Source organism: Thamnophis elegans, chromosome 5, assembly GCF_009769535.1.
Source record: "Thamnophis elegans isolate rThaEle1 chromosome 5, rThaEle1.pri, whole genome shotgun sequence".
Classification (NCBI taxonomy): domain Eukaryota; kingdom Metazoa; phylum Chordata; class Lepidosauria; order Squamata; family Colubridae; genus Thamnophis; species Thamnophis elegans.
Genome location: NC_045545.1, coordinates 45,064,365 through 45,136,453, shown reverse-complemented (window position 1 = coordinate 45,136,453; position 72,089 = coordinate 45,064,365). Strand labels below are relative to the sequence as shown.

General features: G+C 38.4%; 1 protein-coding gene across 2 annotated transcripts; it reads left to right on the top strand.

Annotated features, from left to right (window-relative positions):
- The first annotated feature begins 18,821 nt into the window (after window positions 1-18,821).
- AHCYL1 (adenosylhomocysteinase like 1) lies at window positions 18,822-70,742 on the top strand. Of its 2 annotated transcripts, XM_032218049.1 has the most exons (17): window positions 18,823-19,110; window positions 51,976-52,087; window positions 52,627-52,770; window positions 54,130-54,230; window positions 54,736-54,838; window positions 57,168-57,262; window positions 57,649-57,755; window positions 59,186-59,302; window positions 59,504-59,567; window positions 60,880-60,968; window positions 63,433-63,503; window positions 63,796-63,890; window positions 63,972-64,070; window positions 64,574-64,642; window positions 67,120-67,198; window positions 68,062-68,182; window positions 68,527-70,742. In XM_032218049.1, the coding sequence occupies exons 1-17, from the start codon at window positions 19,000-19,002 to the stop codon at window positions 68,531-68,533; spliced, it is 1,584 nt and encodes a 527-aa protein (XP_032073940.1). In that variant the 5' UTR covers window positions 18,823-18,999; the 3' UTR covers window positions 68,534-70,742. The 2 variants fall into 2 exon arrangements, with proteins under 2 accessions (XP_032073941.1, XP_032073940.1); XM_032218050.1 differs by lacking the exon at window positions 68,527-70,742 and having other exon boundaries at window positions 18,822-19,110; window positions 68,062-68,186.
- The last annotated feature ends 1,347 nt before the right edge of the window (window positions 70,743-72,089 follow it).

The following is a 72,089-nucleotide window of genomic DNA, read 5'->3' as shown; positions in this document are numbered from 1 at the left end:
GTGCTAAGAACAGGGGAGTGAATCCTTAGCAAAGTAAAACATACAAATGCTCCATTCCTGTTTGGCCAAAACTATATTTTGCTGATTTTAACAAAAATGGTGCAATCGTCGCAAACCTTAAGTCTTTTAAAATTGCATCTATCATTTAAACTTGATTTGTTGAGTGTTTGAAATGTTTTCCTTACTTCTTTTGTATTAGGTATTTCAGTTTTGGACTATATTAAAAAGTTACAATTTATACTTAGGAATTTATTCTCATGGAAAAAATCCAGTAAGAGGGAAACTAAACTTTTCACAGCTGGGCTTGTGCTGCCCTGACAACCCAGCCACAAATTCCTAGCCACAAGGACCTGCTGAACAGCCTTTTTCCATCTGTCAACTGCAGATTAAGATGATTTCCCATCCTGCAGATGATTTGGGGGATTCTGCCTTTCTCATTACGCCTCTGTTTGTTAAGTATTCATACTGATCTTGATTCATTTCCTTTTTCAAATATTTTGCATTTAAGTTCTATGTCCCAGGTTTCTCCTATCTGCTACCATTCGCTAAAAATGTTGGGGCTGTAAAAAATCCCACCATTTTGGAGGGCATGAAGTTGGAAGGCAGCTATCCCCCGTTACCTGCAGAAAACTCATTACAAACACACAAACAAACACACACACACCCTGACTTCTGAGTAGACAGTTGAGGGCTGGCCTTTAATATATTTTGAATAGCTGTGTATAAATACTTACCCAGGATTGAAGTCCAAACCTTGACTCTTTAATTTCAAAAGAAGCAGCATCCCAGTGTAAACACTGCTGAAACCTAATACTGATGTCTGCTTTCCTAGAAAGCAATTGTATCTTTCTGATGCCAAGCAGACGTTTTGTTTAACCAGACAACAATAATGTAGAATGTTTTATAGCTAGGGGTGTGCATATGTGTTTGTGATTGGATTGCACAATTGTACTACTGCTACTAAGGGACGCGGTGACTCAGTGGCTAAGACATTGAGCTTGTCAATCAGAAAGGTTGGCAGTTCAGCGGTTCGAATCCCTAGTGCCGTGTAACGGAGTGAGCTCCCGTACTTGTCCCAGCTTCTGCTATCCCAGCAGTTTGAAAGCATGTAAAAATGCAAGTAGAAAAATAGGGACCACCTTTGGTGGGAAGGTAATAGTGTTCCATGCACCTTCTGCATTTAGTCATGCCAGCCACATGACTACTGAGACATCTTCGGACAGCGCTGGCTCTTCGGCTTTGAAATGGAGATGAGCACCGCCCCCTAGAATCAGGAACGACTAGCACATATGTGCAAGGGGAACCTTACCTTTACCTTTACTAATGCTACTAATTTTATCAGTTCCTTGATTTCTCTTATTGCACGCAGACTTGAGTTTCTAGTGATGGCCTATATATGTATTAAATTCACAAAATGTTGCAAACAGACCACTCAAAAATAGGCTTGATATGCAAGGAAACTAGAACTGCTGATAGACATTTCCGTGATAGTCATCTCAGCAGATACTGAGCTGCCATGGTGAAATTTCTGAGAACATAGAACTGTGGCTTCCTTCAGATACTCTCTGTGGCTTTACACTTAGATATGTTTAAAATAAAAAAAATGATTTAGAATGTCCTGTTAACCAACTGATAAAGTATTAACAGATGGTGTGATTATATCCGAGAGTTGATAAAACCGGCATGCTGTTGGGTGTTGGTAGGAATTCAGCAATGTCTGAAGATTTCTGCCACAAGAATGGATTGAACTCCATCATCTTATCAAGTATATCCTCCACAGACATTCAAATCCAACACTCCCACTCTTTTCTTCGCTTATTGCTTAGTTCTCCAAAAAGCTCCTTTGAACTTTCCAGGGGAGGTACAGATAAATAAATATTTTGCATTCTCCTAAAGAGGCAGAATTTCACTTACTCTCAATTTAATTAATATAAAATATAGTGAAAGACTTTTAAAAAAAAAAGAATTGGCTCTTCCTGCAAACAAAAAGTGGGTTATACAAATTGTACATTATAAAACCAAACTTTCTTAGTGTACACCAGTGGTGGGTTTCAAATTTTTTTAGAACCTCTTCTGTAGGTGTGGCCTGCTTTGTGGGAGTGGCTTGCCAGCAATGTGACTAGGTGGGTGTGGCCAACTTGTAAAATGTGATGAAACTCACTTAACAACACTCTTGCTTAGCAACCAAAATGTTGGCTCAGAAACTCTGGCATTTGCAGCACGCAAGTCTTAAAGCTGTCAAGTTACAAGATCCTTGCACCGCTAACCCTTTAGAAAAAAACCCCAGGGATGTTCAGACTTGACAGCTTTAAGACTTGTGGACTTCAACTCCCAAAATTCCTCCTCTTGCTCTTCACCTTGATGATGTGCGGACGGGCGGAGGGAGGGAGCTGGAACCAATTTTAAACAGCAGTGTAGATTTGTGGAACCTCTTCTATAGAAGAGGTTAGAACTGGCAGGAATCCACCCCTGCTGTACACGTAATACAAATACAAAAGTTTGTAGCGGCAGAAATTCAAAACAGCTGCCTGGACCCATGCAGATTTCTGGCTGGTCCACAAACCAGAGAAAAATGGTATCTGAACTCACATTTAATGGAACTAGGGAAACATTTTTAGACAAGTAAGCAAACCATCTGGTTCCAAGTTCTCTTAGGTGGCTCTCTAGGCAATGGGAGTACAGAAACCACTTGCAGTACCTTATTTTTGTAGAACTGCATACAAATATTAGAAAGCAATTAAAAGAACAAAGGGCAATACCAATATAGCAGAGAATACCAAGGAGAATAGTGGTCAGGGAGATTGGAGGATTTTTCTCATAGTGATGAGATGATAATGGCTCAGAACAGGTTTAACAGAACAGAGGACTCTGAAGCACAGCTAGTGTCCGCACATAAAAAGCTGGCCAAAGCTGGCAATTAAGAGGGATATATAATAGTTCTCCTTAATTGCCAAGTATTATGGAATGGAGAAATGCTAATAGATGCTATTAGTCTCCTTCCTTCCATATCTGAGTGCTAGGGGAAGACAGAGAATTGATGGGTCCAATGCAAGTGCATGGATAAATACTCTTCATCTCAGCTTGCTCCAACAATAACCTACAGTGCTTCTAAAGAATACTTGTAATTTCTTTGGTATTGCTCATTCGTCTTATCCATTGTCTTCCCTTACCTCAGGGGTGTCAAACTCAATTTCATTGAGGGCCGCATCAGGGCTGTGGTTGACCTCGGGGGGCTGGGCAGACCTGGCCGACTGGGTGGGTGTGGCTGACTATGTGGGTGTGACCAACTGGGTGGGCATGGCCAGCTTGACGCCATTCCCCAAACTGCTGGCATATTTCCTCTTCACATTGGGTAGACCGTGCTTAAGCCACACTGGTGTGATCTTTTCATTGGGTAGACCAAGCTGAAACTACATTGGCCTGATTTCCTCTTCTCATTGGATAGACCAAGCCGAAGCTACGTTGCCCTGATCTTTCCGCTTTGCATTGGGTAGACCAGGACACACCCACAGGCCAGATATGACCACATTGTGCGCTGACTCCAGCCTGCAGGCCTTGAGTTGATCTCCATTTCTATCAACTTTGTTTTTTTCTAGTCCATAATCTGCCCAGAATTAGAAGGTAAGCCATTGACTTTGGAAGGACATGATTTCTTGTGGTATGCTTTCTTGTGGTATGGGAAAAATAAGATACGTGGATTACATAAGGAATGCATTAATATTAGTATGGGAGAAAATCAAAGAACATCATTATTTGAGGATACCAGTTTGACTTTCAACAATGGAAGCACTGATTCATCCAAATGTCCTTAATATGGGAAATATTGTTAGGTATCAAGACATTTTGAATGAAAATGGGGAGCTCAAAACTAAATAAGAAATGTGTAAGCAAGGGATCGATATAACATGGTACTCACAAGTGCAGATACAGTCTAGATATGAGAAAGATGCTAAACTGTATGTTTTTTTTTATAAAGAACTAACAGAATTAGATAAAATATTAACAGGAACAGAAGAAAGATTGATAAAGAAATTGTATAGCTACTTATTTGGTGTTGGAAGTTGGAAGAAGAACAAGTAAAAGAAACAATGATAGCATGGGTGAAAAATTTTGGTTATATGATAAGATTAGATAAATGGCAGAAACTGTGGGAAAGGAATGATAAATTAACAATGTCAACTGCATACAAGAGAATTTGTATAAGATGTTTTACAGATGGCACCTGGCACTGGCGAGACTGGCAAAGATGTTTAAAGATAAGTCAGCTAAATTTTGGAAGTGCCACCAGATACCTAGATCTTACTATCATATGTGGTAGACATGTGTAGAAGCAAACGGATATTGAACAAAAATAAAGACATGGTTGGCGAAGATGATAAAACAACGCATTAAGTTAAAGCCATAAATACTTTTGCTGAGGATTTTACCTGAAACTTATAATAAAGAGAATATCTATTCAATTATCCATGTATTAACTACAGCTAGAATTGTATTTGCACAACATTTGAAAAGTGAAGAGATTCCTATTGATGAGAAGGTAATCAGGAAAATATTAGAATGTGCAGAAATGAACAGATTAACACTAATGATTAAAGAGAAAGAATAAACTGAATATTATATGATATGGGAAGTATTTTATCAATGATTAGAGGAAAAAAGGAAAATAAGGGAAGAAGACTAAAGAAGAGTAAAAACTATGTTAAGATAGAGGTATAAACAAGATGATAATTGTTAGTATGATCAGGAAGATAATTATGCTTAATGTCATTGTATTTTATTAGAAGTTATGTTAAGAGGGAAATGCAGTTAATAGTGTTCAATTGTTTACTAGACTATAATTTTAAGATTAGAGAATTAATATTAGTGTGAATGATGTAAATACTGAAAGCTGTTGCACAGAAATATTTGTACCCAGATGACACACGGTTTAAGGAAAGATGAAATGTTTATATGTTGAAAAAAGAAAAATTAAAAAGTTTTATATATAAAACAAGAAGATAAGTGGCCATAAGATAAACAAACAAACAAACAAACAAATAAAAATCCTCTTGCACCACATGCCCAAAGCAGGTGAGGTGTTTTTTTTCCTGCTGATCATATCTTCAAGAGATCACACTTTATTTGGCCCAGGATTGATAAATCAATTGTACTTCTGTAGAACATGGTACTTTCAATACAACTCCAGATCTATAATTCAAAAGCAGGCCCTTTATCTAGTTTTATCAGACTCATGTTACCACTGGAAAGACCATTGCTTTAGCTTTTCTTATCTTTCTTGTCACAAGGATTCATTCATGATCTTCTCTACGTTTATTATTACCTTCCTCCTCAAGCCATGAGAAGAAATCTCCTCCTTTACTTTTTCAGCATACAGTCCAATTTTATTCTTAAGTTCAAGCAAACAAAACTATCAGCTCATTTCCTTCATCATTAACTTTAAGCATTAAGCATTAAGCATCACTAGTTGATACTACCTGTGCCCTCCTCGTATTTAACACAAACCCTTACTTTTCATTTTCAATATTATTTACATTATCAGTTTTTCTACAAATATATTTTCATATAACAACGGATGTGATCCAGATATCTCAGGTTGTTAGTGTTTTGCCTTTGTATCTTGACTCTAGTTAATTGTGCTATTCTTAAAGTACCGTAAGTTAAGTTATTTCTGAATTCTCTGAATTCTGAAACTCTTTTCTACACAATCAGTGCTACAATTTTTTGTTGCAAATGTTTGTCTGAAAAATACTTACATTTTTTTTGTTATACTCATTAGCCTTAATATGGTTCACATTCCTATGTCAAAGCCTTGAATTTATCAACAAACCACATCCTTTTATTCTCCTGCTGTCTCCATTATCTATTGTATGTTAGCTACCAATTTTATATCCCTCTGCCTTTTCTCATACTAGCCATAATATTTAACTATTATGGAATTTAATTTTAAGTTTTTCTCAGTATAAGCTTGTCTGATCTCTGGGCCATACAATTTGGTTCTCTGTTCAGTGACCAAAGAACAACATTAATAATCTTCTAGAAAGTTACTTTTCAGAAATAGAGTTATCAACATATTTAACTGGTGCTTTTCCTGTAGCTGAATAAATTTTCATGTGTGCCTGAATTATTGCATTTGTCTAATCCAAATTTTCCAGTAATTTCAAGTTTCTCAATTTCTCCATTTTTGACACTTTAATTACCTATTAGTAGCATTGCGGCATTTAGGTAGTCCTTGACTTTCAACAGTTCATTTAGTGACCATTCAAAGTTACAACGGCATTGAAAAAAGTGATTTATGACCATTTTTCATACTTACAACCGTTGTGGCATCCCCATGGTCATGTGATCAAAATTCAGACACTTGAAAACAGGGTTATGGGATCACCTTTTGCCACCAAGCAAAGTCAATGGGCTTCCCAGATTCACAACAACCGTATTACTAACTTGCCACCTGCTGTGGTTCACTTAAGAACTGTGGCAAGAAAGGTTGTAAAATGGAACAAAACTCACTTAACAAGTATCTCACTTAGCAGCAGAAATTTGGGGTTCAATTGTGGCCATATGCCAAGGACTATCTGTAGTTACTTAAGGATACTTAGCCATGTAATTCCTTTGTCCGTTCTTATGGCTGCATAGTATATCCTCTAATCATTTGATTTAAAGCAGCTAAATTCATGTATTCCAAAAATGTAAAAGGTTTTGATAATTTCAAATGTTTTCTGGGTTTTATGCTTCTCATAATTCATGTTGTAATTGAGTATATCCTTTTTTTAGGACTGAAACCGCAATGTCAGATGTCTTTGCTGATTTGGTCTAGTCATATAATCATCTCCATATATCTACTAATAAAAATTTGAATTTTTTGTCTTCAGCAACTTCAGCAATAGTGTGATATCTTCTGATATGGGAATCTCATCATTTGTTATCAAACTTCTCTAGACATCCCATACAGGAAGTCCTCATTTAACAACTGCAACAGAGACCAGAATCTTGGTTATTGAACAAAGCATTCAATAAGTGAAGCACCTTCCCCTAGATGAGGTAATTTTCCTCCAATTGCAGAGCCCTACCTGCTCTCACCCCCATTGTGAATTACCTTTCAGCAAGGATGACCCTATCAAGATAAGTTCTGCTAGTTTTGATCTAAGGGCCATTGAAGATACGAAGCCAAGTGTCAATGTTGTTAATCCCTTTGGAGTTTAAGAAAGCAACATCAACAAGAAAAAGCCTAACATTCAAGTTTTGTCCCAGGCACTTACAGATGCTGTGAAGAGAAGTGCAACACTGCCACCTTATGGTCAAAGATTAAAAAGGTAAAAAGGTGCACATACAGTAGAACCTCGGGTCACAAACGCTTCTGACCATGACCAAATCGGGTGCCAACCAAAGCATCCGCTAAATGTTTCACTCTGGTCACGAACACATCCTTGGATGATGTTCAAACACAGCTACAGCAATTTCCCCTTCTACACCATTTTTTTTTTGTATGCACATGCGCAGTCAGTCTTGCTTTCGGTCATGACCAAATTGGATTGCGACTGAAGTCCTGGAATGGATTATGGTTGTGACCAGAGATTCCACTTATGTGCTAGTTATTCCTGACTCTAGGGGGCAGTGGTCATCTTGATTTCAAAGCCAAAGAGCCAGCGCTGTCCAAAGACATTTCTGTGGTCATATGGCTGGCATGACTAAATGCTGAATGCATACAGAACGCTGATACCTTCCCACTAAAGGTGTTCCCTGTTTTTTCTATTTGCATGTTTACATGCTTTCAAATGGTTAGGTTGGCAGAAGCTGGGACGAGTAACGGGAGCTCACTCCATTATGCAGCACTAGGGATTTGAACTGCTAAACTGCCAGCCTTTCTGATCGACAAGCTCAGCATCTTAGCCACTGTGCCACCACATCCCTGATCAAAGATTAGGAAATCCCAACTTCTTAAATTGATCGCTTTTAATTTGTGGTTTTAATAACTCGGTGATCAGTTCAGTTTGTTTTTGACTATTTCTCCTTATTCGATTCCCTTATAATCAAAGGTAGCTATGTATTTTACTCTATGCTTTCTCTGTTATCACTCCTGAGCTAAAATCTTATGGTACATTTATAACTGTAACTGGGAGGAAGCCCAATTGAACCAACTTTGTAACTTTACTTCAAAGATAAATGCTTAGGATAGTGCTGTAAAATGGACTTGCTTCTCCCTTACTAAATATTTAATAATCTCCGAGGAAGTTACTGCTAAGATCTGCTAGAATTAATGGAAAGTAGGCACTATTGCGATGACAGAAAACCTTCCATTGGATTATATCTCTTGAATTAAATATGTTTGGACTTTCCACATGCAAGATCATCACTGATCTCAGATCACTACTTCACTCCATTGGTATTTTTTACGATGCTTCAGTTTTAATAGTTGTCTGGAACCTATTTTTAATAGTTAACTGGAAAATCCAAAATGATTAATTCTGCAGATTAATTAGCTCTGCTTCTGTTCCAGAGGAAACGCTACAGTAACATTCAGTCCTCTTCCCATTTCTTAAGGTCTCTTTTCTTGCCTCAAAACATCTTTGCAGGATGAGGTAGAACTTGGTCAGGAATTGAATGCTGACCATAGCTGATGCTTCCCATTGACAGACAGGAGGGAGGGTAGGCTGGCACTGGAATATGGAACATTTTTTTTTTCTCTCTCTTGCTGCCTTTATAGCTATATTTTCCAACTTCGAATCTTCTGGATGTGCTGGAACAATTCTTAAAACTCCCAATAAGTATCACTTTACAAGTTCCTAGGGATAATGTGAATGGTTGTTTAGAACCTCTGAAGATTGCCAGATGATGAGACTCTTAAAAACGTCTATAAATAGGCACCTAGAGCAACTGTTTCATATGGCTTACATTACTCAAGATTTGATGGACCTCATTTAATGCATGTTTAAAAATTACTGAATAACAGAACAGAATAACATAATAATAGAGTTGTAAGGGACCTTGGAGGTCTTCTAGTCCAACCCCCTGCTCAGGCAGGTAACCCTATACCATTTCAAACAAATGATTGTCCAATCTCTTCTTAAAACTCCCAGTGTTGGAGTATTCACAATTTCTGGGGGCAAATTATTCCACTGATTGATGGTTCTAACTGTCAGGAGATTTCTTCTTAGTTTTAGGTTGCTTTTTTCCTTGATTAGTTTTTTTCAGCAAGATATTCATAAGGGGAAATTAATACATCCCATGATGTTCCCTAATTCCTAATGTATACTACCCAGAAATAGTATATAAATGGTATACTGTTATGCTTGTTTTAATAAAAATATTTGGCAATCTTCATGCTTTTTCCTAAGGGTCTCAACAAAGTTCCTCTTGAGTCATGACATTCTTTTATTACTTTTTTAGTCGTATGACCTATCCCCATAATTCTTTGCCAGTATTTTACTTTTGTCTCCACTCTTCTTTGATAATCTAACCCGCAGATATATGTATATGTTCTGACCCTCCCTCCGTACGGTGAGTCACGCCGACACAAGATTACTGCTAGATAATTTATTCACAGTAAATTAACACACCGACAAGACTTTGGCAGCAACCCAGACTTCCCAGATAAGCAATACACACCAGAGCTTCTCCAGTTTTATTATAATAGTTGAATCCTGCAAACAGCCTCCTCCCAAAGTCTCATCTTATATATTCTCTTGGGAGAAGTCTAATCACAACCACCTGGGTCCAATTATCTCCTTTGTCTCCTTAATTGTTGCCGGCGCTTATCTGCCCATCTCTGCAGGGCGTCCGGGACCAATTCCCTCTGAACCTCATCACTGCTCAAGGGCCTGACATCTTCACCACTGCTCCAGGACCTGACGTCATGAACACACTCCCTTTGGCTTTCACTGTTGTTCCATGCCTCAGGTGCCTCCTGGTGGCCAACCAGCCTCTCTGGTCCCTGCTCGGAATTGGAACCCTGTCCAGGGTCCTCCACATCTTCCAAAGCCAACGCATAGGGTCCCTCGCTATCGGAGCCTGTTTGCAGCTCCAACGGCTCCTGCTGGGCCACAACATGTATGTATATATGTATGTATGTATGTATGTATGTATGTATGTATGTATGTATGTATTACACCAATACAAACATTATGTAAATTCTACATATATTCTCTTGAGAAAGCTATAGATATATCATGCTTTCCAAACATTCAGTAGATCATGTCTGTTCCTCAGATAGTTTAATTCTGCAAAAATGTGTGGCTTATAAGTTATTAATCCCTGCCTTGATATCTCAAACAAGTGTTTGTGACTCTGCAATTTCAGGGCTCTACCTAAGCTTTTAAAAATTATTTTGTACTGATTACAAACTATTTTATCTATAGAAGCATCAATGCTGACCAATGAACATCATGGAAGAATAATTACAATAGATAGAATCAGTAGTCTGGTGAAGGTTGAATCTTGTTTCCATCCTGTTTTTTCCTGCCAATGTTTCCTCTTCAATAAGCCAATATCTTCATGTCTGGCTTAAAACAATGTTTTCTTAACTTTACAGCATGAAGCCACTCCTTTTGTGAGATTCACTGATGACATTTTCATTATTTGAACTCATGGAAAGAAATCTTTCATCAAATTCCATTATGATTTCAACTATTTACACCAGGAGTCCCCAACCCCCAGTCCTTGGACTGGCCCCCTGCCGTGGCATGCCAGAAAGCAGGCTGTACAAACAAGTAAAGCCCCTTCGGTGGGAAGCAGGCAGCCCACGAAACCATGCCTCCTCTGGTCCATGGAAAAACATTTCTCCATGGAACCAGTTCCTGGTGCCCAAAAGGTTGGGGGCCTCTCATTTACACCCCTCCATCCACCTCAACTTAGACCTATCCAAAGAAAAATCTACTGTCTCGATGTCACTGTAAAGCTACACAATGGATATTAAACATCACACAGGAAATCTATAGATCTACAGATTGTCATGCAAATCTACATGCTTCCTACTGCCACGCAGAAGATACCACCAAATCCATCATCTATATCCAGACTCTGTACAACTGCATATGTTCTGTTCCAGTTGACAGAAATGCTCAACTGATGGAATTAAAGTGACTGCCTGATTCAGGAAACTAGACTAACCACCTGATGAAATGAGTAGACAAATCAATATAGCCAGATCGATTTTCACAGAAGATATATTGAAATTCTGACCATGGAAAGAGAACACCACTGGTTCTCATTTATTTTCACAGCTCATATCACTCAAATACATTATTAATAGGCTACAGCCCATATTGGACAATGACACTGCACTTTCTCAGTCACTGGATGGCTGGTCAAGACTTGCACAGAGACAACTTGTAGTCAGACTCTACCTGAAGAAGTTTCTTTCAAATAATAATGAGGGGGGGAAAGGGGGGGAAATGTTGAGGTTTCTTTCTTTATCTTGTCTGTTTGTCTCTTTCTCTGTCTTCTATGCAACCATGTGGTTTGTTTGTTAAGATTTGTGCCTTCCCTAATTTAACGGATTTGTGCTGGGAATGACTAGGATGTGAAAACTTGGGAGTTCTTTTTTTTCCCGCTCTTATTTTCTCCTTGTCCTTGTCTAAATGTGTGCCTAAGTCTTTGTGCACCCTGAATGTAACTTATAACTAAGATGTCTCCAATCCAAAAGACAAGCATTTTAAAGTATTCAAAGAAACAAAAAAGAGTAAACTGGCAGAAATTGCCTTCACTCAGTTTGTTGTCGCCCCACCACCAGAGAAGTTTTTTTTCCCCCCTCCTTCCTTCCCTATACCTTAAGTAACAACCCAGGAATGTTTTAAGTTCATTTACAGGAAAAGTTTCATCCTTGCATTTATTGTGTGTTTAAATGATTTTACCTGTTTATTTCCTTCCTGAAGCATGTGAATCCAGACCCCATTTCTCATCTGTGATATCCCCATAATGTTACCAGTTTATCTGTTTAGTAACTGATGATTTTACCTTTTTTTAAACTCTGCCTGCAAGCTTTCTACCCACCCCCCAAGCCCCTCCATTACATCTAGTTGCCCAACAATGCCTTTTCTGTGTGGGAGGGAACCTTGTTCTCATGTCTTTCAGCCCTGGAAGATTATACTCTTCAGGTGAGTATAGATTTTTTTTCTTTTTTGGGGGGGGGGGAGGAGGAGACTGTTGCCTCTTGTGTGCATGTATGAGATGAAGGAAATTCCTACTAAAGGTTTGCCTTCAACCTGAGTAAAAACCCTCTGCACATTTATCTGGCCTCCAGAAGACAGTTTTGATTTAGATTTTGTCAACAAATTTGCTGATTTTCTGGCCACCATCATATGAACTGAAGAGAGGTTCTGCCTGAGTTTCTTCCCCAAAGTGACTAAGGAGCCCGCAGGGATATGTTAGAAAGCTGTTGCAGCAGTAATAGTTGTCTTTAAAAAGAAAAGTAGAGCTCGAGCCCCACTCAGAGGCAAACGATGTGTTAATGAAAGTCTCCATATATCTTGGCCTTTAAAACTATCCCAGCAATTGTTGGGAGAGCTAAGAGTTTGGATCTTAAAAAATATGCCAGTGCCCCGCTGGGAGATTCAACCTAGAACCCTGGCCAATGCAAACAAAGTGTGGACAAATATCTCTATGCATTGTCTCTATAAATCTTGATCTTTAAAAATATGCCAGCGTGGGCTGGGAGGTCAAGATAGAATTTGGATCTTTAAAAATTACCCAGCGTGGGCTGGCAGATCCAAATTTTGAAACGGAACACCCCAGGGCAGAGACAGGTATTAACAATCTAGTGCTTAAGGAGATAGAACAAAGGGTGTAACTTTGAATGGGAAGACCTAGGTAATTGGACTTGATTAATTTAATGTAATGTCTGTTAAAATTCTTAGGTGTGCATCTATACTAATAACATGTAGAATTGAATGGCATTGAATTGTGATATGTTTGACCAGTAGCAAAATAAATAAGCTTGGGCTTGAAGCTGTGGGGGAGTGTAGTTAGGATTTAAACTGCTCTCTGAGTTTCCCCACTGCTTGGAGAATGAGCAACATGTTCCCCAAGGGAAAAAAAATGAAAATTTAAAGGGACAGAACACCTGTTCCCTCTAAGGTGCGCGGCTGCGCGGCCGTGCACGTGGAAAGTACATACCGCGCAGCAGTTTCCAACTGCCGCACAGTGTCGTTTGCCGGACACAGACTGCAGTCTATGCACAATCGCGATTGAAACCCCCTCCAGCTAAACAGGAGTCTTGAGGTGCAGCAGGGCAGCAAAGTGAATAGGTTGAGGGCTTGTGGTGGCTCAGGTTTCCTGGAGCAACTATTTAGAGGGAACATTGCCCACAGCTGCCTTCGCACAAGTTTAAGAGGGCTAAATTTGTCTCATTGGGTGGGGGGATTGGCCGAAACTCGCTGAAAGTAAGTTCCATGTCTTTCTGACCCTCGTGATTAATTCAGCCTCTGAGATAAACGTATTGTGTGAAAGCAGCTGGCTTCCCTTCCTCTCCATCATCCGTGCCTTGATTAACACATAAAAGCCCACAAGGGGTGGGGGGGCTGGTCGCAAGCCAAGAACGAGCTAACTAAGCCGAGAATGGGTTGCTCCGCAGAGAACCCACGCCACCGTTTCTCTCGAGGCTACCCACCTGAGGCTCGCATTGGCAAATCCAGGGTGGTGTGGCAGTGATCCTAAACTCCCACCTAGAGTGACTGTGCCACAGAATCCAAATGCAAGAAGCAGGGTCTGTTTCCTCGCTCATCTCTCTCTTTCAAAGAAAGCCTTCCTTGTTCTACCTCTCCTGGCTGCAATCTCAGCTATCTTTGAGTCTCCCGCCGGCCAAGTGACATCACATGATATTTGATAATTCATTGAGATTTTCAAAGTCATTGAGAATAGTTTTGCTTTTAAGCTAATTAAACTTCCTATCTGTCAGTTTATCTGTGCAATTTTGTTGGATATTTTGGGTCACTAGTTACTATCACTAGTTATATGCAGAATTGTCTCCCAGAGTTCAGTAGTAGTAGGTTACTGAAACCACTTGTATAGAGACGAACAAATTGCCACAATTTTTTAAACAATCAGCAAGCGTCGTTGAACAGACAGGCAATAAATCCTTGAGTTTACAAATTAATGATGGAAGAAAACTGTTAGATGTGAATGAGACTTTATGCATGGGGATTTTAATCATTTTATTTAAAATAGCAAATTGCATATAATACATTAAAATGAAGTATATCAAGTGAAATTCATTAAAATGAAGTATATTAAACATTTACTATTTTAATATTACCAGTATTAAGTGCCATTTATATATTCATTTCAAAGCTCTTTTTTATTTAATCCAAAATGAATTTAAAAAGATAATTGCAGTGAGTTTGCTTTTGAACAAATATTTCTAAATTTATTTGTTTACAGTTTATTCATTTTAAATTTTTATTAGTTTGATTTGATATAACACCTCTTTCGTTGTTGTCTTGGGTGACATCTGTGAAAAAAATTCAGGTGCTCAGGCATGAAAATGTGCCGCTCAAACACTATAGTTTTCCTCCCACACTGAAAAAAAATTAGAGGGAACATTGGACAGAAGCTCCATGGTATGTGTGCATGTGTGTGTGTGTGTGTGTGTGTGTGTAATTATTTCCAGACCTGGAGGAAAGTTGAGATCCCTTAATAAGAGAAAATAGAACTCATTGACTTATGTACAGCTCCCTGAAATAATTGTAATAACTGCTTTGCATGAAGAAAGAATGAAATGGGATTTTTGTACGTGAAATTAATTTACACAAGCAGTCTGATTGCAGTGCAAATGTGAGTATGTTGATGGTAAAAGTTGGTATGAATGTACTTTAATTCCTTTTCATATAAAGAAACAGTAAGTTGCAACATTGTTTAATGGTATATGTGTTTATATGCATGTGTGTTATCATTTCCAAACCTGAAGGGAGGGTGAGATCCTCTAATAAAAGAAAATGAAGCTTGGTGGCTTGTGAAAAAAGCTTCCTGAAATAGTCATAATGATTGTTTGGCATGAGCAAGCATGAATGTCTGATTGCAGTATGATTGTGAATAAGTGTTCCCGATGCCCCAGGGAGTGATAAGTGAAGGGATCCAGAGACCTGTGATTGCCTGTGTGAATCCCCCCCCCCTTTCTTCCTTCTGGGTCATTCTTTGGAGGGAAGCAGGAAAGGCGGGGAGAGTGAGTGTCTGCTCATTTTACAATGAGCGTGTGTATGAAATGCCCCCAGAGATACCTGTGAATGCCTATGTGCATCCCCCCCTTCTTTCCCTCCTTCCTTTTGGGACATTGAAGGGGGATGAAGTTTTTCTGCTCATTTTAACCATTTTTTTCTCTCTCTCCTGAGAAATTTGGAGTAAATGGGTGACCTGCTCCTGCACCTTTACCTTTCACTGTTGTGATCTTTTCATCTGCATATAAACATTATGCAACTACATTTCCTTTTCTGCTCTGAATACAATTTTGATTTTTTTTCTTCTGGAAATTTTTCAGGTTTAAATGCTTAATTAAACCTATAAAAAGAAATGATTTTGAGATATTTTGCTTACATTTGTAAATGTTTTAACATACTTAATGAGAATTTGCTTCCATCTGAATGGAATCTAATATTTGGAGTATTGACTCAAAGTACCTCTTTTTTTAATTGCATTTTTAAAAAGCTGTGCTTCTTCCCTTCCTCTTTTACACCTGAGTGCATTTTTAAAAGCTTATGAGTCAAGATGCTCTACCCTATGATATTTGTTTGTTTGTTTGTTTGCAAAACGAATTGTTGTCCCTTTTGGAAATTCACACATTTTATTGCAAAAGTGTTTCAATCGTAGAGGCAGTGGGAATGTCATGTTCCATGAAATTTACATTGTCTGCCTTCTGGAATAATGTTTCGATTTCCACACTTGGACAGAATGGGTGAGATTCCACAACATGAGACTAAAGATATGTCTGTAAAGAACTGTATTCTTGGCCTCTCTTTTTCTTCACCTCAGAAATAAAGGACTGCTAGCTCAAACCATAACTCTTGAATTGGCTGCTGGTGATTGCATCCTGATAAAACCTGACATGAGGGGAAAAAAACTTAGCCAAGCCTGGGACAGACTCTACCAAACCTGACTGACCACTCTTATCAGCAAGCTAAGCCTAATGCCATCCAGCAGATATGAAAGAACGGACCCTGAGATGGAGAAGTAAAGATCAAAAGACTCTCTTCTATCCCCAGAAGACAGCTGTAAAGACTATGGGGAAGGGTGAAAATTGATCCTAAAGTTTTCTTTCTTTGCTTCCTTCACAGAAATTCATTGTAAGGTTTCTTTCTTGTCTCATTTATATTGTAATCAATTTAATGTATTCATGTAAGAATTGTATTTGAGAATGGCTAGCACAGCAAGTTCTGAACCCCTTCGATGTTTGTCTAGTGAGAGGGAAATTTTGTCCAAAATGTCTGTATTTTCTGTATTGTAGAAGCAGCTACACAGACACAGACACACACACACACACAAAGAAAAGAGAGGGGGGAGAAGGAGAGAGAGGGAGGGAGGGAGGGAGAGAGCCTACACAGAATTAGGTTGAAATTAGATCTCCTCCACACAAAGTTTTTCCTAGGTTGATTTTTGCTCTGGCACAAAAGCCTAAACAGTGATTTCTCCCTTTTTAATCCCATTGGGGGAGGGTCAATTCCCCTCAGGCAATTCCCCCAGTTGAAGAGCTAGCAGAGAGGATCTCCTCCCAAAAAACCCAAGCCCTCACTGTGATTAAAAAAAAACCACGCTGCCCAGTAAAGCAGGATATGTTACACTGGTGGTCTCATGAGTAGGAGTCCCCAGGCTCATTGTGTGTAATTTTACAAATACTAAATAGCCTGGATTGCACACTAGCTAAACTCAATTTGGCCTCACTAAAATAAGAGCTAGGGCAGGTTCAAGAACCATCCCTTCGAAATGGGCAGCCTGTAACTTGAAGGAAAGCATGGGTGTGAATAATTTTGGGATTTCTGCTTGCTTAAAACCTGTCTGGAAGCTCACAGAAAGTGATATCTGATACTAATTGGCAATCTTAATCTTTTTGTCAAAAACATGTGCGTTCCACTCACATGTTTTGGAAAAAAAAGGAGGGATTGTAGGAAGTTATCATCCAGCCCTCTCCCAGAAAAATGAAATATCCTAGGAAATATTGAAAAGGCAGAATATTTCTCTGGATATGAAAAGAAAGAAACATGTTTTAAAAGACAGAATAGTTGCCTGTAGCTTCCTGTCCATCCCCACTGTTAATGGGCCATTAAGAAGGCCAAGCTTGTCCACTTTTACATAATAAAGACTTCTCCACTGCAGCTCCAGGGTGAAGGGATTAAGGAACTTTATCCAACTGACCACATGGCATCTGAGAATTTAAACCAAATCTGGATTCAAAACACAGCCTAGAGAGTAGCCCCTGCATGGCCCCATGGGACTCTGACAACCAATCGGATTACATTTCTTACACAGGAACAGGAAACAGAGAGGTGGAGCTGAACAGCTTATAAAAAGCCTAGCAAGCCCCTCCCTCAGCACTTCACTTCTTCTCCACCAACATTGAAGCATGTGATCACATTTTCTGTTCAGGGCTCAAGCCATGTGGCCCTGTCCACCAATAAACCATCTTTCCAAGCAACCTCCATGTCTCCAGTGTCTTTTTCCCCACTTGGAGCTGAACCCAGAAGGACATTTCTTTCATCATTGGACAATTAGATTTTGTAAAAAATATGTAAAAAGAATTAATAGAGACAAGTTTCACATCAGGCCTCAAAACAAGGACAAGATAATTAATACAGGTAATCCTTGATTTCTGACAATTGGAACTGGAATCTTGGTCATTGAGTGAAGCAGTTGTTAAGCAAGATGGCCATGTGATTGCTTTGCTCAGTGACAACAATCTTAGCACTTTTGGTTTCAGTTGTTAAGTGAGCTTTCAGGTGATTAAGTGGACAGAGTGAAAGAGCCACCTGCCCAGCTCTTTTAGTGAAAGCAAGGGCCTGAAGAATCCAATCTGTCAATTTCAATAATATGGAAATAGGAACATCTTAGACTAATAAAGCTTGTTTCATAATTGAATTAAAACATATAATAATGTTTTACTGAAAAGCCACACTGATGGGACAATGTATATGTCTAAATAAAACATTAATCTCATTATTAATCTCTAACACGCCCTAAACTATGTTATTACAATGGACTCAAATGTCCAAATAATCATTTATTCTTGAATAAGACATAATAATAATAATAATAAGACAGAACTATTGAAGATTTTAATATTGAAGTTATCTCTCCCTAATGTCTATGCAAAAGAAGGAACCTCTAATTCCTTTTCCATTATTGAAAATGACATATCAAATTGGCTCTTCACCAACAATATTGTGTAAAGAATAATTGATGCATAGGCTACTTCTATCATTATCTATATAGAAGTAATTGATAAACTGATTTAAAAAAAGACCTAATAAGATTCAGAATTATTTAAGGGCTAGGCTCTTATAGCAAACATAATGGATCGGTAAGTCTCCTACTGAGCCTATGCATCCACTATCCACTAAGATAACCTCCCCCCCCCAACACACACACACACACACACACACAACCACAACTTTTCGCAACATCTTATGGGCATTTTTGTCCGCCTTCTTCCTTTTTGCCTTGTGAAAAGGATTTCTGGATCTGGATGTCGGGCACCTCTCTTTTTCTTTTCATACGGCGAAACAAAAGGACCTCCAGGACTCCCGAGAGCAGCGATGAGCGCAAGTTCCGCCAGGAGGCGCTGCAGAGACTCGGCGCCCGGCCCTTGCGTTCGGGCCTCTCGTGCCCGAAAGCCTAGCGCGCGAGTGGGGCGATCCCGCGGGTGCGTGCTGACGCAGGTGCTGCCCTGGCCCCGCCCCTTGCCGGAGCGCGGCGGCTGCAGACTCGGCGATCGTGGAAGGAGGTCGCGGAGGAGCCCGCGAAGGGGAAGCCGTCCGGTTCTTCGGCCTGGGCGATCGGCCCCTTTCCTGCCCGCTTCCCTCCAGCATGTCTTCCGTGCCAGACGCTGCCGCAGGGGACGAGCTGAAGCAAGCCAAGGAGATGGAGGACGCGGAGAAATACTCCTTCATGTCCACGGTCACCAAGGCGCCCAAGAAGGTGCGGGCAGCCGGGGGACAAGCAGCAAACTCGGGCGGGGGGAAGAAAAGGCATTTGGTGGGGTGGGGTCTCTCGGGTTGGGGTGGGGTGGGGTGGGGGGCGGAATCGGATTCGACTCGGGCCTGGAAAGGAGAAGTGAAGTGCCGGCCGGGGACTGGCGTCCCCTGAAAGTCATGCCCTTTCAATGGGGAAACTCCTTCCTCTTGACCTCCTGGGATGGGACTGGGGCGTGTGGCTGACTTAGCCCTCTGCACATGCCCCGAGGAGCTCTTGCCCTTTGGATTTGTCCCGGAGGAGTGGGGCTGGGAATGAGACCCGGCCCCGAAAACAGAAAGGGGGGTGGCAGGCACCAATCGAGGAAGAGGGAAAAGGGGGGGGGGAGGAAAACTTCCACGAAGGAGAAAGAGAGGACGGGACTCTGGAGCTGGGCAGGCGGTGGCTCAGGTTATATGGGAGCTTTGGATTCTTGTAAACTGCTGGAAGCGCCCCGGGGTGTTCAGTCTTTCAGGCCCAGGCGGGACTAGGTACCTCAGCTGTATTAAGGCATTTATCCTCCTCCTTTCCCTCCCTGCTGGAAAACCCTGCGGTTAGGCAGGATATTTAAATTGGAACTTGGTGCCTGTGGTGTGATACTGCCTGCACCACTATCACACTTCTGGCTAGAAGCAATGTGGGGCCGGGATCCACACGGACTGTCCTCTACAAGATTAAACGTTAACTTTCTCATAACAATGGATTCAGACAGGACTACCCTTCTGAAGTTCGGAAACATCCTTTGTGACAATGTGACTTTCGTAGTTTGGGTGCTGTTCCAGGCTGCATCTTTGTATCATAAACCCCCAAGTATGTTCCTGTTACATCATTGCAGGGTTTTCTTTTTTTCTTCCCTTGGATCATGTCTATTCTCTGAGATTGCCTGGATAAAATCCCTGCAGTTTTCTTGGCAAGGTTTTCCAGAAGTGGTTTGCCATTGCCTCTTTCCAAAGGCTGAGAGAAAATGACTAGCCCAAGGTCACCTAGCTGGCTTTTGGGTCTAGGGTGGAACTAGAATTCAGGATTCCAGTTTCTAACCTGCTGCCTTAACCACAAACCAATAGTGCTGGATTAATGCACACATTCTTCTGTTCTTTGTCTATGTCTTCCTTAAAGGTGCTGATCCAGAGCTGTCCATGAAAAATTGCACACATTGTTTGCACAACTTAAATGGAACTTAATTTCTACTCCTCTTTGCTTTAGACTTTTTTTCTAACTCACCTTCTATTTGCAGCTATTGCTTTTAGCGAAGCTGCTCTTGTCACCTCTTGAATAATGCACAATTAAGTTCTCCGTTTAGAATTGCTTGGGAATTCCATCTGAGCTGAACATTGAGTCCTCTCTAGATCCATAGTGCATGACTGAATTTATACTTAGAGCACAGAGCAAAAAGAGGCAGCAGGCTAAATGGATTGATACGGAGCACAGTTGAACTTATTAAGATTGTTTCATTTACTTTATCCGGAAAGTTTTGTTTACTTTGTGCAACTTTCAGGTAGTAAATTCAATAGGTTGACAGTAACTGGAGTTGCATCAAAATGTGCTTTAATTGAAATGCTCTGTGAACCAAAATTTAAAACTAAATTAATAAAGCTTCCTTAAATATTGAAAAAAATGAGATATTTTTCCTTCACATTTTCTGTCAAATTAGGTTCTTACGAATTAGAATTTATGCTATAGATACCTGTTGTTTCTGTGAACTATATCTGTAAGCAAACAAATTTAATTCACATTTCCAAGATATAAGAAATGCATTTATCTTTACATTCTGTACTATCTAAATTTTGCATTACAACTTGCCACTCAAACTGGAATACTGTACAAGATTGTCTATTTGAAAAAGTTTCATCTAAAGATGTAATTTCTTTTTTAAAACATGATTATGGTGAAATTTAATGAAATGATCTTATGATTGAAAATGGAATGTTTTAATGTCCACAGTATCTATGTTACATTAAAATTCAAAAGTGCTTACATACAGAGCATTTATTTAACTAATAATTTGCTTGCTTTGGTCTGACCATTTGAACCTTATACCACCAAAATGTTTCTTGTAACCTTAGGATGAAAAGTTGTGGTTCTGATTTTACAAAGAAAACTTTCTCATGCGTGAGACTTTTCCTGTGCAAAACTAGAATTTTAAAACTAATGGAATCCTGTAATACCTTTATTTCCAAAAACTATATTTAGCATTTGATATGTAGCATGCAAAGACATATCTGGACCACATCCCTGAGAGTTCAGATTATGGAGGAAACAAATAATCCAATCTTATGCTGGCATCTGTCTCAGAAAAAATAATGGAGCATAGGGCAGATTAAATGCTTCTTGCTTGCATATGTTTTATGTTGTAGCTATTCTTACCTTATCTTTTTAAAAAGTATAATCTTTATTGTCATTGTACTTAAATACAACGAAATTGGTTATCTTTTCACATTTTTTCACATATTTACTAACTCTTTTGAAACTAGTAGGATTTATTTACTATAGGATTTATTTACTATGGCATGTATGTACATGGAGCCATATCTGAGGAAAACCTGAAGTCTGGGGAGGGCAAAGAATGGGCCCACCGGAAGTCAGGAAATGTGCAGTTTCTGGCCTCCAGCGGGCCTGTGGGAGCAGGGAGGCTGTTTTTTGCCCTCCCAGGCTTCAAGAAAGCCATGTGCATATGCACGGGGGCAGTGGGGGGGTCGCATGCACATGCACAGGTGGGCATAACATGGGGGGCATTATAATTATGGATGTGGGCATGCCCGATAGCACATGCACGTGCTTTTGGCACCCGAGGAAAAATAGATTCGCCATCACTGTACTATAGGATGCAGTTGTAGAAGAAGCCCCTAACTCCAATTTCTTGCCAACAGCTGGAAAGGATTAAAAAAATTACCTCCAGAACCGTTGTGTAGAATTACTGGACTTGGGTATATGATTGAAGACCAAGAATGCTTAATATTCTGAAGGTCCAAAGTCCTCCTAGTTCGTGACATCAGGAATTATTGCTTTCAGAATTTAATGGTGCAGCAGGAGAAAGTTTTCAGTGTTTTCAGTGTTGCAATTTCTAGTCAGAGGTGCAGAATGCCTTCTCCAACTTCAGAGGGATGAATCTTACTGATTTCTGTGGCTACAGGTTTGTATAAAACTAATGTTCATAACGTTTGGTAACTAAACAAACCTTTCAGAAAGTTCAGGGCCACTTCAGCAGTCAGAAATCTACGTAAGCTTGTTTCGTTCAGTGGACTAAGATTTTCTTGGTATATTGCAGTAATAGATGAGCCCTGTGATACTTGATCATTTGGGGGGGGGGGGAATTATATGTTTTGCTTCTTAAATTTATCATATTACTTGGACCTTTTGGCACATGACGTATACAAGTATATGTCTACTGGTCATACATTTTCTTACAATTCTGCATTTCAAAATAATAGATTCCTGTTTAGCTCGCCTATCGCATAGGATATATTTCTTGTTAGAAACTAGAAACTATATTTCTAGTTTTCCAAATTGACCAGGTTATTTCATACATAATTACATGCATACATACATATTGTGTTTTCCCCAAAATAGGACCTGGTTTATCTTGTTTTGGGCCCCAAAATAAGCACCAGGTCTTATTTTGGGAGATGTTTTATCCGCTTACCTAAGGATCGCTGAAGCCAGGCCTTCCATGCCCTGACATCTGTTGCACCTTCCATGCCTTGGCACCTGCTGCCTGACCTCTGCAGTCACTCACAGCCAGACACTGCGTGGTTTGTTGCACCGATGCTGCCCAGTGCTGCGTTGCACCATTGTGTACACAAGTAACGGCAACAGCACAACACGTGACCTCCTGTCACAATGGCACCGGAGCAATATGCTATGCAGCCTCCTGCCATGAGCAGCGGCACTGACATGATGAGCCATGCAGCCTGCCATGAGCAGCAGCACCAGTACAATGCATCACGTGGTGTCTGGCCACAAGCAGCTGCAAGCAGTTGCAGAAGAAATTGGGGCAGCTGTGTGACAGGTGTCAGGGTGTGGGAGGCCTGGCTGCAGTGGTTCTAAAGTAAGCGGGTGCAGGGCACATGGAGCAGCTCCCCTTCCCCCACCCTAGCTTGATTTTTATGCATGCGCCTCGCCCACCTTGTGCAACCAGATGGTGGGATGGAGTGGGTGGCGTCTTAACAAGGGCTATTATTTGAGTAGGGCTTATATTAGGTGCACAAATAAAAATCAAGCTTCAGGATAGGTCTTTTGGGGAAGACGGTATATACATACATAGTTTTTAATACAAACCATGTATTATTGTGTTGTAAGATTTTTTTCAGAACATATATACTATGGTGATTATATTTGTGATCAGAAATGATTTCTATGAGAACTGAAAATACAATTGTATTTTATCTATGTATTTGTTTGATGGACTTGCCCTTCAAGAGTTTAATATAGTGTACTTTGCACTCCTTTCCTTTTCACCTTGTCAGGTAGGTTATGCTGAAAATAAACTGACTTATCCAAAGTTACCCAGTGGTTTTGAACAAGTTTTTCTACATTCAGCCCAATACTATAACCACTACACTATACCTGTCAATTTTATTTAGAATCTTCATTGTACAGTACATAGTGGGAATTTAATATCCATGAAATACAGGATTTACATTCATTTTTATGCTTTTAAAAGTATTCTGATGAAATCCACAAATAGGAGTAACTTTGACATGCAATTAATTTCACAATACTATAAGTGAAACTCAAGCCTAAGTTAAAGAAGTGGTAGGCTTTTCTGTAACTCTGGATAGTTAAGAGGGCATGCATACCTGTAAGGGATTACTAATGGTTCATTTCTTAAATAAATGTTTCTCAGTCATATTACTAATGGTATGCAGAATAGAGTTTGGCAAAATAAATAAAAATATTTTCTAAATTGGGAAAGATCTCCTTAGAGAAAGCAGAGAGCCGAAAAGAAGGGAGGCCCTAACGGACCCTTAATGTACAATGAGGCAGAGGTTCTAAGTATCTTGGCAAAATGAGATACCTCAGAGGATTGAGCTTAGGATATCAAATATAATTAGATTTTGCATCAATTAGGTCTCTCATTATTTGGCTATAGTGTTTTAGTCAGAGCTTAGGATAAAGTAGTTTCTCCAATGATACATACTGCTGCAGCCCTAGTTAGATTGCATTCATTATTTTACAGCAGAATTTTAATCAGTATTATGCAATTTTAAGCTCTTAAATTTTTAACTGATAACTATAATGGCAAATGGATACAAACATACAAGAAAAGTGGGTCTATTCTACCTTTGATAGATTGATGGGAGTTCAGCCAAAACACTAGGAAACATATCATCAGCAATTTGCAGCTTTACTTGGCTGGTATCCCAGCCACCTTTGCACTGACTGGTACCAGTAATTTCCAGTTTTTCTGATTATGGAGTCAGTGCCTCCACAGTGCTTGGAATCAGCGCATGCTTCCCACAGTCTTTTGTTTCTTAACAGAATCTTCCATTCACCTGAGGGGATGAAAATGTAATCACAGCAAAAGAGATTCTGCCACCAAAGCAGTAATTCTGTATAACCACTCTATTGTATGATGGCAGGAAGAAGAAGTTAACAATTAGTTAACCTTTATTATTACCATGGTTTTCAGTTTATAGTTTAACTTTCTACCTTACCCACAATATTAATTATGATTTGGAGCCAAATTCTTGCCAAGAATGGCTTAGAACAGAGGTTCCCAAACTTTGCAGTACCATGATTCCTTAAAATAATTACTTAATCTGTATGTTCCCATCATAAATAAAATGAACATTTCATTGGATTGGGAACGAGCAAGAATGAAATACATCAGTTCAAGAAATATTTCTTTTATATTATTGTAATTTATTGTATAGGATCTTCTTTAGCCATCTAACCATTATTTTGCCAAAAATAGCAGGCAGGCTTTAGGTCATGTCAATGGAGGCTAGATGATGCTCTAAGTCACTAGTATAGAAATTACCACTGAATCTACTGGTAGAGTCATAATCCTCAGTTTTTCTCTTACAACTCAAAAAGTGTTCTCCATTTTGAAAAGCTAAACATTTAAAATTACAGGAAAAAATACTGAACTTCACTTATTTAAAAGAGCAGATGTGTTTTGGATTAAATATGCCATTTATCCCTGTTAGGGTAAAAATATTATGTAATATGATGATTCTTAGAGTATTCTTACAAGAGTTTTACATTCTTACATTTATGCCTTTTGTAAGAATACTCTTAAGAACGAATCACATTACACAATATTTTACCATAATAGGGATATACAGGTGAAACTCGAAAATTAGAATATCGTGCAAAAGTTCATTTATTTCAGTAATGCAACTTAAAAGGTGAAACTAATATATGAGATACTCATTACATGCAAAGCAAAATAGTTCAAGCCGTGATTTGTCATAATTGTGGTTATTATGGCTTACAGCTCATGAAAACCCCAAATGCACAATCTCAGAAAATTAGAATATTACATGCAATCAATAAAACAAGGATTGTACATAGAACAATATCGGACCTCTGAAAAGTATAAGCATGCATAAGTACTCAGTACTTGGTTTGGGCCCCTTTTGCAGCAATTACTGCCTCAGTGTGGCGTAGCATGGAAGCTATCATCCTGTGGCACTGCTGAGGTGTTATGGAAGACAAAGATGCTTCAATAGTGGCCTTCAGCTCTTCTGCATTGTTCGGTCTCACATCTCTCATCTTTCTCTTGGCAATGCCCCATAGATTCTCTATGGGGTTCAGATCAGGCGAGTTTGCTGGCCAATCAAGCACAGTAATCCCATGGTCATTGAACCAGGTTTTTGGTGTTTCTGGCAGTGTGGGCAGGTGCCACCTCCTGCTGAAAAATGAAGTCAGCATCCCCATAAGCTCGTCTGCGGAAGGAAGCATGAAGTGCTCCAAAATCTCCTGGTAGACAGCTGCATTGATCCTGGACTTAATGAAGCACAGTGGACCCAACACCAGCAGATGACATGGCTCCCCAAATCAACATAGACTGTGGAAACTTCACACGGGACTTCAAGCATCTTGCAGTGTGTGCCTCTCCATTCTTCCTCCATACTCTGGGTCCTTGGTTTCCAAATGAGATGCAAAAGTTGCTCTCATCAGAAAGAGGACTTTGGACCACTGAGCAACAGACCAGGTCTGTTTTTTTCTGTGACCCGACAAAAGGGCGAATGTCAAAACCGCACCCGATTAAACTGCGTTGCTGATGTCATCAACGCAGCGACAACAGCCAGCGCGGAGAAAGAAGGGTGCTTTACAATAGCACGTCGAAAGAAAGCCGATTTAACTTAAGGTAAGGGTTAGGTTTAGGGTTAGCTTTAGAGTTAGGTTTAGGGTTAAGTTTAGGGTTAGGTTAAGGGTTAGGGTTAGGTTAAGGGTTAGGTTAAGCGTTAGGTTAAGGGTTGGGTTTAGAGTTATGTTTAGGGTTAGGTTTAGGGTTAGGGGTTAAGTTTAGGTTTAGGGTTACTTTTACAGTGCGCTTCTGTCTCCGCGCTGTTGTCGCCCTGTTGATGATGTCAGCGATGCGGTTTAGTCGGGCGCGGTTTTGTTGTTCGCCCTTTTGTCGGTGAACCGTTTTTTTCTTTAGCCCAGGTAAGACGCTTCTGACGTTGTTTGTTGTTCAGGAGCGGCTTGACAAGAGGAATACAACATTTGAAGCCCATGTCCAGGATCCGTCTGTGTGTGGTGGCTCTTGATGCACTGACTCCAGCCTCAGTCCACTCCTTGTGAAAGTCCCCAACACTTTTGAATGGCCTTTTCCTGACAATCCTCTCCAGGCTGCGGTCATTCCTGCTGCTTGTGCACCTTTTTCTTCCACACTTCCCCTTCCAAATAACTTTCTATTAATGTGCTTTTATACAGCACTTTGGGAACATCCAACGTCTTTTGCAATTACCTTTTGAGGCTTTTCCTCCTTATGGAGAGTGTCAGTGATGGTTTTCTGCACAACTGTCAGGTCAGCAGTCTTCCCATGATTGTGATTCCTACTGAACCAGACTGAGAGACCATTTAAAGACTTGGGAACCCTTTGCCGGTTTTAATGCTGAATTAGCTGATTAGAGTGGGACACTTTGAGCCTAGAATATTGCACCTTTTCACAATATTCGAATTTTCTGAGATTGTGGATTTGGGGTTTTCATGAGCTGTAAGTCATAATCATCACAATTATGACAAATCACAGCTTGAACTATCTTGATTTGCATGTAATGAGTCTATCTCATATATTAGATTCACCTTTTAAGTTGCATTACTGAAATAAATGAACTTTTGCGCGATATTCTAATTTTTCAAGTTTTACCTGCATGGCATATTTAATTCAAAACATATCTGCTCTTTTAAGAGTAAGTATATGGAGAATCATGGCCGTTAGTTGCAAGATGGTTGATGAGGAGAAATATAATTTGCTGACTAAGTTCTCCATTTTCCTTTATCTTGGTCAGACACAAAAGAGATAGAAGCAGTAGGAACACGGCAGAATACTTTGCCACAGAATCACAAGCTGACTGATTTTTATGTTTAAGGAACTAGGCTCTTTCTACTGGGAATATATTACAAATATAATTTAACCTAGGAACATTTTCCTTTTATGAATATTAAAAATTCAAATAAGGGAATACAAACTAGTAAACTAATAATTGAAGTATGAAAAAGCAAATAGTACAGAGTGAAAAAAGAAACAAAGCCAAAAGTGCAGAAAGAAAAAAAATAGAAAGAAAGAAAGAAATGACTTCCAACTTTATTTTACATCAGATATTATAAATTTACTTTAAGTTTACCATTTTTGCTACCCAAGCATTAAATCCAAATATCATAATTTCATTTTTTTTGTTCATGAAAAGTCCAAAACAAGTTTCCAGTCAGCATTAAAATTAATCAGTGTCTTTTCTCTGATAAAAGCTGTCAATTTTGCCACTTCAGCCAGCTCCATTACTTTCACCATCCATTCTTCCACAATAAGCAATGTCAGTTTTTCCATCATTAGTATATAAAGCCTTGCTGCTGTGGCATGTGTAGAAACTTTCATATGTTTTTCTACAACTATTCATAGCCAGGAACAATTTCTGATTAAAAATAATGCCTAGCCTTTTGTGACAGGCCAGTATTAAATTTCATTTAAAATTATTTAAAAGCCATTAAATACCACAACTTCCCTGACTTACCCTGGGGTAAGATGGGTGGCCAATACATTTTATTTTTTAAATGTAGTTTGTGACAAACTCAGAAATTTTCAAAAGAAAATATATGAAAAGCATTAGATAGAAGATCTTGTGCAGTGGTGTTAAAAAAAGTTCCTTCGGAGGAAAAGAAAAGCCATGTGCGTTGAATAAAATAGAAAGAAAATAATAGCATAATAATCTGTTTCGTACTACGTAACATGCTTCTTGAGTTCTAAACCTTAAGTTGCAGATTTGTACTTTGTTCAGACTGTATTGGAAAGAGTAACTTTTTATTGATCAAATCTAGTCAGCCATTTTAATTCACAAAGATACTTGAGAAAAATACCAAGAGGCAACAAAATATGCCTCAACTTCTTTATGGGCAATGGAAACTCTGAATCTTGTTATTATTCTTTGCTCTCTGGCCTATCAAATGTAGCTCCCTTTCCTGACCTCTCTCCATAATCATTACCATAAAAGCAATCAACTGCTTTTCTTCAGCTTTGTTTAGTAATGTGTGATGGCATCAGAAAATTCTTCTGAAGCTTTGGTGCATTTTTGCTGCCAAGGAGAATGTTAATGCCATGGTGCAGGTTTGACTCAGTACAATAAAGTGCAAACTGATGAGGAAAGATCATTCAGGGTGAACTCAAACAAATGGGGGCACCAGGGAAGCAGATTGTAGCCATATATAAGGGCAATATTTAATTGGTTACTGAATTTATCTCAGGTCCTTTGTAAAATGCTTCTGTGATTTTCCCCCCTCCTAGTTAATTAACCTTGATGCAGGAATGTATTCTTGTAAGATCCAAAAAAGGTTGCATTATAATTGAAACAATTGTCCCCTAAAACAGTTTTCTTGGATTGCAATGGGTGCCTCAGGGCTTCTTTTTCTGCAAAACAAATCAGATTTTACCTTCTTTAATAAATTTAATAATGAGAGAGGTTAACAATTTCTCAATATGGTTCTTTTTTATGGTGCCCTTTTGCAAAAGCTAATCATAGAAACTACTGAATCAGACATGTTTGGCTCTTTTATTTCATATAAGAAAAAGATAGTTTCTTCCTGTGATCTCCTATATTTTGTTTTAATCTATTTGAATATTTGTATTACTTCCCTCTTCCTCCTATATTGTCAAAAGCTCTTGGCATTAGTATTAAAAGCTGCTTTAATACATAATGCTTTTTTTTTTAGTTCCTATAAAAGAATCCATGTCCAGCTAAGGGCAATGATTAGCCAACTTTGGCTGATCTCAGAAAATGCCCAATACGTGAAAGGGAGAAAAATCAGAAAATTAATGGCAAACTACTCAGTTTGTGAGAGTCTTTACAATTTTGTATGTATTGGCCTCTATATTGGGGTTTCATATAATTTTTTAAAAAGATTCCTTTTTATTGACATTAATTGTTAAGTCACTCTGAGAATATACAAGATCTAGAAGATGGATATAAATGTATTTCCAGTTCAGTTACAATATAAGTTGTCAACTGAGTGCTTGTAGAATTCCATGTATTCTAGATAGTTTCATGGTCTTCTAAATGGTCTGGGAAGTGCTGACAGAGGGTTACCAAAGGCCCAAATGGCATGCATAGTAGGTAGGATCTTTTGCCAGCTAAGCAATCCTTCCTGGGCAGTTACTTGGACTTTAACATTTGCTGCAGTCCTGGTATGAATTATACATGGGGAACCTAAGGAACCTTTTTATACCATAAGAAATGGCTTTATTTGCCATCAAAAGCCTTTTTGCTGAATTATCCACATTACTATTTCAAGGAATGGTGATCACTTCTTAGGCGTAGCATCCTGTCCTCTTATCCTTTGCTTCATTTTGATTGGATCTTCAGAAAATGCTTTGGCGTTATGAGAATATAAATATTAGTGTTTGAACCTAACATCTTAAAGCAGCCACATGTTTTCCAATGATCATACTGTAAAGCACGTTTGGAAGACATGGAATATGTTTCTCATGAGAAGCATTGATTTCTTTTGCATGCCAAGTAAAGCACCTAATATTGCTGCCAAGAAAACCCAATGTAAAGTCACCAGGTGTTGACCTGGCAAGAAAAATGTTTTAGCTTGAAAGAATGAATACGATGACAAGCACTTATTTGGATAGCATATTTGCTTCCTCATCTACATGTTAATGTAGACATATCTAGGCTCATCCTTTCACGTCAGTATTCCATCGAGCATCCTTTTAAAAAGATTGACGTTCAGATCCATTATATTTTTCGCTGCTCTCCTTAGTTTTGTTAACACACAGCATACCTATAATTATTTATTTCATTTCATTCATGCTTCCCTTTCGGTCCTCTTACGTGTTAAATCACAATCTCCATATACCACCATCATTACCAAATAGGCCCATATTATTGATCTCAATATTTTTATTATGATTTAAAACACTCTTATAAAAGGCGGATTTCCTTTGGACTAATTGAAGTCCTGGACCTTATAGTATGCCTTCCTGTCATTCTGAGCTAGTTGAACTATAATATGTGGTCTGATCATAGTGTGTCCTTGGTAACAGGCTTACTGCTGTGCAGACTCTATTCACTTAAGCTTGTAGTAGAAAAAAATAGCTGGCCTAGGATCTGGACTGGAAGTGTGATGATGTATGCAGAAATCTTGTGGGCGAGGCAGATGCAGACTGCTCCAACAGTACATGTAAGTTTCCCAAAGTTTCCATTAACATTTGAAAAGGAAGGTTTGTAAGTTTGGAAGTCAGGCATCTTGTTGAAGAATGGTTAATGGGAAATTGTGGGGGATTTCTACTCATTTTTTTGCAACTTTCAGCTATATTGTAATGTTTACATTGAAATATTTACCTTCAATTACTTTCCCCACCATAACCAGACAACAGATCTCACAATTGCATACATTTCTTGTTCAGTTCCATAAGGATAGTATTACCATGGACGGTTGTGAGCACTAGTAAGACCATATTGTCTGTGCATGGATTCAGTGACTGAATACACAATAACCATTAGTGTTCTTTGCTTCATGAGACTACTTCCACTTTGTGCCTCTTGCTGCAGTTTATATTTGGTAATAAAAATCAGTAAGCAATAGCAAGAGCATTTAGACTTACATACCACTTCACAGTGCTTTATAGCCCTCACTAAGCAGTTTACAGAGTTAGCTTATTACCTCCAAAAGTCTGGGTCTTCATTTACCAATCTCGGAAGGCTGAGTCAACCTTGAACTGGCGAGACTCAAACTGCTGAACTGCAGTCAGTCAACAGAAGCACCGCATTCTAACCATTAAGTAATTAAAAACACCCTTTCAACTGTATAAGAATAACTTACTTTTTCTTTCAGGCTCAGGTTTATAAGTGTGTGTGTGTGTGTGTGTGATGGAAAATCATTTTGAAATTGGAAAAGCGTGTACAAAATAATGCATGTGGATCATTTGTGTTCTTACGTTTATCCACTCTCTGTTACCTCTCCCAATGAGCACTAAAGTGAGAAGGCTGGCACTGGAAGTGATTAATTGTTTAATTGACATTAATAATTTCTTTATTTTATTGACACTTCCTGTACATTCTATTTCTAGGTGTCCTGTACAAGCATTGCAAACACACAGCTGACTGTATTTTCATTTACTTGGTCTTCTGACAAAAAGAGAAAATAATATCTACAGGCAGTGAAGTGAAGATTATTGGACACCTACAACTATTTCTACTGATCAGTAAAAACAAAGTGCCTCTGAATGCCTATAGAATTTCCAGATAACTAATAATAGCAGGTCATTCAGTTTGGTATAGTGGTTTAAAGGCACGAAGCTAGAAACCAGGAGACTAGTTTTATTCCTATCTTGGACACAAAACCAGCTGGGTTCTTTGGCCCAGTAAGTCTTTCACAGCCTTAGGAAAAAGTTTTAAACCATTTCTGCATATTTTGCCAAAAAAAAACCCTGCATGGACTTGTTCAGGTATTAGCAGGAGTCAGAAATGACTTGAAGGCCCAAAATAGTCCAAATTTCTTTGAAAGATCTTTTTGAAAATTAATCATCATTTTTATTTTGCTGATAATGATTTCTCCATCACACTATTGATGTGTTGTGAGCTGCCTGTCAGTAGTTGTTTAGTAGTTTATGGAGTTAAATCTGGGAGTATTTGAAGCCGTCCATTCTTAGTCAAACAACAGATGTAACTTGCTTATTGAATTAATCCATATTTTATATTTTCTTACTAAACTGAACCACGGTCTGGTCTATAACGATTTGCTAAGCCACAAAAGAATTCTAAATAAAATGAAAATCCATTTACCACCTACCTATGGTTAAAGTTCTTGCAAGACCCCCATTTTCTCTCTGCTCCTTTTTCTTCAAAGCCTAGTTTACCTGCTATAACATAATTTCCTTTCTGAGCATTTGTCCAAATCAGATTTTTCTACTTCTCAGTAGTCTTAAATGTATTCAATGAAGACAACTGTAGCATATTTAGGCATATTTGTGTTCCATTAGTATTCTGACACTGTATAACACTCTCAACTTCCTCCAACTTGGTTTAGGAATCTCTAGAGCAGTCAGGTCAGAACAAACATTAGCTTTGCAAATATTGCCATTGTTTTATCAAAAACAACTCATTTCATAATTCTGCTTAAGCTTAAATATGCTGAAAGACTGCATTCTCTCCTATGAGGCTATCCAGTTTTTAAAATCTTGGAAAATGCCCTTTTCTCTTTGTAAGCCCAGTGGAGTTACATTTGGCAAAATAACAGCATGTTCTGCCAGTTCTGGAATTTCATGCCAAGGCCTCACCAGTCCCATTATTAATGACAAAAAGGAACCCTTTGGGACTCATTCTGATTAGGCCCAAGATGTCCCCAATGCCATCTTCCACAGATAGAAGCAGTAGAATTGTAATGTTGTATCCTGAACACCCTCCACTCAAGAGTGCTCAAGAAGGTAACCATGGGAAGTCAAGAAGATCAAAAGGAATTGTATTCTCACTTCGTCGCTCCTTGTCTAGGTCATCCATTAGGCACCCAAATCTTACTCAATAACATAAGGCTTGAATCCAGATTGAAATGTTAATAATTTAGGGGGGGGGGGGGTTGCTACATTTTTTCTGCCAGTTGCTATAGAAGCTGATTTAGCTTTTTCTGAACAAAGGAAGGAAGGAAGAAAAAATAGTGTTATTGAGTAGAAAGTTCCTGAATGACAGGAGCCCTTCTCCCTCAGTTCTCGAGGACAAGAGACCATTAGACCTACATTAGAGAAATTTAATAAAAGAAAAGGAAGCCAACAAGTTCTCACTTCAAGATGGCCCATCTGGATCTGAGAAGTCAGAAATAGGGTTTTCATTCTTTTTCCTGTGCTATGGGAAGGGGAAAGAATAAGTAGAGCCTTTCTTTTAGGCTAATTAGTTCAGCTAATGAGAGAAAACATCTCTCAGGGATTATCCTAAAACAGAGGTTTTACTGTAAGAGATCAGTTTTTGTGATGATAGCAGGTTCTGTCTTCAGATAAACCTTAATTTTGAAATTATAAATTATGGCAATGACTCAGTATTTCATTGAAATCCAGCATCAGACAAATAAGATAAATATGGAAATTGTATCTGTGTATACACATACAGTATATATAGTAGAACTAGCTTATAACCTATCTACCAATTCAGAACTTTCCAGTGAGAAAGGTTTTAATTCAGTTGCAAATTAGCTGATTTCATCAGTAATTCTTGAAGGCAGATTTCAAAATATTCTATATAATTTATGCCTTTATCCATGAGGAACAAATGTAAATGTAAGACTCCCTCAATATTTCATTTGCTGTCCTGTTTCTGCAAGGCTCTGGGAATAATGCTAGCATCTACTTGCACTATGTATTGGTCAGATTGTTACAAAATCATTTTTCTTTGTCTGTTAACTATATTTTCCTTGGGGCTACAGCCTGGTTTGCAGCTGTTCCTAGGGAGAAATTGGTGCTGATGCTTGCAAACACAATCACATATGTTAGTACCCTGATTCTTGGTTTGTTATAGCATGTGCTATGCAAATAAAATTTACTGTTTCTGGGAGTGCTATCTGTGCTAACTACATTTATATAGTAAAACCAAGATTATTGTATTTCTTTGACTTAAATAGGAAGGTTAAAATCAGCTTAGATATTACATGATGACTACTTTTGTGGCTGTTGCTCTTAAGAAATGTCTATAAATTTTTAGTGTTGCCACCCTACAGAGAAGTGGGTGGAAGCACTACAAGAAGAGTTCACCAGAAGTACAGATATCCATGTTCCTGCTTCAGATATGTGATGCTTGAATATTATTAATGAAAAGTTTTCTTTTTCCATTAATGCAAAGTTTTCCTTCGCCAAGCTTGACTGCACTTTCCCTTTCAACTTGCAGGCTATCGTTAAATCGTTGTGGGGGGGAGGGAGGAGATTCTTGCTAGCAATAGATTGAAAGATCCATAACTTCAAATTTAGAACTTACCCAGTTTTGTAGATTTAAGGACATGGAACAATTCATCAAAATAAAATACTTTTTTATTGGTGTTTGTTTGTTTAATCCCTCATATAAGTATCATTGATTTGATGAAGAAGATCGATATTTGAGGGAAAGGACTTTGGTCAGGTTTTGTTGCAGGAACAATATGGTTTGTACATTCCTTTAAGAACACATGCCACCACATTGTCTGTATTTAAAAGAATTTTAAAAAGCAAGGTTCATTTCTCTAGATTGCTTTCCTTTCTTACTTCCATTATGTACTTCTTCGACAAGAAGGACAAACTGCTCATGAGAAGGAGGTACCTTTCAGCTCTTATTCTACTAATGTTATAAAACCATCCTATGCTTCAATATAGAAGAAGCTCTTTCAGTGTGATTCTTCCCAAATTAACTTTTACATTGCTGGTGTTTCTGTCTATGAGCTATTATTATTCATCAGTTTTTTTAGTAAATTTAATCTAGTCATCTGCATCTGGCTTTCCAGCACTGCTTTTTCACAAATACTTGTTATGGATATTTTCCATTTTAAAACAATTGCTTTAAACAGCTACCTGTTGTTATGTAAGACCCCTGGGCAGTTTCTGTGCATCAATAAAATTAGCATTAGTATGTACATTTTGATGGGAGGCCAAAGATTTGGTATAGTGAAAAATAAGGTTGCCTAGTTTCCCTTTTAACTCTTACAATGCAAACAGAGCTGAGGTGGCGCAGTGGTTAAATGCAGCACTGCAGGCTACTTCAGCTGACTGCAGTTCTGCAGTTCAGCTGTTCAAATCTCACCAGCTCAGGGTTGACTCAGCCTTCCATCCTTCTGAGGTGGGTAAAATGAGGACCCGGATTGTTGTTGGGGGCAATATGCTGACTCTGTAAACCACTTAGAGAGGGCTGAAAGCCCTAGGAAGCGGTATATAAGTCTAACTACTATTGCTACATAGTCTCACAGTGATTGTCTTTTCCAGTACAGCATATGTCAAGATTGACAAATTAAGGTTTACCTGAGATTGTATTGTCACAGAAACTCCTCTTCTTCCTATCTGCTGTTCAAGCATTGCCCATTTCTGAAATTATTTTGTCTAATACCTTTGCCACGCTGGAAAATCTCATAAGGTACAATCCTAGATTGTGTTTCTAGGATCATCTCTCTTGCTGCTTAAGAATCATTTGTATTGTAAACCTTTGCCTTTGTATGGAGTCTTTGAATATGGATATAGTTAATGAGTTTATGTATGCATGTATGTCCATTACAGGAGTAGTCTACCTTTGGCCACCAGTATTTCTACAATTATAATTCGAATGGACAAATCTGATTATTATAGTCCTTTTCCTTCCACTTTAGTTTATTATACAAATTGTATACTATTGCCATTACTAGGAGCAAAGAGAAAAGAGAGAGACTAAACCCACTGCCTGTGAAAATTTTAACACACAGCTTAAAATGGCTGGTTTCCAAACATAATCTCAGATTTTAGCAGAGAAAAATTCAAGCTAATCTGCCTGTCATTCCCATTTTTATAATATTGAATACTGTACCATCTAGTTTCTACATGATTGGGAAACAGTCGTGCATTATATGGTTTACAGAAGCAGAACTGATGTAAAGGTCACTGCATTTTGCGAAGTATGATAATTTGCTTATTATTTTAATTATTATTATTAATTATTATTATTGATTATTATTAATTATCAATTTTTTTAAAAAAAAATCAATTTACAAATTTGGCAGAAGTGGTAACATAATGAAATAATGACTAGTTAAGCAGTTTAATTGCTACTATTATGCAGCTTTAAATTTGTAACACTAAAATTTCATACTATACTTTCTGGATTTTGAAATGTTCTCCCTTTGTTTTAAAATTGTAGTAGTTTTAGTCTGAGTCCTGAAGTTTGAACTATCGACATCAGTTGAGTAAAATAATAAAATGGAGGGAGATGTATGTTTGTGCGTGTTGGGGTGGGGGTAACTGCCAGATCAATGAAATATAATAGTATTTATAAAATCACTTAATCAAAGATTTATTTATTTTATGCACTAAATCTAATTTTTAAAAAGGACCCAGATTGTTGGAGGCAATATGCTGACTCTCTGTAAACCGCTTAGAGAGGCCTGAAAGGCCTATGAAGCGGTATATAAGTCTACTGCTATTGCTATTGCTAAAATAAATATGTAATGCTTGTTCTCCTTGAAATGTAAAAAAATGGAAGAATTGTATCAGAACAAATATGATATAAGGAGAGAGAAAAACAGGTCATATTAGAAAAATCTAAAATATTAATTTCTTAGCAGTGTGGCAATAGATGATAATATTATTCCTTCAGCATCATTGTACTATCATTGCTTGTTGTATATGCTTCTTGAGAAAGAAGAAATAATTTGGCTAAGTCTTGGCCACCTTGTAAATATATATTTATCCCCCCTCCAATGAGAAGAATGTCTGACTGACTGACTGACTGACTGACTACACATATTCCAATCTCATTATATAAAATTATTACCATCTTCAGTGCTAGCCTATCACGTGGTTAATCAATTACTTCTGTTTTTTTCTGCATTTCCAGACAGCCTTTTTGAACCCAAATGCTCTAGGTATGTTAAATAATAGTGCCCCAGTATTTCCCAGTCATCTGACCAGGACAGTACTGTACTCCCCAAACATACACACACACACACACACACACACACACACACACACACACCACACACACACACAGTCTTACATGTTACATACATTCTTATGTAATCTTACTTGAACGGGGTCAATCTATTTCCAAAGCTATTGAAGGGAGAACAAGAAGCAATGGATGGAAACTAATTCAAGGAGAGAACCAACCTATAATGAGAAATTTTCTGACAGAACAATTAATCAGAAATTTAGATGTTGTTGTTGCTCCATCATTGGAGATTTTTAAGAAGAGATTGGACAAACATATGTCTCAAAAGGTATAGGGTCTCCTGCTTGAGCAGAGGGTTGACTGGAAGACCTCATTAGTCCCTTCCAACTCTGTTGTTCTGTTATACTTCTATTCCACAACTTGATTTATTTTTCCAGGTTAGAATTTCTTCCTATCATTTTATTACAATTAGATGTTTATACACTTGCATTTCATAAGACGGTTGAGGAACAAAAGGATTTGTTGTTTTATTATTTTATTTAAAGTTCTTTGTTTATCTTATTTCTGATTCTAAGCAATGGGGTCAGTTAGTGTAATTTATTTTGTAAGTACCATATGTGCCAAACAAATAAGTCACAAAGAAACTACATGCTGAGTTAAGATGTGTTCTATTTGTTCTAAGTGAAATTCGTGTGCTTAAATTAGCTAAGTAATCTCAGATATGTAGAGAACCAGTTCTGAACTGAGCAGCAGGACTGATCTGCAACCTACACATTTTTCTTAAAAGTGTATTTTTTCCAAAACAAAACATCCGAGCCTGTAGATGTTTTCTTTCTTGCATTCAGTCACTAGCAAGGATTGTCTCCAGGAAATGCAATCGTTCCTTTTTCTACCTGCTTCCAAAATGTGGCAGTAGGAAATTTCTACAGGTAGTCCTTGATTTACAAGCATGATTGAACTCCAAATCTCCATTGCTAAGTAAGACAGTTGTTAAATGAATTTTGCCTTTCTTGCCACCATTGTTAATCTGCAGTTGGTAACATGGTTGTTAAGTGAGTCTGGTTTCCCATTGACTTTGCTTGTCAAAAGGTTGCAAAAAGTGATCACGTGACCCCAGATACTGCGACTGTTGTAAATATATACCAGTTGCCAAACTCTGAATTTTGATCATCTGACCAAAGGGGATTCTGCAGTGGCCTTAGGTGTGAAAAACGGTCATAAGTCACTTTTTTTATTGCTGTTGTAACTTCAAATGGTCACTAAACAAAAGAGCTGTAAGTAGAGTACTGCTTGTATTTGGCCCCATTGTATGAATGTTGTAGCAGATCTTGAGTTCTGGTCTTGATAATGTTGCAATGAAATTTTTAGGCATTTGGCAATTTTCAGGTTAGTGTCATCAATATTTGATGACACTCAACTTTTCTTCTTTCCTGCTGAGTCATGACAAGCTATGTAAGTGCTTGAATGAGATCCAAAAAATCTAAAGTTGATTCTAGGTAAAGTGAAATCTAGATTACTAGAAAACTAGCACATGTGAGAGGAAGCATGACTTATTGTCATTGCGATACTAATTTCCTATATTCCAGGAGGGCTGTAGATTAGTTTTTGGAATTATGTAGTTTCCATATGAGAGCCGCTTGGTTTAGTCGGTAAAGTATTAGGCTAGAAACTGAGAGATCATGAGTTCTAGTTCCACTGGCACAAAGCCAGCTGGGTAATATTGGGCCAGTAAGTTTCTCATAGTCCTAGGAAGGAGGCCATGGCAAATCACTTCTGAAAAACCTTGTCAAGAAAATTGTTTCCCCATGCAGACTCCAAGAATCAGACATAATTGAACGGAAGAAAAAAAATGTGTACATACCTATCTGTAGGATGGTATTATAGTTTCAGTAATTGGCATTACATAGATTGCCAGATGCTTATTAAATTACCTTGGATTTAGCCTCATTCCTCTTCCCACCAACAAAGCAATTAAAAGTCTTTGTTGTAATAAGCATTATGTATGCGGTCTAGTTTTCTATTAAAATTACTATTGCAAATTTAAAGTTCTTTTGCCCTGCAGTAAACATTTCATTCCTTAAGAAGTCTATAAAGTAGTTAATAAATTAGTTATGCTAAGTTGCCCCCAAAATAGTCTTGTGGAACCTTCAACAGCTAAGTTTCCAGCTAGTCAGAAGAACAATTCGTGAGTATCACACCAGTGGCAGTAAGTTTTCATTTTCCTCAATTTTTTTTTAGATTGTATATTTCAGCTGAGTATGTTTGTGGGACATATTGTTACTTCATGATTATATTTTCAATCTCTGGGGAAACACTCTATTGTAGGTAATTGAGGTTTTGAGTATCTGAAGCACAAAGTAATAAGAATAGGGGCTAGGAATTCAGTGAGCAAATCGTTGGAGGTTTTTTTTTTTTCCTTTTCCCTCTTAGTTTCTGAAACATCAACCTACTCGTTGTTAAGACTTGTAATCAGCTTTTAAAATATTTTTCATATATTTGCCAAGCATTTCCAGGACAACAAAAGTGGCAATATGCTCTGGAAATCTAAATCTAGTTAGTCTAGCTATCTAGCTATATCATCAATTGGTTTTAAGAAACTATTTTTATAGCTAAGATATTGGAATTATGCAACAAAACAGGCATTTTATTTGAAAGTTGAGAGCACATGGAACTTTTAGCAATTGACAATGTAGCTTTTAGCTTCCAAAAATAATCATTGTAGTAATCATTTTAGTAAATAGCAATTAATAGTTGGCAGTATGTTTTAATATAATCATATATCTCTTAAAATAATTTATAAAGTTAGAGTGTCCTACAGAGTAAGAGAGATACTGATTTTTGAATCTTTAGAATTAAAGCTCTAGGCAAGGACAAAATTACTTTCTTTGCTTTGTATTGAAGCTTTGGAATTAAAAATATTTTCTTTACTGCTAAAATGATGTTCCACCCAGTTAAGAAAGCAACTTCCAGATTTAAAACTAGTATGAGTTCCAATAATAAGATGACATTTTAAAAAATACTCTTGACTTGAAAATCTAAAATATCTACTTATAGTGAAAAGGAATAGTTTGTTAGTTTTTCTGGTTGAAACAAACTACTAAATGTCTAAACCACAAATGTATGTCTAGGAAATACTCTGCAACCGGAACTTCTATGACTAGGCAATGGAGGTGGGATTTGGTGATTGATTTCATTAGAGGAAGACTTTTCCTAGATTCCCATTCACTTGTACAACTTAATAAGCAGACCTAAGTGCAACTTGTTTTGTTTCTTTTTTTTATTCTAGGCAAATATTAATAAATAAAAAGGTAAATACGGGCCAATTTGAGTAAGAGAATCTTTGCTGTAGTTAAATAAGAACTTCTTACAAGACGAAATAGCAATCTCCTGTTGTTCCGAAGATACTGTATTTCTACCCTAAAGGAAGAATTATAGACTATATTTATTTATTTGTTAGAGTTATATCTCCACCTTTTTTTCAGAAACTCAAGTGACAGAAGTCCATTTTCATCACTGCAGCAACACGCCCTGTGAGTTAAATTAGTCTGAAATAAATGATTAGCCCAGTCATCCAATAACTTCCATGGCTGAGATGGAACCTTCCTAGTACAGTTAAAGTCTAATGGTTTTAACCTCTGCACCATTTAATACCAAAGAAATAAATGTGATATTGTATAATCATTATATTTCAGCTTCACTTTGTTCAGTTTTAAAACTGAAACAAGACTGAAGATGTTAGTAGCCAATTTATCTTTACTAATTGCTTTAGGCGAAGCAGATGTTTTAAGACTGCAGAGTTCAAATGTGTTACAGTTAAGGCAATGTCAGATTATGGTGGTAAACTCAGTAAAGGTTCAGTAAAGGTTTAGCAGGTGAGAAGCCTCTGTGTAAAATATTTGCAAATAATAATTTTGATGCTGGATATCCTTGTCTTTTGTGATCAGAGCAATTAAAGTCACTAATACTTCTTTAATACCATTGTCCCAACGTCTTAATTGCTATATATTCAAAACTCCTTGATTCTTTCATCAACTTTCTCAAATACAGTATGTTAAAGCTGGGGAGAAACTGATTTATGATGATGATGATGCAGGTTTTATGGCTAAGCCTTTGGTGAGGTCAACAAGACTTGCTGCACTCAGCTAATGACTGTAGTTTCTTTCTTGATTATTGCCTGGTTGTCCCAAAGATCCTTTCTTTTTTTTTTAAAGAAACTGGACTTTGTTTTGCTAGAAGACATTTTGCTTCTCATCCAAAAAAATTCTTCAGTTCTGACTGAATGGTGGAGAATGGAAGGATTTATTCCTTGCAGTCATGTGGCCATGCACCTTTGGGACAACCATGACCTGGACGACTGAGAATCTCCATAGACGTATTGCCTGATTAACACATCTTCTGCTTCTTATTTTGGAGCAAGCTCCTAAGTTCTTACTAAGCTTTTACATAGGCAGGGGACAGGAGGCTATCAAGAGCCAGGTCTAACTTCCTAACAAGAACAGGCAGTTTCCTGGCTGCCTGTTCTTGAACATTATACCTTGCTCTTTGAAATAACTATCTGGCCCCTGCCTTTGAAAACAAAGAAACTCTGTAGGGTTATGTAAAATGTTTGATATGGGACATTCTGACCCCAAAATACACTGTTCTTAATATATGACCCTGGGATAGGCTTGGTCAAGTTCAAATACTCAAGTCCATTCTGAGTATTTTTGCATATCCCTCGAGTTCTGTCTCCTGACCCAAGCAACTAAGGAGAAACTGTAGAGATAACTTGAATTTAATTGGAAAACAGTTTTAACCCATGGTTGGAAGCAGTGCATGCTTCTGTTGCCAGAGACACAGTTTCAAATTGATGAAAACATGGGAGAGACATCTGATAAGTTCTTCTACATTCTCCCAAAAGAATGCTGCTTGGAATTACAAAACAGAACTCTGGTAAACTTAATCTGTAGTTGGAAACTAGTGCTATTCATTACAAAAGTACATTCTCTTCTGATTTTTTTTTACATGTTCATTTTTGAGCCAAATTATCTTTGTTTTTATATCATTCTCAAAATTTACTGGATGACCTAGATTTACTTTGATAAGACTTGGAAGTCTCCTGCAGCAAATTCTAAATCTGTCCAAATCAGCATGATTTGACTGGGATGTACTAAATAATGTATTTTTCTTCTTTCTTTGAACAAGTATACATGCATTTCCAGCGTTTATTCAATTTAATAAATGCCTAAATTTGGTCCAAAAATTTTACCAAATTGCCTTTTATCAATAGTTGAAATAGTGTTTTATTGACACTGTACATATATCTTTCCAAGTTTCACAATATGTTTGGTCTATCTTTCATGCCAAAGAAATCTTTAATTTGTTCTTGCAGATTCCAAATATTGCTATTATACTAAAATGTATACTAAAATGACAGTCCTGGTGTTTCCAGTGGGTTTCAACTCAGAGTAATAAAGGGACAGGTTCATTCATATGATTTAATATTCCAACTCTTGAATTGCATCTCCAAAAGAGATGATTGCAGAGAAACGTTTACTAAACAGCATCTTGAGTTATCCAGTATCTTCAGATAAAATGTTCAATTGAATTAGATACATTTGAAGATAAGAAACTAGTTTCATATTTTTAAAGTAACTATGTTAAAAAAAAACTTTCTAATTGGTTTTGGAATATAGCCCTAAGGAAAACAGTTATGGATAAAGATTTTAATAATTAAAGTTTTTGCCCAGAAACTAGTTTTTATACCCATGAGAAATGAATGGAACTTGTTGGACTAGTCTGTACTTTTCATAATGGAACCCCAACAAGTCTGCTTGACAGAGTCACAAGCCCTGTTGTTGGAGTTGAAAAATGTCAGAGCTGGTGTTTCATTGTGGTGAGACAGCAAGAATTTCTATGAAACTGCTGTGGTAATTTTCCAGGGCGCTGCTCAGGAGAGTCCAAGCAAGGGTTAAATACAGCCAAACTGCCCAGAGCTGAATTGAAACTTTAAGCCACGCCTCTGGTGCTGATTATCCCCAGATTTTCAATTCAGCTAGCCCAGCTAAGACGCACTTTAAGTTTCTCTTTATTTAGTTTATTAGCTTGGACTCTCTTGAGCATTTACTGTGAGTATTTTCAGTTTAGGGGTGATCAGGCTGAGTGAGTGTAATTAGATTTCTTTAGTTCGTTTCTAACTCACTCTTTGGTTCTCCGGTGTCCTGTTTAACTCCCAGGCTCTGCGGGGAATGCAGGCAGCTGCTGGTGCAGTTAAGACCCTCGCTGGGGAGGGGGAAAGCCACACTGAGGCTCCTGCGGTTGGCGTCCATGCCTTTGGTGGCCGGCGTGCAGGTGCGGTGCCTCAGAGCTCCAGATGGTTTGGTGGCTACTTTTAAAGTAATTAGAGCTCCCGGTCGCCATTTTGGGAGGTATTTGCAGTTTCAGTTTCTGATTTGAACCTCATGACAGCTGCCTGCAGCCTGATTCACAGCAGGTGCCGCGAGGAGCCACTTTTTGTCCGGCCTGGCTGGCAATTAGGTGTATTCCTTTCACCTGAGCAGCAAGGATTGGGGCCGCTGGTCACAAGCCTCATTCCTGCAGCACTGGGAGCTGTTAATGCTCATGCTTTATTCCACCTGCTGGATATTGCTGCTGCGACACACACACCCCACGTCTCTCCAGAGTGTCTGTTGGTTTGCAGGGCTTTGCAAGGTGGTGAGTGGAGGTAGCCCCTGATTATATTTGGCCACAGTTTAATAATGGCTGAGCCGGCTCCCGAGGATTCCACCCAGGCAGAGGGTTCCTCCAGGCAGGCTGGCGTGGCTGCCAGGGAGGCCATCAGGGCTCCAAACCATACTCCAGGCCAGCCCCGAAGCAGGGGCCAGATAAGGATGCATTGCGTCGCCAAAAGGCCCTTGAAAAGCAATTTTCCAAGGCCCAGCACCAAACACAGTCCTCCCAATTGGTGTCTCCTGAGGAGCCCGCCATGGAGGTTCCTCCAGCCCAGCCAAGGCCTGTTTCAGACAGTGAGAATGAAGGCCAGGAGTTTCCCCCCACAGCTTCTATGTCTATAGCAGTATCTCCAGGGGCCTCTATGGTGGATCAAACTGATCTTTTTGCTTACCCTTCGGATATTGAAGAAGGCCCTGCCACGGGCCCCTTGGCCCCTCAGCTTCCGCCTTCAAGGCCTAAACCCAGGGCGAGGCCCATGGAGGATCTTGGGCCTGACCTTTCAGTGGAAATGCAGGAAGTTATCAACAGGGCCATTTCCCTGGGCATCGAAGCAGGCATGTTGCACAAGGGCAAACGCACCCGCAAAACTAAGCACCTAGAGCCCCAGCTGGTTCCCAAGGTGGCTTCTCCTCCACGTCACTTGCATTCCCCCCACTCCTCTTCAGGTTCTGAGGCTTCGGACTGCAAGAAGGGGGATGACATTCTGCCTGTTCAGGAGGCTGAATTCTCTGGGGAGGAAGGTGCAGCAATTCAAAAACCGTCTTCTTCGGGACTATTTAACATTGCAAATTTCAAACCATTTTGGACAAGGCCAAGCTGGCCACCCGTATGGGGTCCACTCCACCTGTTCAAGCTCCTGCTGAACTGGATGATTTGTCTGGGGATTTGTTTGAGGAGCCGGTCTCGGTTCAGGAGATCATTCCTATTCCCAAGATGTTTCTTAATTTGGTTCAGAAACAATGGGCTCAGCCTGCTACAATGGCTACCCCCTCTAGTAATGATAAGAGGCTGTATACTGTGGATGCCAGCCTGGAGGATTTACTTAAGCTACCACCTATCAATCCTCCGGTTGCGGCCCTCACCTCAACATCTGTGCTTCCGCCTGATCTGTTGGAGGGGCTTAAAGCTGAGGATAAGAAATCAGAGAATGCTTGTCATAAGACGCACCTGGCGGCCGCGTGGGCAATTAAAATGTCTGCCTCGGCTTCCTTTCTTTCCAGGGCAGCTCTCCTTTGGTTGAGGAAGCTGATGGCGAGGGTTCCAGTTAAGGATACCAAGTTGAGGCAGGAGATTAACAAATCCATGGCGGCCACCAAGTATACTACCAATGCCACTTCAATGCCTCTAAGTTCGCTTCTCAGGCCCTGGCTTCAAATGTTACCACAAGGCGTCTCTTGTGGCTGAGGCATTGGAACATTGATATGCGCTCCAAGTGGAAGTTGGTATCTGCCCTCGCAGATCTGTGGCGGCGTTCCTCAGATCGCGACCAGTAAGACTGCACTGCTATTTAGATGATGTGCTCATCCAGTCGTCAACCCCCCAGCAGGCGGTCGAGGATCTGCAGTACACTATGCAGGTTCTCCATCAACTTGGAAAAGAGCCATCTTCACCCAATGACCAGGCTTCAGCATCTGGGGGCGGTCATCGACACCGTCGCCTGCCAGGTCTTCCTGTCACCAGAGAGGATGGAGATGGCCATGCAGGTTCAGCGGTCTCCTCGTGCCAAGGTAGTTCTGCTGTCACAACTCCTGGGCAAGATGATATCGTGCCTGTCCATCATTCCGTGGGCACGTCTTCACTCTCATCCCCTCCAGTGGCTCCTGCTGCCTATCAAGGGCCAACGAGAGCAGCTCATCGCGGCTCGTTTCCGTCTCCGCAAAGGTGCGTTGCTCCCTCAGTTGGTGGTTGTTTCCAGCCCTGAAGAAGGGGTCTCCGTTCAAGGAGCTGACCCGGCTCACCATCATGACGGATGCCAGTCTGTACGGTTGGGGGGCTCACTTCCGCAACCAGATTGCTCAGGGCAGGTGGTCCTCGGCGCTCAGCATCAACTGGTTGGAGCTGAGGGCGGTCCAGTTGGCCCTGCTTCGGTTTCAGATGGGCGTTCAGGGTCATCATGTGAGGATACTGACTGACAAAGTCGTGACAAAGGCGCACATCAACTGCCAGGGGGGCACGCGGTCCAGGTCCCCGATGTCGGAAGCCGATGACCTAAGTCACTGGGCGGAGCTCCATCTGCTGTCCATTCAGGCGGAGCACATCTCCGGCATGGTGAACACCCAGGCAGACTGGCTGAACAGGGTGACTGTCAATCACTCGGAGTGGTGCCTGCCCCCGCAGCTGTTCCAGCACATAGTTCAGAGGTTTGGTTGCCCCCAGGTGGATCTGTTCGCGACAGCGGCCAACTCTCATCTTCCCAGGTTCTTCTCCAGGTTCCACAACCCAAGGACCAAGGGGGTAAACGCTCTTCACTGCCCTTGGCCAAAAGGTCTGCTCTACGCCTTTCCCCCGTTGCCTCTTCTTCCCAAAATCATCAGGAAGATCCTGGCGGAGGCAGCGGAAATCCTTCTGGTGGCCCCCTTTTGGCCCAGGAGGACCTGGTTTGCCGATCTGGTGAGTCTGTCTATCTGAGACCCGTAGCGGATTCCTCCACATGAGATTTCTCTTTGCCAGGGGGCCCTTCTTCATCCAGAGCCCCAGTGGCTGCAACTAGCTGTTTGGCACTTGAGCAGGATCTCTTAAGCAAGGACAACCTTTCCACCAAGGTGATCCGCACCATTCAGGCATCACGTCATCCTTCCACGACTCGGATTTACGACACCACCTGGAGGTCCTTTGTTACCTGGTGTTCTTCCAGAAGTGCTTCAGCTTCTTCAGCTTCAATTCCTGTCATTCTGGACTTTCTGCAAGACAGACTTGATAAGGGATTGGCGCCTAACACCCTTCATCGTCAGGTCGCCACGCTCTCCACCATCCTGGCCCCTGAGGGGCAGCCTTCTCTCTGCTGTCACCCCACCATTCGCAGCTTTCTCGGGGCGACTAACTTGAGCCCCTCGATGGTTCACAGATATCTGACTTGGGACCTTAATGTGGTTTTATGGGCTCTGGTCGAACCACCGTTCGAGCCTCTCCGTTCGGCCAGCTTGAACATCTCACCTTTAAGACCGTGTTTCTCATTGCCATCACCTCAGCTAGACGTATCTCTGAGCTGGCTGCCTTGTCTGTCTGTGAGGACTTGTGCTTGTTTCACCAGGACAGGGTGGTCCTTCGGCTGGATCCTTCTTTGTGCCTAAAATTAATTCCTGGTTCCACCGGGCCCAGGAGGTCATCCTTCCTGACTTTTGTCCGCACCCAAGGCATCCTCAGGAGGAGTGCTGGCACAAGCTGGATGTACGCGGTTACATCAAGCATACGGTCAGTTTCGCCGTTCGGAGTTGTTATTTGTTTTCTTTCAGCTGTCATCTCAGGGCAGGAAGGTTTCCTCGTCTACGATTGGCGGATGGCTTAGGGGCTACATCGCTCTCGCTCATGTTCTTCAGTCTCGACCGGTACCCAGTCGCATCATGGCGCATTCAATCAGGAGTGCTGCCACCACCGCAGCCTGGGCAATGCAGGCTCCTATTGAGGAGATTTGCAGAGCGGCCACATGGACTTCCTTATCTCCGTTTGTGCAGAATTACAAGTTAGACAAGTTTGCTTCAATAGACGGGGCCTTTGGGAGCCGTGTGCTGCAGGGTATTCATTCCAGCAGAGAGACCCTGACTGCTTCTGCTTCCCGCCCTAGTGACATTTAGCTTGGGTATGTCCCTTGCTTGGACTCTCCTGAGCAGCGCCCTGGAAAAGGACCATTGACTTACCTGAAGGGTCATTTTCAGGGCGCTGCGAAGGAGAGTCCACCCCACCCTGAGGTCTGGCTCCACTGTTATCACGTTTGTTTCTTTGGATGTTCCAGTTGGACTTGTTCCGGTTGTGTTTCCAGTTGATCCAATGTTGGACTTCTCAGCGCGCAACGGTTCCATGTCTTCATCCCCAAAATCTGGGGATAATCAGCACCAGAGGCATGGCTTAAAGTTTCAATTCAGCTCTGGGCAGTTTGGCTGTATTTAACCCTTACTTGGACTCTCCTTCGCAGCGCCCTGAAAACGACCCTTCAGGTAAGTCAATGGTCCTTCTTGGCAATGCAAAACATCAATAGCAATTATATTTTTTCCCCACTAATATGAATATTGCCGCCATTTTATTTATTATATTTATGTTCTACCATTCAAGAACTCAAGGTGTAATATACAGTATAGTACTATCTCCTTCAATTTGTACCACCGCAATAATCCTGTGGAGTAGGTTAGGCTGCAAGTGACTGTTCCAAAATCACCCATTAAGTTTCCACACCTGAGGATGGTATCCTCATTCTAGTCCCCCATCTTAACCTATAAGTTTTAAATTTTGCTTGATTATTTGTTTAAAATACAAATAATTGGACTTAAATATATTCAGAATTCAATGACTTTCGTTATTATAGGATTAGAACAATTTATTCTTTTGGTCCTTAAACTGGATTCCATATCTTGAAACAAGTAAGAATGTTCCAAATGTGACCTAAGCCTAATATTGTTAACATCTTTAATGTTCTCCAATTCATGTTAGTATTTCTCACTCTATCTCATTAATCCTCAGCTATTCCAAAAAGCATGCATTTTATTTCCACAGGAAAGATAGTTCATTTGGGGGGAATGCAAGTTAAAATATTATTTAAACTGACCGTTAAAATCCCCCACCTCAATTTCTCTCATTATGTAAGTCACTTACTTGTTTCACTTTGTGATCAAATGCAGTAAAATTATTATGGCAGCCTAGAGAAAACTACATTTCTATGCCATTTTGAAATATGTTTGCATTTCTTCCCCTTTAAGATCCTCAAATTTCAGCTCTAGCTCTTGGTATCCCCACTAATAAACTGTTCTCAAAGTCACACAAAAAACATGTGTGTGGTTTATTGAAATAATCAAATTACAGTGAAAGTAGTTGCTATAATGCCTGATTTGTATACTTCAAAGATAAGATTTTTTTTAAAATAATGAGATGGTTTTCTATTTCTGTGATTTCCTTTTCAGAGATTAGCTATTAATATCTTATAAATATAGTATAGAGTATCAACAGTTATCCATTCAGAATGGTGTGTGTGTGTGTGTGTGTGTGTGTAATTGAATGAGAGAGCCAGTGTTGCTTCAAGTTTTGTAGATTTTGCAACAACTTAGAATAGTTGAGAATCAGAAAAATGCGCATCTTTTTTTTGTTTCCCTTATAATAATTAATTTTCTCATTTTCTCCTGGTTAAAAGTGTCAAGTTCACCTTGAAGGAGAATCTACTTTTCAGCCATGTTATATATTCACTGTGTTTTTTTTAACAATCCAGAGTTACTTCCAAATAAGCAAAGTAATCATGGTTTGTTTAACCACTTCGGTTTTGTTTTTCCTTTTTTAAGTCATCCTACTTGGCACCCTTAAGGGTTAGGTTGATTAATAATGAATTCATGAAATTGCACACATTGACATTTACTGCACAATTGCAGTCAGTAAACTAATATCAAAGTTGTTTTCAAGTTTCAAGTTTATTAGAATTTGTATGCCGCCCCCTCCCATGGGGACTCTGGGCTGCTCACAACAGACAAGAAACATTTAATTTTAAAAAATAGAGATAAAAAATAAAAATACAGTATTAAAATTCATGTCACCCATTCCATCTAAGCGGGGCTGGATATCAATCAACAGCCCCAGGCCTGCTGGAACAGCCAGGTCTTGCCGGTTTACGAAAGGCCGGGAGAGTGGTAAGGGTCCGGATCTCTGCAGGTAGATCGTTCCACAGGGCCGGGGCAGCAACAGAGAAGGCCCTCCCCCGGGGAGTCGCCAGCCGGCATTGTCCTGTGCAATCTTGTTGGTCGTTGGGAGGTAAGTGGCAGGAGGCGGTCTCTCAGGTAGCCAGGTCCTAAACCATGAAGGGCTTTAAAAGTAACGACTAGCACCTTGAAGCGCATACGGAGACCAATAGGAAGCCAGTGCAGCTCGCAGAGGATAGGTGTAATATGGGTGTATCTAGATACACCCCATATCGCTCACGCGGCTGCATTCTGGACCAACTGTAGTCTTCGAACACTCTTCAGGGGCAGCCCCATGTAGAGCATGTTACAGTAATCCAGTCTTGAGGTGACAAGGGCATGAGTGAATATTCGAAGTGCCTCCCGGTCCAGATAGGGCTGCAACTGGTGCACCAGGCGAACCTGGGTGAAAGCCCCCTTGGTCACAGCCGACAGATTGTGCTCTAACGTCAGCTGTGGGTCCAGAAGGACACCCAAATTGCGGGCCCTCTCTGAGGGGTGTATAATTTCACCCCCCCAGGCTAAGAGATGGAATGTCTGGACTACCTTGGGAGGCAGCATCAATAGCCACTCGGTCTTGTCTGGATTGAGTGCAAGCTTGTTTTCAATCTCTCTAAAACAATTCATATACTATTTGCTGAGTTCACATAGCATATTAAGCAAATACAAACAAAACCATAATATTGTTAAGTATGATCTGTGAAAGCAAACATTTTATGGAGTAGATATTTGTCTTGAGATACTTATCATGTTTTTGATTATGAGTTAATCACATGCTATTGTTATGATATCAGTGTTTCACCCTGAAGTTTTAATGAGAACATACAATATTAAATGAGTTGTTGTATTATGAAGATTGGAATTTATTTTTCAGTGTCCTTAGACTCTAGAATGAAAGTAGGTGATTTCATACCTTCTTACTTAAATGTCTTCTGGCTAAATTGTGAATGCTCCAACACTGGATTTTTTAAAAGATGTTGGATAACCATTTGTCTGAAGTGGTGTAGGATTTCCTGCCTAAGCAGGGGGTTGTACTAGAAGACCTTCAAGGTCCCTTCCAACTGTGTTATTCTATTCTATTCTAAATACGCTAATACAGGGGTGTCAAATTCAAGGTCCAAGGGTTGGATTTGGCCCGCAGGGCCACCCTGGAAACAGTGAGGGACTGGTCCACGGTGCCTCTGCCAGCAAAAATGGAGCTCAGGAGAGCTGCGTGCAGCCCTCCCGAGCTCCACTTTCATTGGCATAGGGTTGCAGGAGGCCATGGCAGCTGAAAACAGGAGATTGGCAGAGTGCTTAGGACACCACAGGCGCCTCTGACGTGAGTGACGTTGAGCTGGCCATCAGACCCTGATGCGGCCCTCAATGAAATCGAGTTTGATACCCCTGCTCTAGTAATAGTAATAGTAATAGCTACATGAAAAATATTTATCAGATATTCCATCCAAAATGTGTAAATATTTTAATGATTATTACTTTTATATTATAATCTAATGTATTAATATTAAAATATTTTAATATTTTATATTATTGTATTACATGAATTGTTCCAAGTTCATAGTTGAATAAGCTTAAGAATATGGTATATTTTTGCATGAAACAAATTGTATTTATAGGTGCAAATTTGAGTAGCTGCCTAAATGTTGCAATCATTCTTGTTTTTATTATTAGGCATACATGATACATTGTCTGCTAATAGAAATGTCTTGCTACAAAGTACCATAACTTTATTGAACAGAAAGCTGGTGTCATCTATTTCATTCTGCAATGAATTTTCATGTACATTAATTGAATATTATGAATCCTGATATGTCCTCTATTTATATTTACTGGTAACATAAAAGGCCATATTATATCTATACAGGAAGGTTTCTTCTTTGGAATATGACTTGTATTGAATACTGTAGAATGGGATCTTACGTTGCTTATGTTTTAAAAGTTGGAGAATTAAGCTTGTTGACCTTTAAAAAAAACAATAGTAACTTTTTATTTTTTGTTTATAGCAAATCCAGTTTGCAGATGATATGCAGGAGTTCAGTAAATTTCCCACAAAGACTGGTCGCAGATCGTTGTCTCGTTCCATTTCACAGTCTTCCACAGACAGCTACAGTTCTGGTAAGTGTCTCCCTTTAATAAGATTTATTTTCCTTTTGATTTATCTTCTGCTGATCCAGAAGTAGTTAGCTCAAGAAGCTTATTTGGTCCCTCAACTTCTTCCTTGTAATTTTTGAATACACACAGACACAAGACACACACACACACACACACACACACATACACACACACAAACGGAAAGAGAGAGAAAGTCATGCTGCTGAATTTATTAATGTGATTTTTGTGAGTTATTCAAATAAAAAATATTTTTTTAAATCAAATACATATCAGCATATCCTTGCCGGATCCCCTGCAACTCTCAGAGGCTGATTGTTTTAAAAAAATAAAATTCCTATCCCTGACCTTGTTATCCCTATACTTATTCATGTAAGTAGAGGGATAAGTGGTTCATTACAATATCAGTAATAATGGGACTCAGTAGATAGTTGCTACCCATATTGCGGAAAAGAGTCTTGACTTGGTTACTTCCTGATAATCATTGACTTAGTTTCTTTTATCTATAGTCTCTTCTCATTGGACACTTTGATGTTGTTTTATAGCGGCATCCTACACTGATAGCTCTGATGATGAAGTTTCTCCAAGAGAAAAGCAGCAAACTAATTCCAAAGGCAATAGTAATTTCTGTGTTAAGAACATCAAGCAAGCTGAGTTTGGGCGCCGAGAGATAGAGATTGCTGAGCAAGGTAAAGCTCAAATTGCTAAAGCTTCTCCCTGGGTGTCATAAATTTTGTTCCATTAGTCAGCAAATATCTTGCTGGCAGTAAGCTCTTGGAAATGTCCACAAATGATGTAAATTTATAAACAAGGGCAAAAGTTTTGGATCCTATTAATTAAGTAGTATTGTACAATCCTTATGAATGGCAAGAAGTGATCAGTGTGATTTTGTTTTTAGTTATTTGTTTAACACATTAATAGGACCTTATTCACATAGTTCCATTTTGAGCAATTAAGCACACTTTGGCATTGTTCAGTTCAGGTTGCTGGCATTCTTCAGATATATACTAGGGCTGTTCAGAGTCTAGATTCACAGATGAAAGATAATTTGGAGTATCTTGTTTACAACCTTTTAAAGAAAGTGCTTTTTTCTGAGTTCATACAGCTGCTGCCATGTAATTCCAAGAAGACAGATGTTTGATTTAAGGAAAAGCTACTAAACACATGTGCTTTCATTAATTCCCCAAATCACTTTTCCCCCTTCAAATTGCTGCACAGCCTTATTATGTGCTACATTTTGGATTCAAAGTAGCATGTTTTCCTGAAACCCACGAAATAAGCACTTTGCCTTATTTTTGGGGAGGTCTTATTATTTTTGAGTTCATGGTTGCTGCTGTGTTGCAATATTTTTGGGGAGGGTTTATTTTGGGGGGAGGGTTTATATTAGCACATGTGCTCAAAAGCTCGATTGGGCTTATTATCCGGGGAAACAGGGTAGTTGATAGTAAGTAAATGTGGTTTATTGTTGGAACCACAGAACATAATGAAGAAACATAGCATAAAATACAGTAAAATAAAATAATACAATTATATAATAAGAGTATTAAATACTAGGAGGCCAAAACAAGGTAAAGCCAGGGCTAAGATTAAAGGCTTAAAAATTCTTAATGTTCTGAGGTTAAATGACAACAAACAAATTGGAAACCTTACTACTAACAGTGGGAAACATATCTACAAGAAAATAATTCAAAAGTTTGATGTCTGACTCCTTGAATTCACCTACCATCAATAACATGAGCCTAATCTCATTAATAGGACAGTGGAGGAGGTAGTAAATAATATCCTTCATTTGACCAGCACTGCAGAGAAACCCACACTATTCAACAAGGTGCTACACATCTCCCTTGAAGATATGCCATAAACATAGTCTGCAAGTTACAGGAGGCAAGATCTTTCTCGATGGAGCAAATTGTTTATTTCTCTTTCCAGAGCAATTGTTTTCTAGGAGCTTTTTACATACATCTAATTCTTTCTATGAACTGAAGATTATTGTTTGCTCAGTAATTGGCATGGGGGTTTGTTAAAGATACTTTTCGGTTTTTTTATAGATATGTCTGCACTGATTTCACTAAGAAAACGAGCTCAAGGAGAAAAACCTTTGGCTGGAGCTAAAATAGTGGGATGTACACATATCACAGCACAGACCGCAGTGAGTACACCTGTTTTTTCATTTGTATCTTAGTCTTTTATCTTTACTCTTTTGTCACCTCCAGAGGAACAAGGGAACTCATTTCTACAATGGGGTAATATAATTACTAAATCATCTTGATAAATATTTGTACTCTGCAAAGACAATTGGCCTTATGGAACCTCCTGGATCTCAAGTAGCTGATGATTTACTGTGGATTTTAACTAATTACTACAATTATTTGAATTGGAACTGCAGTCTTGAATAGCTCAAAGGACTGGAAATAAATGGTTTGGATCTTAGATCATCCTTTTCTTATGTTCTAAAGGAGTAAGGAGTTGTGGCATCAATTAACAAATCTAGCCTAATTAAACCTCTAGAATCAGGTGGTATATAAATGAAATTAAACTTCTGGAATCTAATTGTTTGTGAACTTTTTCATTCTGATTTTTTTGTCGTCATCCCCCAATCCAGTTTAGTAATTACTGAAGCTTTTTAATTTGATGCTGTTTGCTTTATCTCTTAGGTCTTGATTGAGACTCTTTGTGCATTAGGAGCTCAGTGCCGATGGTCTGCTTGTAATATTTATTCTACTCAAAATGAGGTGGCTGCTGCCTTGGCTGAGGCTGGTGAGTATCGACTAACTGTACAAATAATTCATGCTAGAGTTAAAATTATGTATTCATTTTTGCAATATTTACTCATTATGACCTCAGCACTTAAGATACATAGTGTACCAAGTTATAAATAAGATATTTAACTTTTTCATGTGCTAAAACTGTTTTCTGAAGTTTCTCACTAATAAGCTTCATATTTTCAGGAAAAATAAGTGGATTTCATTCAGATGAAAAAAAAACATTATTTTGAAGGAGAGTTTAATTAATTCCAAACTTATCATTGTAACAGACTGAGCATAGGTATGTTACCTATGTGGATGTGGAAGCTGAATAGAGAAAAAAACCTTTAATTCTGTGATTAAAATGACCAGCTAATGGATCAATGCTAAGTGATTAATAAGATACTACATCAAAATTGGATCTTGAGATATGGCTACAATAGTTAATACTATCTATCACAATACTTGCTTTCTAATTAGGAAGACGCTGTTTACAACTTTATTATGGCATTAATCAAATATGCCATTGCAAGAACACAAAAATAAATAAATATGATACTTACAAAAATGATGGCAAATTTAGGCTTTTCAGATAATTTTCTTTCAAAAGTAGCTCAAAATATTTTCTCTATTTCATTAGTTATATTAAAAGAAATACAACTGTATTCCTCACTTTGTTTTTAAGGTTGTAGAAAAAATACAGTACAGAGTACTTTGCTAATATCCTTTTCCTAATATTTTTATAAATTCTCTCTATATGCCCAAGCTGTTGAGAAATCTGCCAGATCTTTTCAGAGAAACATTTCAGGTAGACTCCCTTGGATCTCTAGTAAGAGAATAGGTAACAGTAAAGGATACTTGTTAGCTTTAAATTATTTACTCTGTTCTGCATACATTTTTTCCTATGAACATTCATGTAACAATGAATATTTTGGTCTTTGGGTGCCATAAAATGTTTTATACCATTCTACTTCCTGCACATTCTGCCAAGAATCTGCTCTGATGGATTTTCTGAAAAACAAAGGACTCGTTGTCTGACCACTATTACTTATATAATTCTAAGAAAGCCTAAAGCCATCTGTAAATGTTTCTGATGGATTGCTTTAATATAACTTTTTTTTCCCAAAGGAAAAAAACACATGGTGCACGGTTCTGTTTTTAATTATAGTGGTCACCATAATGATTGGGATCTGATCAGTGGTCAGTTGCATGCGGTACACCCCGGTACAGGCGTACCGGAGCCTCCCTGGAGTACTGTACTGGAGGGTCCACCCACCCGTTTGAGCTCCTTACTGGTCTTTTAGTGTTTCTGTGCATGCGCACAGTGGGTACAGCGCCTGCACAACGCTCCACTGAGCAGCTGGAGCATTGTGGAGGTGCTAAGACACGTGCAGGGGTGCTGCGCACGTTCATGTGGATGCGGCCGGGGCCATTCCAACCGTACTGGTTGGAATGGGATCAAGAACCCACCACTGGATCTGATTCACACAAATTAAAATGGCCGATTAAACATATGACAAGCAAACAAATCACACAATGGCTTAGCATGATCTCTAATGATAGATTTTTATGTGTGTTCTGGTGATTAAAGCCTGGTTCATGTATAGAAGTAAACCATAATACAGTAACTTTTGACCAAAATTGAGTCCAAAATTTCTGTTGCTAACTGAGACATTTGTTAAATGAGTTTTGCCCCATTTTACGATCTGTTTTGCCATAGTTGTTAAGTGAATCCTTGCAGTTATTAAGTTCATAACAATGTTGTTATGTGAATCTGGCTTCTCCATTGACTTTGCTTGTCAGAAGTTTTTAAAAGATGACTCCAGGACACTGCAACTGTCATAAATATGAGTCAGTTACCAAGTGTCTGAATTTTGATCACGTGTCCATGGGAATGCTGTAATGGTCATAAGTGTGAAAAACAATCATAAATCACTTTTTTAGTGCTATTATAACTTTGAATGGCCACTGAATGAATTGTTATAAGTTGAAGACTATCTGTATAGTTTGCCTCTAGCTTACTGTTCAGAAAACAGTAGTTAATGAATTTTGGCTTAGTTTTATATATAAACATAATATCAAATACATTTTCTAATAATCTGTTTATTTCAATTTTCTCAAAGCAAGAAAATCATTAGGCTAATTAAAGTAGGCAAATGTACTGTATTAACTATCTAGCTCTTGCAAAACATGGAAAGTATTTTCAACATTCATATAGCTAAAGTATGTGGAAGTAACAGCATGTTACATTTGCTACATGCCTGTAGTATGTTTAGCTAAGGCAAAATGTAAGGAGCCTTGCTTTTAAAAATTCATTTGGGCCTTTTTTGTTGTTTTGTTAGGTGTTGCTGTGTTTGCCTGGAAAGGAGAATCTGAAGATGATTTTTGGTGGTGCATTGATCGCTGTGTAAATATGGATACCTGGCAGGCAAATATGGTAATAGATCATTCCACTAAAATTCCACTGTTCTCATTTTTGTTGTCTTTTCCAAGAGGAGCGAAATGCTACTTCAGGAATGCCCAAGATTTTGGCACATTGAGTGGAAATATTGCTTTTTTCTTTAACCCACAGGAAACAATATACAGCAATCTCAGATGGTGATTATTTAACATGCAGAATATTTAAATCTAATCATTCCTGTTTGTACAAAACTAATTCCCCGGTTCTCTGGATTTAGGCTATTGCAGCACAATGGTGAATTTCTAGAGAACATTTTATAAAATGCATCATGTCAAGAGAACCTGTTCAATGTCAATTAGATGAATCAGTTAGATGAATCAATAATAGAATATCTGAATTAATTATATTTTCCATATTTCTAGATCTTGGATGATGGTGGAGATCTGACTCATTGGGTTTATAAGAAATATCCCAATGTATTTAAGAAGATCAGAGGCATTGTGGAAGAGAGTGTGACAGGTGTGCACAGGTAACAAAGAAGAACTTCTCTGTTCTTTAAATATGACGTTTTAGCTGTGTTGGGGCCTATTTATTTCTCTTTTATAAGCACAAAATTCACTAAAGCTCACTATCAGAAAACTCTATAGCAGTGATGGCGAACCTTTTAGGGTTAGGGTAAGGCGCATGCACCCATTGTCCGCCGAAACTGCAAGGCATGGGCGCATGTGCATCCGCACCCTGTGGGCATCCCCCACGCATGTGTGGCAGAGACCCAAAACACAGCTGGGGTGGCAGTGCACGTGCCTACAGAGAGGGCTCTGCGTGGCACCTCTGACAAGTGTGCCATAGGTTCGCCACCACTGCCCAATAGTATAATAACTATTGACATGAGTGAGAAACAGGTGAAAAAAATCTATAGAGAGGAACAATAGAATGATGTTAAGTCAATATGTACATTTGCTTCTTATTTATTTCCCTAATAATACATGGAACTTTATATTATTTTAAGATAAAAATGAAGAATCTTTCTTTTAATTGCTTATACCACATTTTGGGTTTATGGTGAAGTAATTAACATGTTCAATTTAATATTCTTTTAACTTAAGAAATGGTTGGAGGTACTCTACTATGTTCACATTTAATTCTTTTTTACTCCTGTTCTCTTTCTCTTACAGTTTTAGTTTTAAATGTCTGTGGGAAATGCAACCTGTACTAAGTTTCCAGTAGTAACTCAGGGATGAATTGACAAGCATAAGACATTGTTTTATACCACATCTGACAATAGTGTCAGTTAGTTCAGTATCATCTACACTGGACTTTAGCCAAGGAAGAATATCTACAGCAGTATCTACAAATACTAAAGACTAAATAATTGTGTTATCACTGAGCTGTCACTCAAAATTGAATTAATGGATAAAGAATATGTTTCCTTGGGTGATGGCTGTTTTTGCTTCCCTTAAGGTAATACAGCTATTCTTTCATAAACTCAATATAATTGGCATTAGCAAAGATTTTCCTTAGATATTTGCTATTACTATCACTATTACACATACCACTATGTACATTAAAGCTTTAGTTATATTGGACTAAATAAATCTTGGAGATTTCATAATCCTTCCCTATTCTGATCTTTTAATAATTAGAATACTCTGCATATTCAAAAGATAATTTGTTAGAGTCCCATATCTATTGCTGCTACTTAAAATTCTTGAGCTTTGCTTCTAACAAAAAACTGTAATAATGTCTCTTTCTGTTCATTGGGTTTCTCATCTGATTTTTAATTAGGGAGCCCATATCTGGGCTGCAGAAATTCAAATGACCTCTAGATGGCAGCAGAACAATGTAGAAAAATGTACCATAACTGTTTGCTACTAACTAGGGGTTATCCAAATATTTGCAGACATGATATGATCATCGTACTTTAATTTGGAAATATTCCATCTTCCCCTCTTTTTTCAGATTGTACCAATTATCAAAAGCTGGAAAACTCTGTGTTCCTGCCATGAATGTAAATGATTCTGTCACCAAACAGAAATTTGATAACTTGTACTGTTGCAGAGAGTCCATCTTGGATGGGTGAGTTTGGACCGGGGGGGGGGGGGGGGGGGGGGGGGAGAGCGCAATTGAACATCAGGTCTTATGCCATAACTTTATGTTCAGTTTTATGCAGAAGTTTAAATCAATACACTGCTATGGTACACAGTGACTGCAAATTTTATTTTATTGAAGAATCTAAGAGAACAGTATTTTCACAATGGGTTGCTTTCTTTTTTATAGTCTAAAGAGGACAACAGATGTTATGTTTGGAGGAAAACAAGTAGTAGTATGTGGCTATGGTGAGGTGAGTATTAGAAGCAATCCATGATCCTAATGTCCTTTTTTGAGCACACATGAGTACAAGCAAATAGCTAGCTTTATACAGCCTTCTTTATTTGTTGTATTCATTATCTGCCTTTTACTAGTTTTACTACTTTTTTACTTGCTTAATAAAAAGCACAATTAGCAAGCAATTGTGTTGTAACAGAAAATGGTGTATCTAATTGTAAGCTACTCAGAGTAATTGCAAGCTGCTATCAGTGACTATTTTTACATCACTTCTATTAATAATGTATGTAAAATACATTAATTATATTCAGGATAATCTTAACGTGAATGAAATGTACTATTTCAGCATAGTACTATATAAATGGCAATGTGGAATTCTTTTTTAAAAATTTTACAACAGCAGCTAATTCATGGCAATAGTGCAAGTGATTGCTTATGCAAGAGACTTAACAGCAAGAAGAATCTGGAATTCTTTCTAGCTGTTCAAAATCAGTATTAAAATGGTTCAGTTCCTTTCCTATTCCATCCTGTCCCTTCCCTCCCCCCCCCTTATTTTTTCTTATACAGCAAAAATTGACATGTATTTTTCCTCAAAATTTTGAGTCTTCATTACATGATTAAGCTGATAATTGTTGTGAACTAGGCCTTAGTAATAAACTGAGCTGAGGAAGTGGTAATTTCTTGGCCACATTTTATTTTAAACACTCATTTTCTCTCCTGTTTCCTCTCTCTAGTGTGGTATTATATTTCCCAACTCAGAAAATAAATCTAACTTAAATATTTTTTTTTTAAAGTTGTTGATGGGAAAACTTTTTTTACTGATAAGTATGGTGATATCCAAGATATTTATGGTTTGTAAGACAAGAATATAAAGGGCTGAGCTTTCAGGTTCTTCATTTTGTTTCTCTTTCCCAGGTAGGCACATACTCCAATTAAAATAAACACTTTTTTAAAAAAAAGAAGTCATATATTTGGAATCAAGTGCAAACATTATCAATTCCATTTTTAATTGCATCAATCATATAATTTTATGTAATGAACCAGTACTGTAAATACCGTAGTAGTAATGCAGCCATGAGTAAAGGAATGAATAGAAGTAACATCTTCATGCTATATCAACAGGAAGAAGACTATTAAGGGGAAGACTACAAGTTATCCCTCAGTATTTTTGCTGCCAGTCCATCAATTAATTAATACACCAATTATATACATTTGAATTGTAGTGTAGAAATTTCAAACCAGTTTCATAGTTACCTACTGTTGCTTTTGAGATGAATAAGACATTGTTTTCCAGCTTCTGATTTTGTGTTTCTTTTTGGGTACCACAGGTTGGAAAGGGATGCTGTGCAGCTCTGAAGGCTCTGGGAGCAATTGTTTATATCACAGAGATTGATCCCATCTGTGCCCTTCAAGCCTGGTAAGAAATGAACTGTTACAAGCATTATCCTCTGAAAGCATTCAGCTGTCTTTATCACTTTTGGTTGGTCTTCTGGTGACTACTTCGGAAGGTTGAAATGAAACCAATTTTTAAAAAGTCTTCTATCTAGAAATTAAAATCAAAGCTATCTTTGTAAGGAAATACAATCTTCAGTAGATGTGCACTCCTGTATTAGGGTGTTGTGATTAAGATTGTTCCTGAAGATCTGGTGCACAGCTTGATGGAGGCCTTGGCCACCATTTTGAACAAGAGCACGGCTACAACTTAGGACTGAATTGTGGCTTTTCCGTCCTGTAAACAAAGAAGTAAAATTACATGCAGCCCATTAACTTTTATAAATTTCTCCATCAATGAAGATGGATCCTAAGAGAAGGATTAAATCCATCTCTTCTAAATAGAAGGGAGCTCATAAAAGTTCTTCCTGACCCTCAGGATAACAAAGCCATTCTCACCAACCATGTTCAAGCTGATCAGTGAGGCAATACTAGGCAATAGACAAGATGCTATTTGGCAGCTGAAGTTTAAAACATAAGGAAAAAGTAGTGCCTCAAAGCTAGCCCAGAAAAGCTGGGCCAAGCTAAAAAGTGAGAGTTTCCTGATGTGAAACAAAGCAAAGACAAATGATAGCACCAGCAACCAATCTACCAGTAAGAAATTAGTGGTACAACCAGATTCCTGCTTTACAACCAAGGTCAAGTCTATTTTACTTCGATTCTTTGTCCACCCCCCACTCCAAATAATGGATATGGCATATGCAAGACTTTTAAGAATCCACATTAGGTATACTTTAGAGGATTTTTTAAAAAAAAAATGTTAGATTTTTTTAATCTCGCCTTTATTATTTTTATAAATAACTCAAATCTGTGAAGGGCTGGTGATTTGTCTCCTTCAAAAGAGATCAAAGAAGAGGAATTACAGTACATGATCCACTATTTGCAGATCAGTACTGTTGAAGATGTACTGTTTTACAATAACCAGCCAGTCCGAAGTAGAAGCACCCTTCCAGCATCACAGATGACTTAATAAGGAAGCAGTTACATCAATAGCTTTAACAGCAGTATTAGACATTTTGTAGGGAGGCAGTCTATGAACAATTAACCACCTTTCTTATACATTATAAAATAAATAGGTCCATCTGTACAGATGCAGCTTTGGGGTATCAGTATTACAAAAAAGGTTATAACAATTATAATGACTTATGCTGGAGGTACTACATGGTAACTTGTTCTTTCCTGTCAGCTCCATCTTTGGTAACCATGAAATACTTTTCTAGCTATCAAAAAAAAAAAAAAGATGGACTCAACAGTCCCACTGTACTGGAGGTGAAAAAAGTTGGAGAAAATCCAAACATCCAGGTTCAAAATACACCCTGTACTACTGTGCCTATGTTAATAGTTTTACATTGTTCTTGTTTGCCATGTATTCTCTGCCAGTGACAAGTCTTGTTACTATGAAATAGTAGGGGGAAAATACTCGTTTGAAGTCAATGTATATAATTGAAGGGAAGAGGTTTCATCTATAGGATAGGAAGAAGTGTTAGGCCCTATTTCTCAGCTATTGGAAGTGGGGATCCTTTCTGTTGGATCCAAATTCCAGTTACCAGAAAGGTACTTCATGGTACACTAACTATTTAACAGGTGTGGCTATTTACGTTTTCTGCAGTTATTTTTTAATAGAATGGAATGAAATGTAATTTGAATTCTAGAAAGACTTGGATCATGCTAAGTAATTATTCCTTTAAGAGTGTCATGCACTTTATTTGCTTTTTCATAGCTGGCAAAATATTGTTTTATGTGAACAATGTTTCAGTATTGTATATCTAGTGTACACAAAAGCAGTCAAGTAATATCAATCCTTAACCTGATATTAGCTGTTCTCAGCTACTTTGGTTTATTTATTCTATTGCTGCTGTTTCAGACAAATGTCAGTCAATGAAATCCATGAAATGAATAAAGAAATTGTGAAAAGAAAAATGGTACTTGGTCATTGAGAATTGGAAGTGCAGTAATTCACCCTTGGGCATGAGGGAATCAGTGTACCTTATGGAATATTTCTCTTCTTTTGCTCTTTAAAACATAGCAAAACAAATTGGCTTGGATTCTTTGACAGTAGTAATAAGAACAAACCTAGTACTATTAATTGAGGTACTGTATCTAACTTACAAATATATATGAAGAATTCCTTTACATTTCAGGAACAGTAAAATTATTTTTATTGATCCCTCTGAAAATACCTTTTTATCAACTTATTTATGAAATAAGTTATTGAAGAATAGCACCATCTGAATAACATTTAAGAATAGATATTCAGTTATGCTGCGATATTGACAATGAGTTTTTAATTTATTTGATTTTGAGAAGTTGATTAGATGGACAAATTGTTCATCCTATTGTTTTGCATGTTGTGATCAGTGTTCCTTTATTCTTTCATTTCTGTGTGGTAGCATGGATGGATTTCGGGTAGTGAAACTCAATGAAGTAATTCGACAGATGGATATAGTCATAACCTGCACAGGTAAAACTTACTGAGAAGGATAAGTAATGTTTTAGGTTCATATTATTTCCAACTGGTGAAATTTTAAAATTCTGTTTTTCTATTTTGGGATGGTTAAGATTAGACTTCCCTACTCAAAGTTCAATGTTAAAATAATGTATGAATTGTTAAAGTGTTGGGAAATATTAGTTATGTAACTTGCTGTTTTGTTGTGTATATAAAATTTGGAATTAAAAATTTTGGGACAGGCAAGGAAAAATAGGATAGCTAAAGTAAATCATCAGCTTGCTATAGGTGCCTTTTTTCAATGTAGGGAATAAGAATGTGGTGACTAGAGAACATTTGGATCGAATGAAGAATAGTTGCATTGTATGTAACATGGGACATTCCAACACTGAAATTGATGTGGTGAGTATTTATTATCCTTGGTTTCTCTTTTCTCCCAATGAAATCTTGTAGTTTAATCTCTCTGAATGTTTCCTTTCTTAGGCTAGTCTTCGTACCCCAGAACTTACTTGGGAGCGGGTACGTTCTCAGGTGGATCATGTAATCTGGCCTGATGGCAAACGAGTTGTTCTACTAGCTGAGGTATGTGTAGAAAGATTCAGGTATGTCTTAAACTGTTTCTCAAGATCCAAGATAGTGAAAAATAGCATGGTGTTGTACCTAGTTATAAATAATTACAAATAAGAATAAATTATTCTGGCAAACAGTTACGGAACTGAAACAAAAAACACTTTTCTGCACAATTATGCAGAAATGCAAAGCCAACAAGATTGATGTGGGTGTGACCCTCATTTCTAGATTGTGTGGTTTCTTTTGGGTTCAGCTAATCTTAACATCTGAAATTGATTATTTTCCCAATGATGAGTTAATTTCCTCACATCTAAACTATATACTATCTCAAATTTTCAGGATTTAAAAGATTTGAGATATTATTTAATAATTTCAGATCAACTCCACATTTCTTGTCAGTTAGGTATTTGGTAAAGTAAATTGAAACTAAAGTATTGTCCTCAGTTTTAATGGCTCTAATCCATGTTTACCACTTGCAGTTATCTCAGAGGTGTTTTGTTTTGTTTTTAACATAGGGGCGACTTCTCAATCTAAGCTGTTCAACTGTTCCTACTTTTGTCCTGTCCATTACGGCTACCACTCAGGTATTCAGTTGCCAATACTTAACTTAGACACTTTGCCTTAGTCTGCATTTGCAATATATTGATTGTGAAGAAAGAAAATAGAAGAAATCTATACATAGTATAGATCAGTGGTCGGCAAACTGCGGCTCACGAGCCACATGCGGCTCTTTGGCCCCTCGAGTGTGGCTCTTCCACAAAATACCACGTGCGGGCGCACACATACAATGCAGGGGTGGGTTTCAGCCATGTGAATGAAGGAAACTGCACGCTCATTTGCCTCGGCTACGCTATCTCCTTCCGTTCTGTCTCCCTACTTCACTCGTTCGGGCAACAGAGAACGAAAGGAGATAGCATAGCCAGGAGCAAAGGAGACTGCAGCCTCCTTCATTCCTTCCTTCCCTCAGCGCCCACCAAAGCGTTCCCCCTGCTCGGCTGCCGTCACTGCGACCACACACTCTGCGTGTCCCCCCAGGCTACGGCCTGAGTGGTAGCGAGCGATAGCGCCGCAGGGTGGTTGGCGGCGACTACTGGTCCTAGGCTAGCTGTGGGTTGCGCTGCTTGGTGGGCAGCGCCCCAACTCCCCCGCTGCTGCGGCACCTCACGTTCCTTGTCTTCCGGCTGCAGTCCCACTCCATGGAAAATATAGGCCCGCGCACTCCCCGTGCAATTACAGCCCGGAGCAGGACCAAAGCCCTTCCTCCCTCAGAGGGAAGTTTCTGCAGAAGCCTGGGCGAGTGAGAACAAGTTCCCGCCATTACAAAGTCTCTGAGACTGTAATTGTACGGGCAATGCGCATGCGCCTATGTTTTCCACGGCATGGAGCAGCGCTGAGGCTCTGCATGGCCGGCGATGACTCCAGAGGCCATCCGCGGGGGACGGGTCCCCCTCACATTCCTCATCTTCCCGGATGGCCTCCAGAGTCATCGCCAGCTGTGCAGAGTCTCAGCGCTGCTCCATGCCGTGGAAAACATAGGCGCATGCGCATAGCCCGTACAATTACAGTCTCAGAGACTTTGTAATGGCGGGAACTTGTTCTCACTCGCCCAGGCTTCTGCAGAAACTGCTCCACACAGTGGAAAACTTAGGCACGCGCGCACAGCCCGTACAATTACAGTCTCGGAGACTTTGTAATAGCGGGAACTTGTTCTCACTCACCTGGGCTTCTGCAGAAGCTTCCCTCTGTAGCCCTCCGAGGGAGGGAGGGCCAGTTGGGAGAGGGGCTTTGGTGCTGCTCCGGGCAGAGAGATTCAGAGATACAGAGAGTTATGAGTGTGGATGGGAGAGTTGGAAGGGGTCAACCTCAGCGAACGTACCTCAATCAGATTGAGGACGTTTTTAGCAAAGGCCAGCGAAGGAGTACCCTAATTAAGTTAATAACAATGTACCTACCTATATAATTTAAGTTTAAAAAATTTGGCTCTCAAAAGAAATTTCAATCGTTGTACTGTTGATATTTGGCTCTGTTGACTAATGAGTTTGCTGACCACTGGTATAGATTATGAAACATATACATTCTGCAGCAGATACTAAAGAATAAATTTCCTACAATTCAGGTTTTAGGTACATAAGTTTAGCTAAAATGAAAGCATGAAAAATAAGGTGACTTGCATTTGAATAAGGGAGTAATTGCAGGAAGCAGAATTTGCTGGTTGTAGAAAACTCCACCCATTACTTATTTGAAGAGTGTCCAGCTTTCTTTTTATTTATTTATTAAATGTCATTTATTTATTTCTGAATTTTCCCCTGTTCCTCCCCTTGTGTTATCAGGTGTTTTATTAGCTGTGAAACCTCATATTTGCATAATGAATCCTTAGACAATATATTAAAGCTATTACCCTGTTCTATTGCCCGAACTGTCTTTTTTAAAGGCAGTTAATTGTGCATTGTTTTGGTACTCATGCCTTTGAAAACATACTTGATTTGTATAAAAACTATTAAGGGGGAGAACTTTTTTTCTGTTAAATGGCTTCAGTTACACATCTCAATTGAAATGTTACAGTTAACTTAATAACTTGTTCTCATTTTTCCCAAATCACTGCTTGTGCATTATGGTCAAAATACAGAGATATTGGTTGCTTCCCTTTCATTTAGAATGTATTGTGTCTAAATAAATAAATAAATAAATAATAAATGTATATATATATATATATATATATATATATATATATATATATATATATATATATATATATATATATATATATATATTGTGGGACAACTAGCATTTATGGATAACTGAAGAAAGTGCTAAGGTACTATTATATATGTAGATCATCAGACAGATGGAATATAGATATATTCCATCTGTCTGATGATCTACATATATAATAGTACCTTATCATTTTCTTCAGTTATCCATAAATGCTAGTTGTCCCACAATCCAGTATTTAAAGTATATTTAGTATTTCTAAATAAATGTCTTTATCACTGGCCATATGAGAGCCTCAATTTAAACTCTGTAGTTATTGTTAATTTCAGCATCTCTCTGATCTTAATAGGCTTTGGCTTTGATTGAGCTTTACAATGCTCCTGAGGGAAGATACAAACAAGATGTATATCTGTTGCCTAAGAAGATGGGTAAGCAAATAATCTGTGACTTCTTAAGTGTAATTTATTGATTATTGAACAATAGCTTCTATATTGAAAGAGACCTTGAAATGTAAGCCATATCTGTCTGTCTTGACTGTCCCTGTCTGTCTGTTTGTCTGTCTGTCTGCCTACCTTTATTTTGGTATACTTATGATTTGTATTACCTACCTATTTCATATTAGACCATTGAGCTTTAAGCCATTTTAATCCTAATGTTTTTATAAATAATTCTTAATCACTTTTAATTTAATGCATTTGTACTTTATTATCCAGATTCTGAACTTAATATAAACTTGGCATGCAATGAAAGCTGTGAGATAATAGGATGTGTATTTAAAAGAGCTGCTAGCACCAAAATAAGAAATTTGAAAAAAGGAAATTGCATAAAATATGAGGAAATTACATAAATGTTTTCATGGGGCACTAATAAGTTGCTGATTAAGTATATTAATGAAACATCTTGTTTGAAAGATACAAAGTAGAAGCAACTACTTTGCTTTTAGATAAGAATTAGAAAATATTTTTATTAAATATTAAGTTTAGAATGGGGAGTGTCAAGATATTTTTACCTCTTAGATCATGTCTATTTCAAAATCAAAATTTAAAATTTAAAATAATAAAAAGATCCACATTAGAATGATGAGGGAGCAAAAGTAAAGAAAATACTCAGTGTATTATCCTTCTGCCTCAGTGTTTATGCAATCTGTAATAATGGCTCTGCTAGACTTTGCATTAGAGACTAATGATGGAGGGGACTATTTTTCAGATCAGCTTCTTAAAAGCTTTGAGGCAGTATAAACAATTTTTTTAAAAAAAGCTTAAACTAATAGTTATGTTTTTGACCTTCCTAGATGAATATGTTGCCAGCTTGCATCTGCCATCATTTGACGCTCATCTGACAGAACTAACGGATGATCAAGCAAAATATTTGGGACTCAATAAGAATGGGCCCTTCAAACCAAACTATTATAGGTAAGATCTCCATGAGTTAAAATGAGAAAGAGACTTAATGGCTGTACATTGTTACAACAGAATGAATAGAATAGTGTCATCATTTCTCAGTGATAAGCTATTGTTGTTGGTTTTTTTTATCATTCCCAGCCTAACCCTGATAATGTGGTTATAAAAGCTGAAATGTTTATTTAAACATAGATTAAAAGTAACACAAATTGGCTTAATTGTTTATAGTGTCAACTATGTGGTGGTTTTTGTTTGTTTGTTGCATTGAACAAAGAAAGATAACATATGTGAAGCACAAAAGGTACTTGGTCTTACACCCTGCTTAACTTTGTCTTTTTTTCTATCCTTTGCTGTAGGTACTAATGGACCATAATGCTGAAGAACCAGACCACATAATATACACAAGAGCTTTAGCAGAAATATTTTTAAATAACTTTTTGTGTGTCACTTTGGAAGACTTTTGTTTTATTCATGTGATTATATTATCCTGTCCAGTTCTTTTTAATATTTCCCTGTCTCAGTATTGATCCTGCAAACAATTTGGGATTCCTTGCTACACCGCCACAGAAGTAATGTGGTTTTAATTCTCTTCCTCAGGTACTGGGGAGAGGATTTCCATTGGTGATGTGGGGTATTCTCTTCATGTGATTTTGTTTTTTAATTTAAAATTTTCAGAGCACCTTAGTTGTAGCTGGTAGAACTGCAGAATATTAAGAGTACTATTTTTTCTGTGTGAAAATTAATTGCAAATTCTAAATTGCCTTAATGAGCCCCTATTTATTAGCTGCTACATTAGTGTTCCTTCTCCTCCATGGGAACAGACTTGACACCTTGTGGCCAGTTGGGTTATAGGTGTATATTCCACAAATGCCTAATCTTCATTCTTTATGTGGAAAAATGTCCTCTTGATTTCAGTAGGACAATATCACCTATTATTTATGATCAATTAAGATATTTTTTCCTACTTCAAGTATATAACCGCATGCCTGGTTATACTAAATGTAGGCAGTTTTAACTTCTCTTTTTAAGTTGCTAGGGTGCTAAACTGAATTGAAATGGATATGGCTATCCATTTTTATAGCATTTCAATTTTCAATTATTTTATTTTATTTTTGCTGCTTTAAACCAAGATGTACCCATATCATATTCTTAAAGGCTGTGATTTTTTAAAAAAATATTTTGCTTCTGGTTTGATAAACTAGAGAGACTATTTTAGTTAATACTTAGCAGAATTTTGGGACCACCAACAACCAGATTGGCCCTCTTGAACTGAGATGGCATCTCATGTTCTCCATTCCTTCCTTCACATAGCACAGGAAACATTTGAATGATCATTTATGGTAGGTTTTAAAATCCTATAGAGAGACTTACTCATTGTGTAAGGCACTTCCCTCCATCTTCAGACTCCATTTGTACCAAATGAATAGTGAAGGTGGATCCCTTTTCATTGGCACTACTATTTCAAGTGCTCTGCTGCTTTAATTTTTTATCCTAGTAATTAGTATATTCTGTCCAGTTAATATGATGCACTGGTATCTCTCCTGTGAGATTATAGTACAGCCCGGATTTCATATTATAGTGCCATGAAATGGAGGGGGAGAGAAGCTTCAGGATTAGGAAAAGCAAATGTTCAGTGAAAGATGGTGAATCAAGCCAATTGCTGGGTTCTGATCTGCTGAAGTATCAAGGGATAGCATCTGTGAGCCAGAGATTTTGTGAACATAATGACCAACTTTGATTTTTTTTCTGCCTTTTTATGTAATCCTTGTGGAAAACTAGATGTAAATATTGAACGTGTCATTATTAGCTCCTTTATAGGTTTTGTCCCACTATTGTATGATAAAGACCTTTTGGTAGCTAGTCCTTCACTGAAGAGCGTAAAGCAATTACAATTTGATGAGGACCCTGAGACCCCAAACATTTGCACATCCATCATGCTTGCTCTCTTTCTAAATGACTCAATAAGTATCTAAATAAATATTTATTTTTGGCAGTAGCATAGTGACAATTAGTCTTGCAGAATGATGCAGGACATTGACTTTTAGTAGAAAAGCTTCTACTAAACTCTGCCTCGAGATGTTCATATACCCTCAATTTCAGAATCTGATTTTAAATATGGCCAGGCCAAATGATTGTTTTGATCATACAATAATCTCAGCTTGAACAAACATACTTTTTTCCCAAATATTTCATTGGGATATCTTGAATTTTATTTTTTTACTTTTCACAGCACTCTTACAATTTCTTATAACAGAATTAGGTAAATCCAGCAGAGTGTATTCCAGAAAGGCTTCCAGAAGTTTGGGAGGGCTTTTTCATTCCATTTCTCTGCCTCTATGTTGCAATGTCGATAAATATCTTAGCTAAGGGCTCCATCTCTGTATAAGCCATGAAATAAATTCTCATACCTAGCAACACCTCAGTTCAATCAGAGGGAGCATGTTATAGCATTAGTCCAGATGGGGATAGGTTTATTTTGTATATGAATGATTTTTAATGAATGCAATATTAATAATCCTTGCAAATGAGCAATAATCATTACGCAAAGTCTGAATAAATGATTAGAAAGCTATCTCTGACTTCAGTATTCTTTTCTTCTGCTTAAATAATGCTGTATAATATTTTACCTCTTTATAACTGGCAACCTAGTCATCCCCTTGAACAGAGTAAAATAAGTATGGAATGAGGAATATATACAGGTAGTCATCAATTTACAACAGTTCATTTAGTGATTATTCAAAGTTACAGTGGCACTGAAAAAAGTGACTTATGACTATTTTTCATACTTAGGACCATTGCAGCATCCCCTTGGTCATGTGATCAAAATTCTGAATATTGGCAACTGAGTCATATTTATAACATTTGCCATGTTCCCAGTCATGTGATCACCTCTTACAACCTTCTGACAAGCAAGTTAATGGGGAAGTCAGATTCACTTAACTATGTTATTAACAACCGCTATGATTCACTTAACAATTGTCGCAAGAATTGTTGTAAAATGGGGCAAAACTCACTTAACAAATATTTCACTTAGCAATACAAATTTTGGGCTCTATTGTGATCATAAGTCGAGGACTACGTATACTACATTTTTCTGCCTTGAAGGCTGCATACCTATCCTTTCCTCCCCAGCAAGTTTTGTGAGGAAGAAATAACTTGTGTTGTGCTATCCTCTGAAACTACAAATCAAGGGAAAATATCAGTGGTTTAAATGTTTCTAGAAAACATCTGCAGTAGATCTAAGCTAATTCTCATTCATCCACATTCATCCGCATGGTTCTTTTCTGTTATTGCTAATAGTCCAATTATGCAGTATATAACTTTATCCAATGAATAACTTAAATTAATGAAAATTATTAAAGTTCAGCAAAGATAGATTTATAGATACTGCTTGAATAGTTGCTTCTATAAATTATATTATATATTATATATTATTATATTATATATTATAAAACAAAGAATATAAATTCATGCTTAACCTAAAACTGCTTTGGATCATCCTCTGGTCATGCTTTTTCAGATAAAATTGTAGGTTTGCCGTATCATAAATGTACCGATTGAGATATTATTGAGAAGTCCAGGTTTGTTGTATTAATGGTTTTTTTAAAGTGGCTTTTCAATTGAGCTGGTGATCTAACAGCTATATCAATGAAGCAGTTTGCCATGGCCTAAGATTTTCCTTCTCAGTTTAGCCTACCAGCCCTAGATTTCCTCCTGGCTTCCCATCTGTGATGATTTGACATAAAATAAAGGCAGACAGCAAGGAGCTTGAACTAGAGGCTTGTCTTTATTCAGTGGCAGCCATCTTAAAAACTACCTTCTGCCCCAGATGACGTCATTAAAAAAGTTAACTGTTTCCTAACCTTCTTAAAGAGCTAGGCATAACAATTGAACTTGAAATATAGCATAAAACATACAC

Excerpts from the sequence above, each read along its gene's own strand:
- AHCYL1 (XM_032218049.1), top strand. The coding sequence starts at position 19,000 with ATGTCTTCCGTGCCAGACGCTGCCGCAGGGGACGAGCTGAAGCAAGCC. Across the intron at positions 52,088-52,626 it reads CACAGACAGCTACAGTTCTG|CGGCATCCTACACTGATAGC; the intron begins GTAAGTGTCTCC and ends GTTGTTTTATAG. Across the intron at positions 54,231-54,735 it reads ATATCACAGCACAGACCGCA|GTCTTGATTGAGACTCTTTG; the intron begins GTGAGTACACCT and ends TTTATCTCTTAG.